General features: G+C 48.2%; 1 protein-coding gene across 1 annotated transcript; it reads left to right on the forward strand.

Annotated features, from left to right (window-relative positions):
- Window positions 1-32118: 32118 nt before the first annotated feature.
- LOC103650950 (protein FAR1-RELATED SEQUENCE 5-like) lies at window positions 32119-34653 on the forward strand. The gene is made up of 3 exons (XM_008676550.3): window positions 32119-32416; window positions 32667-34108; window positions 34193-34653. Exons 1-2 carry the CDS (start codon window positions 32376-32378, stop codon window positions 33655-33657), a joined length of 1032 nt encoding a protein of 343 aa, XP_008674772.1. The 5' UTR covers window positions 32119-32375; the 3' UTR covers window positions 33658-34108; window positions 34193-34653.
- Window positions 34654-72089: the final 37436 nt, after the last annotated feature.

A 72089-nucleotide genomic window follows, 5' to 3' on the forward strand; every position in this document is an offset into this window, starting at 1 on the left:
GTTAATGCGACGGGACAAGTGGTTCGCGGGGCAGCCGTTGCGCGAGCCGTTCGAGGAACGGAACACGGGCGCGTCGTCTTCACGCCATGGGAGAGGGCTCTCCTGCTGCCCCAGGAGGGGACGTGAGCCTGCAGACGATTTGACCGCCACTTCCGCTCGCCTGCTGCCGCCATTACTATCGGCCCACTTTTGGCCATATCGATCGTCGCGCCTTCTCCCGCGGCTGACTGATCCGTGACCGATGCGCCTGGTTGGCACTGTTGGGCTATGCGCAGGGTCGCCTTGAGTCGCGGCACCGGTTCCACAGTTGAGAAGGCGCAATCATTGGCGTAAGTGGCGGTGCAGTTTTTCGCACGTAGTAACCGGCGCGGCGGTTACATGACGTGTGGGCCTGGGCCTCCATGATGGGTGCGTTGAAGTCAAAAGGGTGCATCGCTGTGGTGCAGTTGCATGTCGCCTGCATGGTGGTCCGCCTTTTCACCCGCTGGGTTAGGCGAAGGTGGAGGAGTGCTTGTAACCGCTGGGCGGTTACACGCTCCGCACGCAGCGGTTTGGCTTCTTCTGTCCTGACAGCTTGCATGACGCGTGGGACCCAGCCCCCGTATCGTAGGGGGAGGACCTTTGAGTGCGTTGGTGAAGACTTAGTTCGCGTCGCCTGAGGACGCGAGTGGGGTGAGTCGCCTTTAAAAAGGGATCGACCTTCAGGGTGGTAGCCATGCCTTCGCACTCCCCTCATGCATCGCGCCCTTCCGCCTTCCGAGCCCCCGGATGGGGAGCGCCCGCGTTGTCTTTGTCTCGTTGTGGGAGGAGCACAACCTCGTGGAGGTTGGTACCTTTCAGCCATCGCTCGACTTCAAGGATTTTCATCAGACAGCCCAGCTGCATCCCCTCACCAATGGTCACCCGAGACGGTGACCACCAGTTCGATGGTGGGGAGAAGCAAGCCGGGCTGCAGCCTTCGCCCCGCCCTTAGCTTCAAGGATCTTCATCATCCTTGCTGGGGCGGAGGGCGAGATGAGCCAGAGCTCTACCTCCCGTACGGGCCGGCAGGCCACGTCCTCCTTCAGCATTTAGGGGAGAGGGCGCTCACCGGCCTAGCGGAGGGGGCGGACTTCGACAACATGGGGCCGAATGGCCGCAAGCGTCGTCAGCTCCAGCATGCCTGGTTCGCTGGCTCAGCTGGCTTTGGCACAGCTTCCGGTGCCACCTCCCACCACTGGGCGGAGCGTGGCTATCTGCCCGCCGTACGGGCGGCTGTTGCGCCGCGCGCACCGGGGGACCGCCCAAGACGTCGCGCGCTGCTAGGGCGGCGTTCGTGTTCTTGGGTTGTCCTGCCCTCGCTCCGGCACGACGCCTCCATGCGGAGGTTGGTGCTCGCCCGTCTGGGTGGATTCGAGCGGGGATCTGCTGGTGGGCGGGTGGACACCGCCGTCGGGGCTGAGGTGGTGGCAGCTGGAGAAGGCCTCGTCGCCGACGAGATTGTCGGCGCCATCTGCGCTCCGGGCCTCCGGCTCTTTGGCTTTGATAGCTTGTCCTCGCCCCTCGAGTGGGGACGTGGGCGAGGGCCTTGTCGCAGCAGCATCTGCCCTGAGGTCATCGCTGCTGCTGTTTGGTCGCCCGGAGCGGAGGTCGTTGTCGCTGCTGCCGGAGTGGGCGGCGGTGTAACACCCTGAATTTGGGGGTATAAAATTTCTTTTCTAATATTCACCAAATTCAGGTGTTACCCTCCCTTTTTTTTGCTTTCCTTCTCTTTTTCCTAAATAATGATGAAATTATTTCTGTTTTATATATATCTGTAAGCCTAGTAAAATAAAACCCTAAAAGGGTCCTTTATTGTTGCATAGCATGTCGAGGCATATTTTTGTGTCGAATTGTTGTGTTTGTGCATCAATTCAAACTCATTAAATATATTTGAATCTTTGATTCAAAAACTATGTTTAGATTTGAATAGGAATAAAAAGGAAGAGAAAGAATTAATAAAAAGGAAAAGTCTGCATCAGTCCCTCCCGCGGCCTAGCTCCCCGGCCCACTCCCGCACGTGGCCGCGCGGCCCAGCTGCGTCCCACCCGTTGCCCAGCAGCCGCGCCCCCGCGTGCCCTAGCGCTCGCGCGCGCAGCAGCCTCGCCCGCGCACCCTGACGCGCGCCGCCGCGCCCAGCGCAGCCCACCACGCTCGCCCAGCCGCCGCCACACCCCTGCCCGCCTCGCCCGTGGCCCGTGCGCGCCTGCCCAGCCCTCCTCAGCCGCCCGTCGCGCGTGTGCGTGCGTGGGCGTTGCTGAACACCGTCGCCACTCGTGGGACCCACCTGTCAGCCCGGAGCCACACTAAGTCTCGAACTTCTCTCGTCCCCATTTCCTCCCCACATCCCATCAGTTTCTCTCGTGCCAGTTTCTCTCGCCCCGGTTCTCTCTCGCTCGTCGCCGCGCAGCATTAGTCGCCGAGAGCGCCGTCCGCGTCGAATGGTACTCGCCATCGAACTCCGTCATGGTGGTGGTGAGTCTGCTTTCCCTTCCCCACCTCATCCCTCCCCTCTCTGTCCCCTGCCGAGCAGTTTGTCTCCTCCTGGCGAGCTCCTGCGCGGCTCCTGCGCAGGGCGCGGCGTGGTGGACAGCGAGCGCGATGGCGCGCTAGTGCGCCTAGGCGTCTGGCCCCTGCGCGTGGAGCCATCGTAGCCCTGCGTATTCGATTCGTTGTAGCCGTGCTACCCCATGCCTCCGTCGACCATGTGCGGCGAGCCCCCACCGGCCACGGATGCTGCTGTCGCGTCAACGTCTAGCCCCGCCAGAGTCCGACTAGTGCCGTCGATGTCCGGCCATGGCCACCGGGCCGCTGCCACCCGCCCCGCCTGCTAGCCCCGGCTGGAGCAGCGCTTCCCCATCGCCTTCGTGCATGCGTGCTCGTCCTGGCTGATGGAAGGAGGAAGAGAAAACTGCTGCTCGTCAATCGTCATAGGCTCGTAGCCGATGGAATGAGAAAGAAGGAAATAATCGCTCGTGGGGCCAACATGCATGTCTCCCGCACATTCCTCACGCCATGCGCGCGATTAGCATCCTGGAAACCGCCTGGACCCCATCGCATGGCATGCATCTCCTTTTTGCATGCCTCTTGCGTTATCTTTAAATTCTCTTTCCTACGCATGCTTGGAAACTGCCTTGCGTTAGATCTTCTGCGTCCGTGACTTTGTAAGCCTCTATGTGGCTTGATTCTGGCCAGTCATATTGCGCCACTGCATTAAATCCGCACGTTATTAAATACGAGTTACCATATGCATTAGACGTCCGATTTATTTCGTTGCAGTTTCATTAGCTTCACAATAATGTCATGTACACGTTAAAAATATTAATTTATCGTAACACATGTTTCATGTAGTTAACTAATTATTGGTTTAATCTTTAATTATTAAAATGGAGATCTAATAAAAAACTAAGTTATAGTTTTATTTGCGCTTTTATAAATACAAGTTAATGTGACTAATGCCTATTTAAATGTTTTTAATTAATAAACGCTTAGTATAAACACTATGTCTGTTAGCGACTCTCATGAGTCGTGCGCGTCGTCGCACTGTCTGCATATTATTCGCGCACGACGTCGTTCACGTAGTCACGTTGACTCGTGTGTGTCGCGCGCTGTTTTGCGCGTGTCGTCCTTCGCGGAAATCGCTAGTTGCGCGTTTTAGCGAAATCGTTTCGCCACTTCGTGTACATTGAATAGTTAATTGGTGATTAGTTGTTTAGTGGTCGGCTATTAAAAAACAATTCAACCGAAAACGAACTGGTAATTTTAATTATACGCTTCGTCAATAGCTATTAAGGTAGTTGTGTCAATCCGAAGCGTTTTCATTTATGTTTGGTTAGTGTAGACACGATATCGATTAGCGCTGCGGCAAATCGTGTTCGTTCTAAATTAATTGTTCAGTCACATCGATTTCGTATTAGTAATATATTTTATCATGTCAAAAGCCTGTATTATTTAATTAGCTATTCATTCGATACTTATTAAAATGGCCTTCTAATTAAAACTGTTTTATAGTTTTAACCCGCGCTTTTATAAATAAATGTTAATTAACTTGATCCATATCAGCTTAAATACTTTTAACTAATTATTTGTTTGTTGTTCGTGCGCTGCTTCGTTTACGCGTCACCATGCTGTTCGCGCGCTGTCGTGCCCGTCATTTCGCGTGCTGACCACGCACTGTTTCATACAGCGTTGTGTGTCGTCACACGTCATGTGCGTGTGTCGTCGCGTGACGATCACGTGTGTCGCACGACGTCTGTGCGTGATAATAAATAGTTTGCCGCATATAAACACTCATGTTAGCGATGTTAATACGTCATGTCATATATTTTAGATAATTAACTTAAGGTTCGCTCGACTAATATTTATTAAATTAACATTCTAATTAGATTAAATGAGTAGGGTTCAACTTGCACTTTATAATAAACATTAACATGACTAATATTAACTTATCTACTTTCTATTTATTTAATATTTGTTTAGTATAAACGGTCACCTATTTAATTTGTCTCGCCTGCCGCGCGTGCTGGTTCGTGCGTCGTTCACACTAGACGTGCGTACTGCTTCATGCGTCGTCAGCGTGCTATGTCGCACGTGTCCGTGCGTCGTTCTGCACGTTGTCGTGTTGTTTCGCATTATAAACTCGCCTCGCTTATAATATCCCATTATATTAGTTATTTATTTGACAATTGTTAGTGTAGCAGATTAATCGAAACTAAATGGCAAATATTACTTGTATTTGATAATGTCGAATTAAATGTTATAGCTAATATTTATTTAGTGTAAACGTGATATCTTGTCGAACGTAGCTCCGACTGACGTGTTTCTTATCCTCGCATAACCGTAGAAGCGCTCTCTATTTTATATTGCTCGTTTTTATGACATGTTATTTTGTATGGTGTAATGTTCTTATGCATGTATATGTTTGTCGGTGTTTGTTCGTATTTGTTGCGTGTCGCCAATAGATCGCAATCTGTCTTCAAGCTTCGAGGGATCAAAGATCAAGCGTTGGCGACCAAGTGATCCAGTTCTTCGAGTTCTGCGAGATTGAAGATCCTGAGCATCTGTTTGGTGAAGGCAAGTGTCCTTTGACCTATCTATGTCCTATGCAAGTCTATAATTCACTCCCCGCATTTATATCTTTATACCTAAGGATTGACTAGCTTTGTTATCCATGTCCTTGTTTACCTATTTGGGTTGGATTATTATTATTGTTTAGCTTTATGCTATTGCTCAACACTAATCAATGAACATGATGAGATTTACCAATGATACGTTGTTTCCCTTTTATTATGATGTTATACCTATGGCCTTTAAGGGGGCTCGAGCGGTTTCTCGAGTGCCTCTCCGTAAGGACCTGTTCGTTGAGAGACCACCCGGGATAACAGTGCAACCATGAGGGTGAAATGGGAGGCCCTTAGCTAATTAATTAGAGGAACTAGAGGTGTAGTTGCTTCGCCGTCGTGCCGTCAATGGGGTCCAGGCACAGTGCTTGCTCTGCCGAGGCTGGGTGCCGAGGTTCTTTCGTTTTGCTTTTGTTAGTCACCCCCTTCGGGGAGAGGTACTGTGTTTATCAAACTGGAGAAACCTAACGGGCGGCTAGGACCTCTAGGGAATCTTTGTAAAAGCTACGTAGTGATACCCTGTCGGACCACCTAGGAAGTGATCAATGGGGAGTCATGATCCCCGGGCAAAACGGGAATCACAGCTCATGGGTAAAGTGTGCGACCTCTGCAGAGGGTAATGCAACTGATATATCAGCCGTGCTCACGGTTAAGAGCAGCCTTGGGATCCTCTTTGATTAGAGATACTCCGGATACACCTTGGATGATGACTTTAATGATGATGGTTAATGATGGTGACTTTAATTATGAATTCTAGTATTTCCTCTATGAGGAGGTACTTTTGGGATTATAACTTGAGTTTTATGATAAAATCTGGCTTCTACTAACAATAAATACCTGACCAACTAAAAGCAACTGCTTGAGCCTAACCCCACATAAAAGCTAGTCCACTTCAGCCAAACGGGGCATTTGCTGAGTACGTTGATGTGTACTCATCCTTGCTTTACCACAAAACACCAGGTTGTCCACATTGCAACCACTGCTCAGGAGAAGACGAACCCGTGGAAGGAGACTTCCAGGAGTTCCAAGACTACGACGAGTTCTAGGTATGGGTTGGCGGCAACCCCCAGTCAGCTGCCTGTGAAGGCCCTATCTTTACTGCGTTTCGCTTAGCACTTTGATTTACCCATTGAGTTGATGACTATGTGGATGTCTCTGACATCGTGATGTAATAAGTTAATACTCTTTTATGTTATTATTCGAGCACTATGCGATGATGTTCATTTATGTAATCACTGTGTACGTGAGTTCTGATCCTGGCACGTACATAGTTCGCATTCGGTTTGCCTTCTGAAACCGGGTGTGACATAAGTGGTATCAAAGCCGTGCTGACTGTAAGACCGCTAACCTAGAGTAGAATGGTCGTTCTAAGGATTATAGACCTCTATCCCTGCCTTGACTTTGCTATCCCTTCAAAAGTTGGTCATATCGACCAAAACTATGTTTTACTATATATTATACCTTGTTGAAAATTGTGTTTTATTCTAATCTTTCATTTATTTATGGTTTATTTGCTGGTCATATTAGTTCTGTTCTCACTCTTATGCTTGCGACATCTTTGAAGATGCCCCCTGACCATAACTTTTTGTCTGTTGGGATTTTTCCCTCTTCCATCACTAAATTGCTACCCTTTAACTATCTTTGTCCTCTTAGCATTGACATGCTCGTACTCCTAGATTCTTCAGTACTTTTGTTTCAAACCCTTACATCTGAATTTCTCCTGCCTACTTAAATACTCTAGTTTATATGTCCATGAACTTCTGGCCTTCAGAGATCCCTCCCTGTTCCGTTGTTAAGTCATTATCCTCTACCTTTTTCTATTCCCATGTCTGGGTACGCTTGTATCATTGGAATCTTGCATACTCTTATTTTTATATATGCTACCTTTATATCCCAATGATTGTTCAAGACATTTAACATATCCTTGACCACCCTTGTTTCTTAATGATCCATGAGCGGTCATTCTACTTTGCAGATCCTTGTTGATCTTGTTGTCTCCTTGTAACTTCACTCGGTAATGAATCTTTACTTCAACCCTTCTGTTGGAACCTTACCAATCTTACCCTTGATTGTTTTCTCCACTTTGTCGTTTTGCGAGTCTTGTCTTAACTATATCCTTTGTTATGCTTTTTAATTATTATCATATGCACCCTTGACACCTCTATATCCTACATTGATGTTTGTCTCATACCTGCCCTTTAAAATCGCCCCTCTTCGGTCTCATACCTTCTTTCTCTTGGTCGTATCCTCTTCTTTGGCTCGCGAGTTTGTAACCTCATCCTTTGTTGTGCTTTTGTTTCTTATTGCCTTTACCCTTCTCATCTCTCCATCTTACCTTGGTGATTACGCTATGTTCGTTATCTAAAACCTCCAATCTCCCACCTTAGTTCAAGCATGGTCTCTTACTTATCTCACCCTTGGCTATATCCTCTTCTTTACCGCGTGTAGGCCTAGACTTAACTCCATTCTTTATTGTATTTGTACCACTTGCTCTTCTATACCTTCATCTTTTCTCTTACACCCTTGTCCGTTATCGCCTTTGGCCCTTGCAATATTTATGTCTTCTACCTAAATGCTTACCTTGAACTTATCCTATAAAAGCCTCCCCTTTCTTTCAACCCAGTTTGAGAGTTGCGAGTTACCCATCTGTCCCTTGATTTCTTTTCACTTCTTGTCGCCTTACAAGTTTTGTGTTAATTCCATCCCTTGCTGTGTTTTTATTTGCTATCACCCTCACCTTGTCGTCCATCGATCTTGCCTTGATACTCATCTCTATTCCTACTTAAAAATCCCCTCTCTTCCATCTCAATTTGAGAGTGGCAGTTTGTCTATCTAGCCCTTGGACGTACCCTCTCCTTTTCCATTTGCAGGTCTTGTCTTAACTCCATCCTTTGTGGTATTTAGATTCTTAGTTCTTATGAACATTTACCTCCTCTCCTACATCCTTGTCCGTTATCACCTTTAAACCCTCGTGATACCTATGTCCTTGCCCACATGCTTACTTTGAACCTACCCTTCAAAGCCTCCTCTTTTTCATCGCTGTTTGAGGATAATGCCTCATCTATCTCATCATTGGTTGCTTCCCCTTCTTTTGACACCTTGGCAATCTTGTCTGAGATACACCCCTTGTTGTGTGTTTGTCTGTTATCACATTAACCCTTATCGTCCCTCGATCTTTATCTTGATGCTTATCATGTACCCGTATTTTAAAGCCACCTCTCCCATTTCATTTCAAGAGTGATGTCTTACCCATCCCGCTCTTGTTTGTTCCCTTTTCCTCTATCGCGTTGCAAGTCTTAGCTTTTGCTCGATATCACCCTTACCTTCCTAATATCTAGATCTTTCCATGATGCTTATCCTATGCCTACCTTTTGAAATATCATCTTTCCCATCTCGATTTGAGAATGGTGTTTTACCTATCCTGACCTCGGTTGCATTCTCTCCCTGTCGGTTACAATCCTTGCTTTAACTCCATCCTTTATTATGCTAATGCCTCTATCCTGCATCGCTTATTATTCCCCTTGTCTTTCGATGACCTTAGAGTAGTTTCCCCTAAGTAAGGAAAGACCACCAACTAGTTAACATTAACGGGTAGCAACGAGATGTTTGTTGTTATGTGCTCGTGATGTTTGTCTTTGTGTTATGACTGATTTGCGTCTTTGAAATGAGTGTTGGTGTGTTGTGGCCTTTGGTCCGCAATGACATCAGTTTACTCGGTGAGTGCCATATAGTTAAGTAGTTGGGTTCTCCCCCTGCTCTCTCTAATCCATTTATACTTACCTTTTCTCGCTATTCTTTCCTCTTACACCTGTCCATTTGGCAATCTCCAACTCCTCCAAATCAGTCAAGATCAGAGTCGACGGTATCTTCATCAAATGCGTATCAATGCTTCTGTTAAGGGGGTTAGCCGCTAACCCCAATGAAGACAATGCGATCAACATCAACCAACAAGACCAGAGTGGCGTAGCGGAAGCGTGTGTGGGTCCAACCCATAGGTCTAAGAGATCCTCAAGAATTGCATTGATCGGTCTCAAGCATCTGAAGGTCAAAGCAACCAGGCCACATGTTAAAGTTATCAGAGTCAAAGTTGAGTCAGGAGAAGCTATAAAAAAACCAATAGACTAACCTCATTTTCTTGCTAGCCTCTTCTTGAATCTCGAGGGCGAGATTCTGTTAAGGGGGTTAGGTTTGTAACACCCTGAATTTGGGGGTATAAAATTTCTTTTCTAATATTCACCAAATTCAGGTGTTACCCTTCCTTTTCTTTGCTTTCCTTCTGTTTTTCCTAAAAAATGATGAAATTATTTTTGTTTTATATATATCTGTAAGCCTAGTAAAATAAAACCCTAAGAGGGTCCTTTATTGTTGCATAGCATGTCGAGGCATATTTTTGTGTCGAATTGTTGTGTTTGTGCATCAATTCAAACTCATTAAATATATTTGAATCTTTGATTCAAAAACTATGTTTAGATTTGAATAGGAATAAAAAGGAAGAGAAAGAATTAATAAAAAGGAAAAGTCTGCATCAGTCCCTCCCGCGGCCCACTCCCGCACGTGGCCGCGCGGCCCAGCTGCGTCCCACCCGTTGCCCAGCAGCCGCGCCCTCGCGTGCCCTAGCGCTCGCGCGCGCAGCAGCCTCGCCCGCGCACCCTGACGCGCGCTGCCGCGCCCAACGCAGCCCATCGCGCTCGCCCAGCCGCCGCCATGCCCCTGCACGCCTCGCCCGTGGCCCGCGCGCTCCCTGCCGCGTCGTGCGCGCCTGCCCAGCCCTCCTCAGCCGCCCGTCGCGCGCGTGCGTGCGTGGGCGTTGCTGAACACTGTCACCACGCGTGGGACCCACCTGTCAGCCCGGAGCCACACTAAGTCTCCAACTTCTCTCGTCCCCATTTCCTCCCCACGTCCCATCGGTTTCTCTCGTGCCAGTTTCTCTCGCCCCGGTTCTCTCTCGCTCGTCGCCGCGCAGCATTAGTCGCCGAGAGCGCCGTCCGCGCCGAATGGTACTCGCCGTCGAACTCCGTCATGGTGGTGGTGAATCTGCTTTCCCTTCCCCACCTCATCCCTCCCCTCTCTGCCCCTGCCAAGCAGTTTGTCTCATCCTGGCGAGCTCCTGCGCGGCTCCTGCGCAGGGCGCGGCGTGGTGGACAGCGAGCGCGATGGCGCGCTAGTGCGCCTAGGCGTCTGGCCCCTGCGCGTGGAGCCGTCGTAGCCCTGCGTATTCGAGTTGTTGTAGCCGTGCTACCCCATGCCTCCGTCGACCATGTGCGGCGAGCCCCCACCGGCCATGGATGCTGCTGTCACGTCAACGTCTAGCCCCGCCAGAGTTCGACTAGAGCCGTCGATGTCCGGCCATGGCCACCGGGCCGCTGCCACCCGCCCCGCCTGCTAGCCCCGGCTGGAGCAGCGCTTCCCCATCGCCTTCGTGCATGCGTGCTCGTCCTGGCCGATGGAAGGAGGAAGAGAAAACTGCTGCTCGTCAATCGTCATAGGCTCGTAGCCGATGGAATGAGAAAGAAGGAAATAATCGCTCGTGGGGCCAACATGCATGTCTCCCGCACATTCCTCACGCCATGCGCGTGATTAGCATCCTGGAAACCGCCTGGACCCCATCGCATGGCATGCATCTCCTTTTTGCATGCCTCTTGAATTATCTTTAAATTCTCTTTCCTACGCATGCTTGGAAACTGCCTTGCGTTAGATCTTCTGCGTCCGTGACTTTGTAAGCCTCTGTGTGGCTTGATTCTGGCCAGTCATATTGCGCCACTGCATTAAATCCGCACGTTATTAAATACGAGCTACCATATGCATTAGACGTCCGATTTATTTCGTTGCAGTTTCATTAGCTTCACAATAATGTCATGTACTGTCACACCCGGTTTTAGAAGGCAAACCGAATGCGAACCATGTACGTGCCAGGATCAGTTATTCACGTACACAGCAGTTACATAACATGGACATCATCACACAGTGCTCAAATAGTATTAAAAGGGAACTAATAGTCGATTACATCGTACGTCTGAGACGTCCATATAGTTCTTACAATAAATCAAAGTGCGGAAAAGAAACGTAGATAACTACGGCCTTCACAGGCAGCCAACTGGGGGTTGCCGCTAACCCACACTAGAACTCGTCGTAGTCTTGGAACTCCTGGAAGTCTCCTTCCACAGCTTCATCTTCTCCTGAGCAGTGGTTGCAATGCTGACAACCTGGGGATGGGGGGGTTTGGTGTGTAGAGCAAGGGTGAGTACACATCAACATACTCAGCAAGTATCCTGTTTGGCTGTAGTGGACTAGCTTTATGTGGGGATAAGTCAAGCAGTTGCTTTTAGTTGGTCAGATTATTATTTACTAATAGAAAGCCAAGTTTTAGCATTAACCCAAGTTATTAACCCGATGTACCCTTTCCAAACGGAAAGAATACCACTTACTAGCACCATAGTCATAACCAAAACCATCGATCTCATAGCCACCTGTACCACAATGTCTCTGATCAAGTACCACTAATCACTGAAGCTCCCTTGGCCGCTCATAACCGCGAGCACGGCTGATATATCAGTTTCATAACACTCTGCAGAGGTTGTGCACTTTACCTACAAGCCGTGATTCCCTCTTGCCTCGGGCCGATCAAACCCTTAAACACTACCAAGGTGAACAGGCAGGGTCTCACTACGTAGCCTTTACAAAGATTCCTCGGGGCTGTAGCCACCCGTTAGGTTTCCTAAATGCACCGCACTCCTCCCCAAGGGGCGAACCCAAACTTGGCAGAGCGAGCCGCATACACCGAGCCCCATTGACGGCACGACGGCTAAGTGAACTACACCCCGGATCCTCTAATTATTCAGCTAAGGGCACCCCATTCCACCCTCATGGTTGCACTGTTTTCCCGGGCGGTCATCCATAGAACAGGTCCTTACGGAGAGGCACTCGAGAAACCGCTCGAGCCCCCTTGAAGACCACAAGTACAACATCATAATAAGAGAAGGGAAAACAGCGTATCATAGATAATCTCATCATGTTCATTGATTAGAGTTGAGCAATAGCATAAAGCTAAGTAATAATAATCCAACCCAAATAGGTAAACAAGGACATGGATAACAAAAACTAGTCAATCCTTAGGTATAAAGGTGTAAAGCGGGAGGTGAATTAAAGAATGAATAGGACAGAGATAGGTCAAGGGACACTTGCCTCCACCAACCGACTGCTGCTCAGGGGCTTCTCCTGCGAGTTCCTCGGGCTCTTCGACCGGATCGTTCTCTATGCGATTGCAAGCATACATACATTCATTCATTCAAATTGGGAAACAAACAGTACATCATACAAGGGAACAATTAAAGTGAATATGCATCAAGTATGACATTCGATATCGCATTCATTATGGTTAGAAGGAAATGGGAAAGGTCTCGCGAGGGGGGGGGGGGTTAAAGCTTATGCACTAATGATTAGTTACAATTGGTTCTAACAAAAGAATTCAGTTATATGCACTAATGGAAACCTAGTCATTTTTAGTTGATCAACATTGAACTGGATAAACAATTGATTATATGAATTAACTAGCGAAACGAAATTCTAAATTAAGTTTCCTATTTCAATAACATGAACAATGATTAACTTGCCTAAAGTAAAATAAATAACAATAATAAAAGAACATAAAATAAAATAAAAATAAAATAAATAAAAATAAATAAAAAAGGGGGGGCGGTTGAACCGGCCAGGGGGCGGTTGAACCGGCCCTGGGCAGGGGCGGCGGCTAGGGCAGGGCACGGGCGCGGGGCGGCCGAGCAGGGGCGGCTGGGCGCGCAGGGGCGGCCGAGCTGGGCGCGCAAGGGCGGCCGAACCGGCGCGGGGCAGGGGGCGGCCGAGGCGGCGGCGGCCGAGCCGGCCATGGGCGGCCGAGCTGGGCGGCGGCGGGGGGGGGGGGGGGGGGGCGAACCGGCGGGGGCGCAGGGGCAGGGGGCGGCCGAGCCGGCCAGGGGCGAGGCAGGGCGCGCAGGGGCGGCGGCGGCCGAGCCGGCCAGGGGCGGCGGCTAGAGAGAAAATGGGAGGAAGGGGAGGGAGAGAGAGGGATTTTGGGAAAAAAGGGGGGGCGGCGGCATGGGCCAGCTGGGCCCAAAGGGGCGCGCGGGGGGGGGGGGGGGGGGGGGGGGGCGGCTGGGCCGGCCAGGGGCAGCCCACAGCGCGGGAGAGAGAAAGAGGGGGAGAGAGAGAAAGAGAAAGAAAAGGTTTTTCTTCTCCTTTTCGAAATCCGATCTTCCTAAATGAATGCACTTACATTTTTAAGCAATCGAAAGAATGCATGGTTCGGCATGGTGCATCAAACAACATAAAGTAATTTAGGGTTTTTCTTTACACGGGAATTCCAAGCCGAACTCCGTTATAACTTTGGAAAAGATCAAGGTTTAGCGAGGGAATGAGAAAAAGAAAAGGGTAACGCCTGAATTTGGTGAAAGAAAAGAAGAAAAAATTCTACCCCCAAATTCAGGGCGTTACAAACCTATCCCCCTTAAAAGAATCTCGCCCTCGAGATTCAGGGTTGGCTAGCAAAGAGCTCAGGGTACTTAGCCATCAGATCATCTTCACGCTCCCAGGTTGTTTCTTCCTCAGAGTGGTGATTCCATCTGACCTTGCACATTCTAATGGTCTTCCTTCGGGTGACTCGGTCTGCAACCTCAAGGATTTGCACTGGCTTCTCAACGTAGGTCAAGTCCTCCTGGACTTCAAGACCTTCCACTGGCAACTGCTCTTCTAGCACACGCAAGCACTTCTTCAACTGAGACACATGAAAGACATTATGCACAGCAGACAAATTCTCTAGCAAACTGAGCTGATAGGCCACTTCTCCACGTCTTGCAAGAATCTGATACGGACCAATGTAGCGGGGTGCTAGCTTGCCTTTCACTCCGAACCTTCTGACTCCTCTGATCGGTGACACTTTCAGGTAGACAAAGTCTCCGACTTCGAAACTCAGCTCTCTTCTTCTTGTGTCTGCATAGCTTCGCTGTCTTGATTGCGCTATCTTCAGATTCTCTCGGACCATCTTGATGTTCTCTTCGGCTTCAAGCAAAATGTCTGGCCCAAACACTTGCTTCTCTCCAGGTTGATCCCATTGCAACGGAGTTCTGCAACTCCTTCCATAGAGCGCCTGAAATGGTGACATCTTCAAACTGGCCTGGTAACTGTTGTTATAGGAAAACTCTGCATAAGGCAATCGCTTGTCCCATCCGGACTGATCTTGCAACGCACAGGCTCTCAACATGTCTTCAAGAATTTGGTTGGTCCTTTCGGTCTGGCCATCTGTCTGCGGGTGATAAGTTGAACTGAAATTCAGATGCGTGCCCAAAGCTTCATGCAACTGCTGCCAGAAATGAGAGGTGAACTGCGTTCCTCTATCTGACACTATCTTCTTTGGCACACCATGAAGACAAACGATCCGAGACATACAATTCTGCCAATACGACACTGCTATAGTTGGTCTTGACAGGTATGAAGGGGACTGACTTGGTCAAGCGGTCCACCACTACCCAAATGGAATCGTAGCCGGCTCGAGTGTGAGGCAATCCGACTATGAAATACGTATCGATTTCGTCCCATTTCCACTGAGGGATTTGCAACGGTTGCAACAATCCAGCTGGTCTCTGGTGCTCTGCCTTAATTCTTCGACAACTATCGCACATAGCCACATGCTCTGCGATTTCCCTGAGTACCCATTACTATAAGGTTGGCGGGAAACGCTATCCCCCTTATTTCCACACTTATATTCAAACAAATGCTATCGGCTCGAATTCTACCACCGGCTGAGTCAATTTGAATGGGGGTTGACATGGTAGTAATTGGAAGATTATGTGCTTCTACCCATGATGCAGTAATGAAAGAATGCGTTGCTCCAGTATCAAATAACACTTCTGCAATATGGGAGTCGACTGGGAACATACCTACGATCATGCCGGGGGTCTCCTGAACTGCTTCAGCCTCCAAATGGTTCAGTCTTCCATGATTATAACGCGGCTGAGAGCGGTTGCCTGCTCCAGGCTGAGGCACATTCTGCTTTGCTGGGGCATTGGGGCCTAACTGCTGTTGGGCTGCCTTCTTCGGACATTGCATCACCCAGTGGCCTTGCTCTCCACAGTGGAAACATGCCCTGTTTCCAACCTGAGCTGGTGCTGCCTGACTGTTCTGCTGGTTTGCTGGGGCAGGAAGACGAGATGCCTGCTGATTCTGCTTCTGAAACTGACCTCCTGACTGATTGCTCTGACGGTTCTGGTACTGATGCTGAGGATACTGCCTTTGAAACTGCTGATGCTGCTGAGGTGGACGCTGGTTCTGCCTGAACTGCTGAGGTTGATTGCTTGAGAAACGAGGACGATTGCTGCTTCCAGGCTGGGGTCCACTGATCTTGCGCTTACGATCCTCCATCTCCTTACGCTTCCTCTCTGTCATGATTGCTCTGTCAATCAGGTGCTGGAATGTCGGGAAGGTGTGATTCATCAGTTGGTACTGCAGAGGGTCAACCAAGCCTCTCAGGAAACGGTACTGTCGCTTGGCGTCAGTGTTGACATCTTCAGGAGCATAGCGAGACAATTGCAGAAACCTGTCCCGGTACTCACTGACAGACGATGGCCCTTGCTTGAGGGCCAGGAACTCCTCCTTCTTCACTGTCATCAGACCTGCAGGAACATGGTACTGACGAAAGCTTCCTCTGAACTCTTCCCAGGTGATGGCGTCAGGGTGGGCATGGGTGGCGAGGTAAGACTCCCACCATGACGGGGCTGCTCCTCTCAACAGACGGGGACCATACAAGACTTTCTCCCTGTCATCGCACTGAGCGGTATGCAACTCCCGCTCCACAGTGCGCAGCCAATCTTCAGCATCCATGGGGTCAGAAGAATGAGCAAACGTTGGTGGATGATCTCTCATAAATTCAGCACGCTTGTCTCTAGGCATCTGAGGCTGAGGCTGAGGTGGGGCCTGCTGCTGTTGTTGCTGCTGCTGCTGCTGAATGGCAGCCAAAGTCTGACCGATGGCTTGAACTGCTTGAGTCTGCATCAGAAACATCTGCTCGATCGACATCGGGGGCGGGGGCGGCAGGTGCTGCTGCTGGGGCACCTCCTCCTGTTGAGCGGCCCGCTCCTGTTGAGCACGCCTTCCTCCTCTGCGCCTGTTCTCTGACATCTGCAGAATGCAACCACACATCAGAACTGATCTGGCAAATCTTGCAGCATAAGAAAAGAGTAGAGGATTCTTCAACAGCACTGAACAGATGAGCATCTTCACTGATCTCCAACACAGACCACACAACTTCTCAGATAAAGAGGAAAGTAGAATAAAGGGTTTCCCAACTATATAACTATCTTTATTAACATAATAGGTAAACCAAAATGCAGGGGATACCCACACTTTGGTGACAATCATTACAAAGATCCAAACCAAACATAGTTCATCATGACAAACATAAATGCACAGGATATAGCAAACTACCCTGTCTAACTAAGACTAACTAAGACCGAGACTAACGCTAAGGCTGAAGCTTCTATGTATATATATTTTGTATTAATTACAAGATCCAACTCTAACGATCTATGGTTCTAGAGTTATCTTGGTCTTGCAGTCGGGGTTGCCATAAGACTGGTGTCCACGCCGAGGTGAGCGGTACAGGTGCTGAGTCCCGACGGGAGCGGGGGAACCATCCTCCAGGTGACGACGTTCCACGCGCTCAGCCCGTAGCTGGGCGATCTCAGCACGAGCCCTACTCAGCTCGTCTAATGCATGGTCCAGCTCCGTGTTTAGCACGGCGGCTAGGTTGACTGTGCTGCTCAACCTAGGATTGCCCTCACCGACAGGTGAGACAATCACGCCTCTTGTGCTACCAGATGAACGGCGGGGGTAATACTTCAGGTCAAGACCGTCAGCTACCCCACCGAAAACCGAGCAGTAGTGTGAAAGCGCACGCCGTGCAGCATCTTGCATGGCTGCCTCAGCGGAGTCCCGCTCAGAGATAGAATAGTGCTCTGAGCAGGCCTCTACACCCTGGAGACTGTTCTCCTGACGGCGCACCAAGCAGGTTGCCTCCCAGCGGTCCGGGTAGACCCCGCGACTGTGCTGGTAGACCACACAGCGATACTCGACGGACCAAGTATGCCGGTCAAATGCCCGACGTAGCAGGGTGTCGAGCGCATCGTGGAAGTGACACCCGCGAGTAGCGTCGCGAGTGATGGATCGAGCAAACCATCCTTCCAGCTCATGGTTAGCAGAGAAGTCGGTGTCGTGGCTCGAGCTGTCGTCGCCATCTCCGTCGTCTGGGTCTCCTCCAGCAGCTACTCTAGGGGCTGGGGCGCCCTGTGGTGGTGCAGGGGGCGCCTCCAAGGGAAGCACAGGGGAGCAGCTCCTCGCAGACTCTATCTCCTGCTGGAGCGAGAAAGAAGAGCCCTGCTTCTCCTGCTCCTATCGTCGACGTTCCTGCTCCTCATGCAGGCGGTGGTGCAGTCTCTCCAAGTGACTGGACTGTCCGGCCACAGGACGGCGAAGCGGACGCTCAGCAAGGCGGGAGGGTAAGAAGGGGATGACTGACTTTCGTGCAGTGTGTCTAAGTCGAGCCATCTACAAAAGACATCGCAAGCAAAAGGGTGAGAACAGAATTAATATGACCAGCAAATGATGAATCATAAGTAAATGAAGGATTAGAATAAAACACAATTTTCAGCAAGGTATTATATATAGTAGAATATAGGTTTGGTCGGTATGACCAACTTTTGAAGGGATATCAAAGTCAAGGCAGGGACAGAGGTCTATAGTCCTTAGAACGACCATTCTACTCTAGGTTAGCGGTCCTACAGTCAGCACGACTTTGATACCACTTATGTCACACCCGGTTTTAGAAGGCAAACCGAATGCGAACCATGTACGTGCCACGATCAGTTATTCACGTACACAGCAGTTACATAACATGGACATCATCACACAGTGCTCAAATAGTATTAAAAGGGAACTAATAGTCGATTACATCGTACGTCTGAGACGTCCATATAGTTCTTACAATAAATCAAAGTGCGGAAAAGAAACGTAGATAACTGCGGCCTTCACAGGCAGCCAACTGGGGGTTGCCGCTAACCCACACCTAGAACTCGTCGTAGTCTTGGAACTCCTGGAAGTCTCCTTCCACAGCTTCATCTTCTCCTGAGCAGTGGTTGCAATGCTGACAACCTGGGGATGGGGGGGTTTGGTGTGTAGAGCAAGGGTGAGTATACATCAACATACTCAGCAAGTATCCTGTTTGGCTGTAGTGGACTAGCTTTATGTGGGGATAAGTCAAGCAGTTGCTTTTAGTTGGTCAGATTATTATTTACTAATAGAAAGCCAAGTTTTAGCATTAACCCAAGTTATTAACCCGATGTACCCTTTCCAAACGGAAAGAATACCACTTACCAGCACCATAGTCATAACCAAAACCATCGATCTCATAGCCACCTGTACCACAATGTCTCTGATCAAGTACCACTAATCACTGGAGCTCCCTTGGCCGCTCATAACCGCGAGCACGGCTAATATATCAGTTTCATAACACTCTGCAGAGGTTGTGCACTTTACCCACAAGCCGTGATTCCCTCTTGCCTCGGGCCGATCAAACCCTTAAACACTACCAAGGTGAACAGGCAGGGTCTCACTACGTAGCCTTTACAAAGATTCCTCGGGGCTGTAGCCACCCGTTAGGTTTCCTAAATGCACCGCACTCCTCCCCAAGGGGCGAACCCAAACTTGGCAGAGCGAGCCGCATACACCGAGCCCCATTGACGGCACGACGGCTAAGTGAACTACACCCTGGATCCTCTAATTATTCAGCTAAGGGCACCCCATTCCACCCTCATGGTTGCACTGTTTTCCCGGGCGGTCATCCATAGAACAGGTCCTTACGGAGAGGCACTCGAGAAACCGCTCGAGCCCCCTTGAAGACCACAAGTACAACATCATAATAAGAGAAGGGAAAACAGCGTATCATAGATAATCTCATCATGTTCATTGATTAGAGTTGAGCAATAGCATAAAGCTAAGTAATAATAATCCAACCCAAATAGGTAAACAAGGACATGGATAACAAAAACTAGTCAATCCTTAGGTATAAAGGTGTAAAGCGGGAGGTGAATTAAAGAATGAATAGGACAGAGATAGGTCAAGGGACACTTGCCTCCACCAACCGACTGCTGCTCAGGGGCTTCTCCTGCGAGTTCCTCGGGCTCTTCGACCGGATCGTTCTCTATGCGATTGCAAGCATACATACATTCATTCATTCAAATTGGGAAACAAACAGTACATCATACAAGGGAACAATTAAAGTGAATATGCATCAAGTATGACATTCGATATCGCATTCATTATGGTTAGAAGGAAACGGGAAAGGTCTCGCGAGGGGGGGGGGTTAAAGCTTATGCACTAATGATTAGTTACAATTGGTTCTAACAAAAGAATTCAGTTATATGCACTAATGGAAACCTAGTCATTTTTAGTTGATCAACATTAAACTGGATAAACAATTGATTATATGAATTAAATAGCGAAACGGAATTCTAAATTAAGTTTCCTATTTCAATAACATGAACAATGATTAACTTGCCTAAAGTAAAATAAATAACAATAATAAAAGAACATAAAATAAAATAAAAATAAAATAAATAAAAATAAATAAAAAAGGGGGTGGTTGAACCGGCCAGGGGGCGGTTGAACCGGCCCTGGGCAGGGGCGGCGGCTAGGGCAGGGCGCGGGCGCGGGGCGGCCGAGCTGGGGCGGCTGGGCACGCAGGGGCGGCCGAGCTGGGCGCGCAAGGGCGGCCGAACCGGCGCGGGGCAGGGGGCAGGCGGCCGAACCGGCGGGGGCGCAGGGGCAGGGGGCGGCCGAGCCGGCCAGGGGGCGGCCGAGCTGGCGCGCAGGGGCGGCCGAGCCGGCCAGGGGCGGGGCAGGGCGCGCAGGGGCGGCGGCGGCCGAGCCGGCCAGGGGCGGCGGCTAGAGAGAAAATGGGAGGAAGGGGAGGGAGAGAGAGGGGTTTTGGGAAAAAAGGGGGGGCGGCATGGGCCAGCTGGGCCCAAAGGGGCGCGCGGGGGGGGGGGCTGGGCCAGCCAGGGGCAGCCCACGGTGTGGGAGAGAGAAAGAGGGGGAGAGAGAGAAAGAGAAAGAAAAGGTTTTTCTTCTCCTTTTCGAAATCCGATCTTCCTAAATGAATGCACTTACATTTTTAAGCAATCGAAAGAATGCATGGTTCGGCATGGTGCATCAAACAACATAAAGTAATTTAGGGTTTTTCTTTACACGGGAATTCCAAGCCGAACTCCGTTATAACTTTGGAAAAGATCAAGGTTTAGCGAGGGAATGAGAAAAAGAAAAGGGTAACGCCTGAATTTGGTGAAAGAAAAGAAGAAAAAATTCTACCCCCAAATTCAGGGCGTTACATGTACACGTTAAAAATATTAATTTATCGTAACACATGTTTCATGTAGTTAACTAATTATTGGTTTAATCTTTAATTATTAAAATGGAGATCTAATAAAAAACTAAGTTATAGTTTTATTTGCGCTTTTAAAAATACAAGTTAATGTGATTAATGCCTATTTAAATGTTTTTAATTAATAAACACTTAGTATAAACACTATGTCTGTTAGCGACTCTCATGAGTCGTGCGCGTCGTCGCACTGTCTGCATATTATTCGCGCACGACGTCGTTCACGTAGTCGCGTTGACTCGTGTGTGTCGCGCGCTGTTTTGCGCGTGTCGTCCTTCGCGCAAATCGCTAGTTGCGCGTTTTAGCGAAATCGTTTCGCCACTTCGTGTACATTGAATAGTTAATTGGTGATTAGTTGTTTAGTGGTCGGCTATTAAAAAACAATTCAACCGAAAACGAACTGGTAATTTTAATTATACGCTTCGTCAATAGCTATTAAGGTAGTTGTGTCAATCCGAAGCGTTTTCATTTATGTTTGGTTAGTGTAGACACGATATCGATTAGCGCTGCGGCAAATCGTGTTCGTTCTAAATTAATTGTTCAGTCACATCGATTTCGTATTAGTAATATATTTTATCATGTCACAAGCCTGTATTATTTAATTAGCTATTCATTCGATACTTATTAAAATGGACTTCTAATTAAAACTGTTTTATAGTTTTAACCCGCGCTTTTATAAATAAATGTTAATTAACTTGATCCATATCAGCTTAAATACTTTTAACTAATTATTTGTTTGTTGTTCGCGCGCTGCTTCGTTTACGCGTCACCGTGCTGTTCGCGCGCTGTCGTGCCTGTCATTTCGCGTGCTGACCGCGCACTGTTTCATACAGTGTTGTGTGTCGTCACACGTCATGTGCGTGTGTCGTCGCGTGACGATCACGTGTGTCGCACGGCGTCTGCGCGTGATAATAAATAGTTTGCCGCATATAAACACTCATGTTAGCGATGTTAATACGTCATGTTATATATTTTAGATAATTAACTTAAGGTTCGCTCGACTAATATTTATTAAATTAACATTCCAATTAGATTAAATGAGTAGGGTTCAACTTGCACTTTATAATAAACATTAACATGACTAATATTAACTTAACTACTTTTTATTTATTTAATATTTGTTTAGTATAAACGCGTCACCTATTTAATTTGTCTCGCCTGCCGCGCATGCTGGTTCGTGCGTCGTTCACACTAGACGTGCGTACTGCTTCGTGCGTCGTCAGCGTGCTATGTCGCACGTGTCCGTGCGTCGTTCTGCACGCTGTCGTGTTGTTTCGCATTATAAACTCGCCTCGCTTATAATCTCCTATTATATTAGTTATTTATTTGACAATTGTTAGTGTAGCAGATTAATCGAAACTAAATGGCAAATATTACTTGTATTTGATAATGTCGAATTAAACGTTATAGCTAATATTTATTTAGTGTAAACGTGATATCTTGTCGAACGTAGCTCCGACTGATGCGTTTCTTATCCTCGCATAACCGTAGAAGCGCTCTCTATTTTATATTGCTCGTTTTTATGACATGTTATTTTGTATGGTGTAATGTTCTTATGCATGTATATGTTTGTCGGTGTTTGTTCGTATCTGTTGCGTGTCGCCAATAGATCGCAATCTGTCTTCAAGCTTCGAGGGATCAAAGATCAAGCGTTGGCGACCAAGTGATCAAGTTCTTCGAGTTCCGCGAGATTGAAGATCCTGAGCATCTGTTTGGTGAAGGCAAGCGTCCTTTGACCTATCTATGTCCTATGCAAGTCTATAATTCACTCCCCGCATTTATATCTTTATACCTAAGGATTGACTAGCTTTGTTATCCATGTCCTTGTTTACCTATTTGGGTTGGATTATTATTATTGTTTAGCTTTATGCTATTGCTCAACACTAATCAATGAACATGATGAGATTTACCAATGATACGTTGTTTCCCTTTTATTATGATGTTATACTTGTGGCCTTTAATGGGGCTCGAGCGGTTTCTCGAGTGCCTCTCCATAAGGACCTGTTCGTCGAGAGACCACCCGGGATAACAGTGCAACCATGAGGGTGAAATGGGAGGCCCTTAGCTAATTAATTAGAGGAACTAGAGGTGTAGTTGCTTCGCCGTCGTGCCGTCAATGGGGTCCAGGCACAGTGCTTGCTCTGCCGAGGCTGGGTGCCGAGGTTCTTTCGTTTTGCTTTTGTTAGTCACCCCCCTTCGGGGAGAGGTACTGTGTTTATCAAACTGGAGAAACCTAACGGGCGGCTAGGACCTCTAGGGAATCTTTGTAAAAGCTACGTAGTGATACCCTGCCGGACCACCTAGGAAGTGATCAATGTGGAGTCATGATCCCCGGGCAAAACGGGAATCACGGCTCATGGGTAAAGTGTGCGACCTCTGCAGAGGGTAATGGAACTGATATATCAGCCGTGCTCACGGTTAAGAGCAGCCTTGGGATCCTCTTTGATTAGAGATACTCCGGATACACCTTGGATGATGACTTTAATGATGATGGTTAATTATGGTGACTTTAATTATGAATTCTAGTATTTCCTCTCTGAGGAGGTACTTTTGGGATTATAACTTGAGTTTTATGATAAAATCTGGCTTCTACTAACAATAAATACCTGACCAACTAAAAGCAACTGCTTGAGCCTAACCCCACATAAAAGCTAGTCCACTTCAGCCAAACGGGGCATTTGCTGAGTACGTTGATGTGTACTCATCCTTGCTTTACCACAAAACACCAGGTTGTCCACATTGCAACCACTGCTCAGGAGAAGACGAACCCGTGGAAGGAGACTTCCAGGAGTTCCAAGACTACGACGAGTTCTAGGTATGGGTTGGCGGCAACCCCCAGTCAGCTGCCTGTGAAGGCCCTATCTTTACTGCGTTTCGCTTAGCACTTTGATTTACCCATTGAGTTGATGACTATGTGGATGTCTCTGACATCATGATGTAATAAGTTAATACTCTTTTATGTTATTATTCGAGCACTATGCGATGATGTTCATTTATGTAATCACTGTGTACGTGAGTTCTGATCCTGGCACGTACATAGTTCGCATTCGGTTTGCCTTCTGAAACCGGGTGTGACATAAGTGGTATCAAAGCCGTGCTGACTGTAAGACCGCTAACCTAGAGTAGAATGGTCGTTCTAAGGATTATAGACCTCTATCCCTGCCTTGACTTTGCTATCCCTTCAAAAGTTGGTCATATCGACCAAAACTATGTTTTACTATATATTATACCTTGTTGAAAATTGTGTTTTATTCTAATCTTTCATTTATTTATGGTTTATTTGCTGGTCATATTAGTTCTGTTCTCACTCTTATGCTTGCGACATCTTTGAAGATGCCCCCTGACCATAACTTTTTGTCTGTTGGGATTTTTCCCTCTTCCATCACTAAATTGCTACCCTTTAACTATCTTTGTCCTCTTAGCATTGACATGCTCGTACTCCTAGATTCTTCAGTACTTTTGTTTCAAACCCTTACATCTGAATTTCTCCTGCCTACTTAAACACTCTAGTTTATATGTCCATGAACTTCTGGCCTTCAGAGATCCCTCCCTGTTCCGTTGTTAAGTCATTATCCTCTACCTTTTTCTATTCCCATGTCTGGGTACGCTTGTATCATTGGAATCTTGCATACTCTTATTTTTATATATGCTACCTTTATATCCCAATGACTGTTCAAGACATTTAACATATCCTTGACCACCCTTGTTTCTTAATGATCCATGAGCGGTGATTCTACTTTGCAGATCCTTGTTGATCTTGTTGTCTCCTTGTAACTTCACTCGGTAATGAATCTTTACTTCAACCCTTCTGTTGGAACCTTACCAATCTTACCCTTGATTGTTTTCTCCACTTTGTCGTTTTGCGAGTCTTGTCTTAACTATATCCTTTGTTATGCCTTTTAATTATTATCATATGCACCCTTGACACCTCTATATCCTACATTGATGTTTGTCTCATACCTGCCCTTTAAAATCGCCCCTCTTCGGTCTCATACCTTCTTTCTCTTGGTCGTATCCACTTCTTCGGCTCGCGAGTTTGTAACCTCATCCTTTGTTGTGCTTTTGTTTCTTATTGCCTTTACCCTTCTCATTTCTCCATCTTACCTTGGTGATTACGCTATGTTCGTTATCTAAAACCTCCAATCTCCCACCTTAGTTCAAGCGTGGTCTCTTACTTATCTCACCCTTGGCTATATCCTCTTCTTTACCGCGTGTAGGCCTAGACTTAACTCCATTCTTTATTGTATTTGTACCACTTGCTCTTCTATACCTTCATCTTTTCTCTTACACCCTTGTCTGTTATCGCCTTTGGCCCTTGCAATATTTATGTCTTCTACCTAAATGCTTACCTTGAACTTATCCTATAAAAGCCTCCCCTTTCTTTCAACCCAGTTTGAGAGTTGCGAGTTACCCATCTGTCCCTTGATTTCTTTTCACTTCTTGCCGCCTTACAAGTTTTGTGTTAATTCCATCCCTTGCTGTGTTTTTATTTGCTATCACCCTCACCTTGTCGTCCATCGATCTTGCCTTGATACTCATCTCTATTCCTACTTAAAAATCCCCTCTCTTCCACCTCAATTTGAGAGTGGCAGTTTGTCTATCTAGCCCTTGGACGTACCCTCTCCTTTTCCATTTGCAGGTCTTGTCTTAACTCCATCCTTTGTGGTATTTAGATTCTTAGTTCTTATGAACATTTACCTCCTCTCCTACATCCTTGTCCGTTATCACCTTTAAACCCTCGTGATACCTATGTCCTTGCCCACATGCTTACTTTGAACCTACCCTTCAAAGCCTCCTCTTTTTCATCGCTGTTTGAGGATAATGCCTCATCTATCTCATCATTGGTTGCTTCCCCTTCTTTTGACACCTTGGCAATCTTGTCTGAGATACACCCCTTGTTGTGTGTTTGTCTGTTATCACATTAACCCTTATCGTCCCTCGATCTTTATCTTGATGCTTATCATGTACCCGTATTTTAAAGCCACCTCTCCCATTTCATTTCAAGAGTGATGTCTTACCCATCCCGCTCTTGTTTGTTCCCTTTTCCTCTATCGCGTTGCAAGTCTTAGCTTTTGCTCGATATCACCCTTACCTTCCTAATATCTAGATCTTTCCATGATGCTTATCCTATGCCTACCTTTTGAAATATCATCTTTCCCATCTCGATTTGAGAATGGTGTTTTACCTATCCTGACCTCGGTTGCATTCTCTCCCTGTCGGTTACAATCCTTGCTTTAACTCCATCCTTTATTATGCTAATGCCTCTATCCTGCATCGCTTATTATTCCCCTTGTCTTTCGATGACCTTAGAGTAGTTTCCCCTAAGTAAGGAAAGACCACCAACTAGTTAACATTAACGGGTAGCAATGAGATGTTTGTTGTTGTGTGCTCGTGATGTTTGTCTTTGTGTTATGACTGATTTGCGTCTTTGAAATGAGTGTTGGTGTGTTGTGGCCTTTGGTCCGCAATGACATCAGTTTACTCGGTGAGTGCCATATAGTTAGGTAGTTGGGTTCTCCCCCTGCTCTCTCTAATCCATTTATACTTACCTTTTCTCGCTATTCTTTCCTCTTACACCTGTCCATTTGGCAATCTCCAACTCCTCCAAATCAGTCAAGATCAGAGTCGACGGCATCTTCATCAAATGCGTATCAATGCTTCTGTTAAGGGGGTTAGCCGCTAACCCCAATGAAGACAATGCGATCAACATCAACCAACAAGACCAGAGTGGCGTAGCGGAAGCGTGTGTGGGTCCTAACCCACAGGTCTAAGAGATCCTTAAGAATTGCATTGATCGGTCTCAAGCATCTGAAGGTCAAAGCAACCAGGCCACATGTTAAAGTTATCAGAGTCAAAGTTGAGTCAGGAGAAGCTATAAAAAACCAATAGACTAACCTGATTTTCTTGCTAGCCTCTTCTTGAATCTCGAGGGCAAGATTCTGTTAAGGGGGTTAGGTTTGTAACACCCTGAATTTGGGGGTATAAAATTTCTTTTCTAATATTCACCAAATTCAGGTGTTACCCTCCCTTTTCTTTGCTTTCCTTCTCTTTTTCCTAAATAATGATGAAATTATTTTTGTTTTATATATATCTGTAAGCCTAGTAAAATAAAACCCTAAGAGGGTCCTTTATTGTTGCATAGCATGTCGAGGTATATTTTTGTGTCGAATTGTTGTGTTTGTGCATCAATTCAAACTCATTAAATATATTTGAATCTTTGATTCAAAAACTATGTTTAGATTTGAATAGGAATAAAAAGGAAGAGAAAGAATTAATAAAAAGGAAAAGTCTGCATCAGTCCCTCCCGCGGCCCAGCTCCCCGGCCCACTCCCGCACGTGGCCGCGCGGCCCAGCTGCGTCCCACCCGTTGCCCAGCAGCAGCGCCCCCGCGTGCCCTAGCGCTCGCGCGCGCAGCAGCCTCGCCCACGCACCCTGACGCGCACCGCCACGCCCAGCGCAGCCCACCACGCTCGCCCAGCCGCCGCCACGCCCCTGCACACCTCGCCCGTGGCCCGCGCGCTCCCTGCCGCGTCGTGCGCGCCTGCCCAGCCCTCCTCAGCCGCCCGTCGCGCGTGTGCGTGCGTGGGCGTTGCTGAACACCGTCGCCACGAGTGGGACCCACCTGTCAGCCCGGAGCCACACTAAGTCTCCAACTTCTCTCGTCCCCATTTCCTCCCCACGTCCCATCGGTTTCTCTCGTGCCAGTTTCTCTCGCCCCGGTTCTCTCTCGCTCGTCGCCGCGCAGCATTAGTCGCCGAGAGCGCCGTCCGCGCCGAATGGTACTCGCCGTCGAACTCCGTCATGGTGGTGGTGAGTCTGCTTTCCCTTCCCCACCTCATCCCTCCCCTCTCTGCCCCCTGCCGAGCAGTTTGTCTCCTCCTGGCGAGCTCCTGCGCGGCTCCTGCGCAGGGCGCGGCGTGGTGGACAGCGAGCGCGATGGCGCGTTAGTGCGCCTAGGCGTCTGGCCCCTGCGCGTGGAGCCGTCGTAGCCCTGCGTATTCGAGTCGTTGTAGCCGTGCTACCCCATGCCTCCGTCGACCATGTGCGGCGAGCCCCCACCGGCCACGGATGCTGCTGTCGCGTCAACGTCTAGCCCCGCCAGAGTCCGACTAGAGCCGTCGATGTCCGGCCATGGCCACCGGGCCGCTGCCACCCGCCTCGCCTGCTAGCCCCAGCTGGAGCAGCGCTTCCCCATCGCCTTCGTGCATGCGTGCTCGTCCTGGCCGATGGAAGGAGGAAGAGAAAACTGCTGCTCATCAATCGTCATAGGCTCGTAGCCGATGGAATGAGAAAGAAGGAAATAATCGCTCGTGGGGCCAACATGCATGTCTCCCGCACATTCCTCACGCCATGCACGCGATTAGCATCCTGGAAACCGCCTGGACCCCATCGCATGGCATGCATCTCCTTTTTGCATGCCTCTTGCATTATCTTTAAATTCTCTTTCCTACGCATGCTTGGAAACTGCCTTGCGTTAGATCTTCTGCGTCCGTGATTTTGTAAGCCTCTGTGTGGCTTGATTCTGGCCAGTCATATTGCGCCACTGCATTAAATCCGCACATTATTAAATACGAGTTACCATATGCATTAGACGTCCGATTTATTTTGTTGCAGTTTCATTAGCTTCACAATAATGTCATGTACACGTTAAAAATATTAATTTATCGTAACACATGTTTCATGTAGTTAACTAATTATTTGTTTAATCTTTAATTATTAAAATGGAGATCTAATAAAAACTAAGTTATAGTTTTATTTGCGCTTTTATAAATATAAGTTAATGTGATTAATGCCTATTTAAATGTTTTTAATTAATAAACGCTTAGTATAAACACTATGTCTGTTAGCGACTCTCATGAGTCGTGCACGTCGTCGCACTGTCTGCATATTATTCGCGCACGACGTCGTTCACGTAGTCACGTTGACTCGTGTGTGTCGCGCGCTGTTTTGCGCGTGTCGTCCTTCGCGCAAATCGCTAGTTGCGCGTTTTAGCAAAATCGTTTCGCCACTTCGTGTACATTGAATAGTTAATTGGTGATTAGTTGTTTAGTGGTCGGTTATTAAAAAACAATTCAACCGAAAACGAACTGGTAATTTTAATTATACGCTTCGTCAATAGCTATTAAGGTAGTTGTGTCAATCCGAAGCGTTTTCATTTATGTTTGGTTAGTGTAGACACGATATCGATTAGTGCTGCGGCAAATCGTGTTCATTCTAAATTAATTTTTCAGTCACATCGATTTCGTATTAGTAATATATTTTATCATGTCACAAGCCTATATTATTTAATTAGCTATTCATTCGATACTTATTAAAATGGCCTTCTAATTAAAACTGTTTTATAGTTTTAACCCGCGCTTTTATAAATATATGTTAATTAACTTGATCCATATCAGCTTAAATACTTTTAACTAATTATTTGTTTGTTGTTCGCGCGCTGCTTCGTTTACGCGTCACCGTGTTGTTCGCGCGCTGTCGTGCCCGTCATTTCGCGTGCTGACCGCGCACTGTTTCATACAGTGTTGTGTGTCGTCACACGTCATGTGTGTGTGCCGTCGCGTGACGATCACGTGTGTCGCACGACGTCTGCGCGTGATAATAAATAGTTTGCTGCATATAAACACTCATGTTAGCGATGTTAATACGTCATGTCATATATTTTAGATAATTAACTTAAGGTTCGCTCGACTAATATTTATTAAATTAACATTTCAATTAGATTAAATGAGTAGGGTTCAACTTGCACTTTATAATAAACATTAACATGACTAATATTAACTTAACTACTTTCTATTTATTTAATATTTGTTTAGTATAAATGCGTCACCTATTTAATTTGTCTCGACTGCCGCGCGTGCTGGTTCGTGCGTCGTTCACACTAGACGTGCGTACTGCTTCGTGCGTCGTCAGCGTGCTATGTCGCACGTGTCTGTGCGTCGTTCTGCACGATGTCGTGTTGTTTCGCATTATAAACTCGCCTCGCTTATAATCTCCCATTATATTAGTTATTTATTTGACAATTGTTAGTGTAGCAGATTAATCAAAACTAAATGGCAAATATTACTTGTATTTGATAATGTCGAATTAAACGTTATAGCTAATATTTATTTAGTGTAAACGTGATATCTTGTCGAACGTAGCTCCGACTGACGCGTTTCTTATCCTCGCATAACCGTAGAAGCGCTCTCTATTTTATATTGCTCGTTTTTATGACTTGTTATTTTGTATGGTGTAATGTTCTTATGCATGTATATGTTTGTCGGTGTTTGTTCGTATTTGTTGCGTGTCGCTAATAGATCGCAATCTGTCTTCAAACTTCGAGGGATCAAAGATCAAGCGTTGGCGACCAAGTGATCCAGTTCTTCGAGTTCCGCGAGATTGAAGATCCTGAGCATCTGTTTGGTGAAGGCAAGTGTCCTTTGACCTATCTATGTCCTATGCAAGTCTATAATTCACTCCCCGCATTTATATCTTTATACCTAAGGATTGACTAGCTTTGTTATCCATGTCCTTGTTTACCTATTTGGGTTGGATTATTATTATTGTTTAGCTTTATGCTATTGCTCAACACTAATCAATGAACATGATGAGATTTACCAATGATACGTTGTTTCCCTTTTATTATGATGTTATACCTGTGGCCTTTAAGGGGGCTCGAGCGGTTTCTCGAGTGCCTCTCCGTAAGGACCTGTTCGTTGAGAGACCACCCGGGATAACAGTGCAACCATGAGGGTGAAATGGGAGGCCCTTAGCTAATTAATTAGAGGAACTAGAGGTGTAGTTGCTTCGTCGTCGTGCCGTTAATGGGGTCCAGGCACAGTGCTTGCTCTGTCGAGGCTGGGTGCCGAGGTTCTTTCGTTTTGCTTTTGTTAGTCACCCCCCTTCGGGGAGAGGTACTGTGTTTATCAAACTAGAGAAACCTAACGGGCGGCTAGGACCTCTAGGGAATCTTTGTAAAAGCTACGTAGTGATACCCTGCCGGACCACCTAGGAAGTGATCAATGGGGAGTCATGATCCCCGGGCAAAACGGGAATCACGGCTCATGGGTAAAGTGTGCGACCTCTGCAGAGGGTAATGGAACTGATATATCAGCCGTGCTCACGGTTAAGAGCAGCCTTGGGATCCTCTTTGATTAGAGATACTCCGGATACACTTTGGATGATGACTTTAATGATGATGGTTAATGACGGTGACTTTAATTATGAATTCTAGTATTTCCTCTCTGAGGAGGTACTTTTGGGATTATAACTTGAGTTTTATGATAAAATCTGGCTTCTACTAACAATAAATACCTGACCAACTAAAAGCAACTGCTTGAGCCTAACCCCACATAAAAGCTAGTCCACTTTAGCCAAACGGGGCATTTGCTGAGTACGTTGATGTGTACTCATCCTTGCTTTACCACAAAACACCACGTTGTCCACATTGCAACCACTGCTCAGGAGAAGACGAACCCGTGGAAGGAGACTTCCAGGAGTTCCAAGACTACGACGAGTTCTAGGTATGGGTTGGCGGCAACCCCCAGTCATGTGAAGGCCCTATCTTTACTGTGTTTCGCTTAGCACTTTGATTTACCCATTGAGTTGATGACTATGTGGATATCTCTGACATCGTGATGTAAAAGTTAATACTCTTTTATGTTATTATTCGAGCACTATGCGATGATGTTCATTTATGTAATCGTTGCGTACGTGAGTTCTGATCCTGGCACGTACATAGTTCGCATTCGGTTTGCCTTCTGAAACCGGGTGTGACAGGCGGCGAGCCACCTGGAATTTTGTCGTCCCGCAGGCCCTCCAATGTGGGGGTTGTTGGTACCTGCGGGAGTGGAACTGGAGTTCCGTTTGTAATGGCACCTTGAGTGTCGGTGTCTGTTCATTGTGGCTGTCGGGGCCTGAACATCTAGGTATTTTGGGTGCAATACCGTGTTTCTTCCTTATTTCGAGCACCAGGTATCGCCTGTCGGCTAGCTGAACCGCTTAACCAAGTGTGAGTTGCCCTGCGCGGAAGGTGACGAGTGAGGTATCCGTATCCCGGAGGCGTAGGAGTCCCTTGGCTCGGTCGGCCTTGCCACTCAAGGCTTCTCTTGCTCAGTTAAAGAGAACCCTCGGCCGCTCTGCGATGAGCCAGAGCCGGAGGTAGTGGTGTGAGCGTGGTCAGAGGCGGAGTTGGCTCGAAAAGAAGCTTTGTCGGCCGGAGCCTGGCCGGGTCGTCCACTGGCAGAACCAACCCTGGAGTCAGGCTGCCGAGGCCATGAGCCGGGCTGGCGTCCTCGGGGGACAGCTGGCTGAGGCTACGGAGCGGCCGGTCCAGCCGTCTACTCGGGCCAGGTTCCTGGAGGAGATCCTGGCGGCGATGGCTCAGGCGCAGTGTTGACATCTTCCTTTGAGGTGGAGATCCTCCGACCGTGTTGCTGTCCGAGGTCGGGTCGGATTCCGCCGAAGGTGGAGTCGATGCCGAGGGTGCTGCTGCTGGAACCAGATCGTCTGCCGAACAGCAGAGGGCAGTGCTTCCGTTGATTACGAATCCAACGGAGGTGGTGTTGTGCTGCTTGAGCTCAAACGGCCCAGCTTGTGGAAGGCCCAATACCGGGTTACTGTACCAATGGAGGAAAAATAGTACCGGAGGAGGGAAAAATAGTACCGGAGGAGGGAAAGGGCAGCACCCATCGCAGATTGGAGGGAAAAAATACAGTCGCCTAGTTTGGAGTCGTTGCTTTACCGATGCAGCAGGCGATTCCAACGATTCAGTTCCTGTGAAGATGACGGAGAATAAGAATGCAGAGCCCTACACACTCAACGAGTAAGAATACTTTTCTTTTACTCATTACACGTTGCTTCCCCGTGTGTCTGCTTGTATTTTGTCTAGCAATTATTTGGGGTTGATTGCTTGCAACAGCAAGTAGCTAGCTAGTTCTTCAGGCCAAAATTCGTAACTAGTTCTTCACGATTATTAGGCTTTAATGTTCAATCAACAACAGGATCAATGTTTCCGCTACTTGTACATTATTTTTGTTCCATTAGCAATCATAGTATTACTAATGATTTTTCAGGGAGAATATGTTCCCTTGTTTGGTTCCTCATGTTGGTATGAAATTCAGAAATACAGATGAGGGTTGGAACTTTTGGTTAGCCTATGGTGGTCAAAGAGGTTTTGATGTTAGGAAAAGATACACAAACAAAAGTAAGATTGATGGCAAAGTTACATCATGTAGATTTGTTTGTGCCAATGAAGGTCATAGAGGGAAAGATAAAAGGGATGATCAAGTGAAATGTCATCGAGCTGAAACAAGAACAGATTGCGAAGTGCGTATGTGCCTTGTAAAGGACAAAGATTCTGATGAGTATAAAATAAATGATCTGAATTTGGAACACAATCATGTCCTTCACTCGCCAGAAACTTTCCACTTGATGGTGTCACAAAGAAAAATTTCAGATTTGCAAGCTTTTGAAATTGAGACAGCCGATGATTCAGGAATAGGTCCAAAAGCATCACATGAATTAGCATGTCGCCAAGTGGGTGGACCACTTAATTTGAGTTATACCCTCCATGATCATAAAAACTATTTGCGAGGCAAGCGACAACGAGAGATGGCATATGGTCACGCTGGAAGCATGCTTAAATATTTTCAGAACAAAATGGTAGAGAACCCCTTATTTCAATATGCAACACAAATGGATATCGAAGAGAAGATCGCGAACATAATTTGGGCTGATGCTAAAATGGTTGTTGATTACACACATTTTGGTGATGTTGTTTCCTTTGACACCACATTTGGGACAAATAGAGAGAGTCGACCTTTTGGTGTTTTTGTTGGATTCAATCAGTTTAGAGAAACAGTAATCTTCGGTGCTGCTCTAATGTACGACGAGACATTTGAGTCTTTCAAGTGGATATTTGAGACCTTTCTAAAAGCACATAATGGAAAGCAACCTAAAACATTCTACACGGACCAAGATTTTGCTATGGGAAAGGCTGTTGAGCAAGTGTTTCATGAGGCATGGCATGGGTTATGCACCTTTCACATAATGCAAAGTTCTTGATTTGATGAATATCAAGTCATTGGCTGCCCAATATATATTAAAAAGATGGACACGACAAGCACGGAGTGGCACAGTACAGGACATGAATGGGAAAAAGGTAATTGAAAATCCAAAGTTTGATGCAATGCTTCGCTATAGATACTTTTCTCGGAAGCTTCTGAATTTAGCGCATCGAGCAGCCTACTTTCCAAAGTGCACCCTATTGATGGATAGCACAATTGACATCCTTGGTCAACAGATTGAAGACAGAATTACCACATGCACAAATGACGATCAAAGTGTTTCTCAGAGTGATCTTGCTCCACCAAATGACACATTGAGTAATGTATAATTGAAGAAAAAAGAGGTTCGCATAAAAACTTCAAAGAGAAAAAAGCTTGGCTAGGAAGAAAAACACAAGGGGAGGAAAAATGGACAAAACAGAACTCAGTTGCAAGTACAAGTATCAATGGTATGTTAATTTTTAACATGTGAATTATAGCATTATTATAAAGTTCCATGTACATCTGAGTCTTTTGTATTTCGTTTTTTCAAGGCACAAGAAATAGAGAAAGAAGTAAGCAGCAACGAAAAGAGGAAAGAGCCTGAAGAATATAGTACTATCAGCTCCTTCACCCAACTATTGAATGGAGCAAGCAGTGATGATCTAAAAATTGAGGGATTCTTTTAGTGAATTCTTCTTTTTAGTTCTGGAGCAATTGAGGAGGGCTATTTTGTTGTTAGCAATTGCTACTAGTATTTTGTTTAGGAGCAAGTGAGGAGGGCTATTTTGTTGTTAGCAATTGCTAGGTGGAATGTTCAGTTTCAATCGCAAATGACAGTTAATTGCTGAAGAAAGAAATGTTATTCTTCAACTTGGCTCAGTTTCATTCATAGTTGACAAATATTGAGTGAAAACATTCTGCAGAAATTCATTCAACCGTCGGCGGCAGGCATGCTGGAGCGCTCAGCACAGCATGCTGCTACAGCACATCGGCCAGTGCCAGCATTGGCGGTGGCGCCGGCGGCGACTTGAAGCAGGAAACAAGGTGTGCCTGCTAGATGTGTGCCCAGTAGCTGAGAACGGGGAACATGGGCCTGTTTCTAAGTTGGGCCGCATACATGGAGCACTGTATATGCCGGAACGAGAAAACAGAAGGAAATGAAGCATGCACCGTTCGTTGCAGGATCGACGGGCGCACTGCCCTCTACCGTGCGTCAGAGGATCTGGTTCCGCTGCTGCTCCCCTCACTGATGTCTGAACCTGCAGGAACAGTTTATCTGTAGTGTGCGTATGTTTTTTGCGGCCGCCGAGGCCCAAACATATCATCGTCGTGTTGTAAAGCTGCGTTTCTTTTCCCCTTGTTTCGAGTATCAGGACTTGTTTGTCGGTAGCAGAATCGCTCATCCGAGCGAGAGTTACTTTTCACGGAAGGTGATGAGTGAGGTATCTGTATCCTGGAGGCGTAGGAGTTCCTCGGCTCGGTCGGCCTTGCCGCTTACGTGTACTCTTACTCATCCGTAGGATTCTGTTATCGATATAGTCGAGAAGGCACGAAAAATCATTTCGACAGAAAAGTTTTCGAGCGTTAAGACTTGTTCGGTCAGCGGAATCGCTTATCCGAGCGTGAGTTACTTATCGCAGAAGGTGATGAGTGAGATATCCGTATCCTGGAGGCGTAGGAGTCCCTCGGCTCGGTCAGCCTTGCCGCTTATGTGTACTCCGTCGTTTTCAGGATCCCACTATCGAAGTAGTCGAAAAGTGCGAAAGACGTTCTGACAGAAAGACTTTTTCCAAGGAAAATTTTGACGCAGAGGGGGTTCCCCCCTTCTAGCCCCCGAGGGAGGGTCGGGCTTTGCCGAGGCAAGGCTGACCCTTCCTTGATGGTTAGACTTTATTTGTGTATGTAAAGAGAACGAGGTATATGAACGACTTGAAAACATCTTAAGGGTAGAAGCGACGTAGCTGTCGGATGTTCCAAGCGTTGCTGTAGACCTCGCATTGACTGCTGGCCAGCTTGTATGTTCCGGGCTTCAAGATATTGGCGATGATGAACGGCCCTTCCCAGGGAGGTGTGAGCTTGTGGCGCCCTCGGGCGTCCTGTCGTAGCCGAAGCACCAAGTCGCCCACCTAGAGGTCTTGGGACCAAACCCCTCGGGCGTGGTAGCGTCGCAGGGACTGCTGATACCGCACCGAGTGTAGTAAGGCCATGTCCCGAGCCTCTTCCAGCTGGTCCAGTGAGTCTTCTTGGCTGGTCTGGTTGCTTCGGTCTTCGTACGCCCTTGTCCTCGGGGAACCGTATTCTAAGTCTGTGGGCAAGATAGCCTCGACCCCATAGACTAGAAAGAACGACGTGAAGCCCGTGGCTTGGCTTGGCGTTTTCCTCAGACTCCAGACCACCGAAGGGAGTTCCTTCATCCATCGCCTGCCAAACTTGTTGAGGTCGTTGTAGATCCTCGGGTTGAGTCCCTGTAGAATCATGCCGTTGGCACGCTCTACCTGCCCATTCGTCATGGGGTGAGCTACGGCGACCCAGTCCTCCCGGATGTGGTGTTCCTCGCAGAAGTCCAGGAACTTCCTGCCAGTGAACTGGGTGCCGTTGTTGGTGATGATGGAGTTCGGGACCCCAAAGCGATGGATGATGTTGGTGAAGAACGCCACCGCCTGTTCGGATCTGATGCTGTTTAGGGGTCGGACCTCAATCCACTTGGAGAATTTGTCGATAGCGACCAGCAGGTGCGTGAAGCCCCCGGGTGCCTTCTGCAAGGGACCGACGAGGTCCAGACCCCACACAGCAAACGGCCAGGTGATGGGTATTGTTTGCAAGGCCTGAGCGGGCAGGTGCGTCTGCCTTGCGTAGAATTGACACCCTTGGCAGGTGCGTACAATTCTAGTGGCGTCGACCACCGCGGTTGGCCAGTAGAAACCTTGTCGGAAGGCGTTCCCAACGAGGGCTCGAGGTGCTGCGTGATGACCGCAAGCCCCCGAGTGTATTTCTTGCAATAGCTCCTGACCTTCGGCGATGGATATGCATCTTTGGAGGATGCCTGAGGGGCTGCGGTGGTAGAGCTCCTTTTCGTCACCCAGCAAGACGAACGACTTGGTACGTCGCGCCAGTCGCCGAGCTTCGGCTCTGTCGAGGGGTAGCTCTCCTCGGTGGAGATATTGCAGGTATGGGGTCTGCCAGTTTCGATTAGGCGGGACCCCATTCCACTCTTCCTCGATGCGCAGTGCCTCACCCTCGGTGGCCGAGGGTGCCTCGGGCTGGGCCGAGGCCTCCTCGGGCTCGGGCCTGTCGTCGGTCTTGACGGAGGGTTGGTGTAGGTCTCGGGAGAAGACGTCCGGGGGATCCGTTGTCCACCCCGAGGCTATCTTAGCCAGCTCGTCCGCAGTCTCGTTGTATCGTCGGGCGACGTGGTTGAGCTCGAGCCCGTAGAACTTGTCTTCCAGGCGCCGAACCTCATCGCAGTAGGCTTCCATCTTCGGGTCATGGCAGTGTGAGTTCTTCATGACTTGGTCGATGACAAGCTGCGAGTCGCCACGAGCGTCGAGGCGCCGAACCCCTAGCTCGATGGTGATGCGCAACCCGTTAACGAGAGCCTCGTACTCGGCCACGTTGTTGGACGCCGGGAAATGGAGGCGCAACACGTAGCGGAGGTGCTTCCCGAGGGGTGAGATGAAGAGCAGGCCCGCGCCCGCTCCTGTTTTCATCAGCGACCCGTCGAAAAACATGGTCTAGAGTTCCGGTTGGATCGGAGCTGCTGGAAGCTGGGTGTTGACCCATTCAGCCACAAAGTCCGCCAAGACTTGGGACTTGATGGCCTTCCGAGGAGCGAACAAGATTGTGTCGCCCATGATCTCCACCGCCCACTTTGCAATCCTACCCGAGGCCTCTCGGCACTGGATGATCTCCCCCAGGGGGAAGGATGACACCACAGTCACCGGATGAGACTCGAAGTAGTGTCGCAACTTTCGCCGCGTCAGAATCACCGTGTACAGTAGCTTTTGAATTTGCGGGTAGCGGACTTTGGTCTCGGACAGTACCTCACTGATGAAGTAGACCGACCTCTGGACGAGCAATGCATGCCCTTCTTCTCGTCTCTCTACTACGATCGTGGTGCTGACCACCTGAGTGGTTGCGGCTACGTAGATCAAGAGGGCTTCTCCAACAGCGGGGGGGACCAGGATGGGCGCGCTTGTAAGGAGCGCCTTTACGTTCCCAAGGGCTTCCTCGGCCTCGGGGGTCCAAGTGAAGCGCTCAGTCTTCCTTAAGAGGCGGTATAGGGGTAGGCCTCTTTCGCCGAGGCGCGAGATGAAGCGGCTCAGAGCCGCAAGGCATCCCATGACCCTCTGTACTCCTTTCAAGTCCTTGATGGGCCCCATGTTGGTGATGGCCACGATTTTCTCCGGGTTGGCCTCAATGCCCCGCTCGGAGACGATGAACCCCAGGAGCATGCCTCGGGGGACTCCGAAGACACACTTCTCAGGATTAAGTTTCACGCCTTTCGCCTTGAGACACTTGAATGTCGTTTCAAGGTCCGTGAGGAGGTCGGAGGCTTTCCTCGTCTTGACTATGATGTCATCAACGTAAGCCTCGACCGTTCAACCAATGTGCTGTCAGAACACGTGGTTCATGCACCTTTGGTATGTCGCGCCTGCATTCCTCAGACCAAATGGCATAGTGATGTAGCAGTACATGCCAAAAGGTGTGATGAAAGAAGTCGCGAGTTGGTCGGACTCTTTCATCCTGATTTGGTGGTACCCTGAGTAGGCATCGAGGAACGACAGGGTTTCGCACCTAGCAGTGGAATCCACGATTTGATCGATGCGAGGCAGAGGGTAGGGAACTTTCGGACATGCTTTGTTTAGACCAGTGTAGTCTACACACATCCGCCATTTCCCACCTTTCTTTTTCACAAGCACAGGGTTGGCTCGCCATTCGGGATGGAATACCTCTTTGATGAACCCTACAGCCATCAGCTTGTGGATCTCCTCGCCTATGGCTCTGCGCTTTTCTTTGTCGAATCGACGTAGAGGCTGCTTCACGGGTCGAGCTCCAGCTCGGATATCCAGCGAGTGCTCAGCGACATCCCTCGGTACGACAGGCATGTCCGAGGGACTCCACGCAAAAACCTCAGTGTTCGCGCGGAGAAAGTCGACGAGCACTGCTTCCTATTTGGGGTCGAGCTCAGAGCCGATCCGGACTTGCTTGGAGGCGTCGTTGCTGGGGTCGAGAGGGATGGACTTGACTGCCTCTGCTGGCTCGAAGTTGCCGGCGTGGTGCTTTGCGTCTGGCACTTCCTTGGAGAGGCTCTCCAGGTTGGCGATGAGGGCCTCGGATTCGGCGAGGGACTCAGCGTACTCCACGCACTCAACGTCGCATTCGTACGCGTGTCGGTACGTGGATCCAACGGTGATGACCCCGTTGGGGCCCGACATCTTGAGCTTGAGGTAGGTGTAGTTGGGGACGACCATGAACTTGGCGTAGCATGGTCTCCCCAGCACTGCGTGGTAGGTTCCTCGGAACCCGACCACCTCGAACGTGAGGGTTTCCTTTCGAAAGTTGGAGGGAGTCCCGAAGCAGACGGGCAGATCGAGTTGCCCAAGGGGTTGGACGCGCTTCCCGGGGATGATCCCGTGAAAGGGCGCCGCGCCGGCCTGGATTGCGGATAGATCTATCTGCAAGAGCCCGAGGGTCCCGGCGTAGATGATGTTGAGGCTGCTGCCTCCGTCCATGAGGACCTTGGTAAGCCTGACGTTGTCGACGACGGGATCGACAACGAGCGGGTACTTCCTCGGGCTTGGCACGCGGTGATGGTCGCCTTGGTCGAAGGTGATGGGCTTGTCGGACCAATCTAAGTAGACTGGCGCCACCACCTTCACCGAGCAGACCTCCCGGCGCTCTTGCTTGCGGTGCCGAGCCGAGGCGTTCGTCACTTGTCCACCGTAGATCATGAAGCAGTCGTGAACCTCGGGGAACTCCTCTGCCTTGTGGCCCTCCTTCTTGTCATTGTCGTGGCCTTTGCCACCTTCCGCCGGGGGCCCGGCCTTGTGGAAGTAGCACCGAAGCATGACGCACTCCTCAAGGGTGTGCTTGACGGGACCTTGATGATAGGGGCATGACTCCTTGAGCATCTTGTCGAACAGGTTGGCGCCTCTGGGAGGCTTCCGAGGGTTCCTGTGCTCGACGGCGGCGACAAGGTTTGCGTCGGCGGCGTCGCGTTTCGCTTGCGACTTCTTCTTGCCCTTCTTCTTGGTGCCGTGCTGAGCGGACGCCTCGGGGACGTCTTCCGGCTAGCGCGCCTGAGGCTGCTTGTCCTTCCGGAAGATGGCCTCGACCGCCTCCTGACCAGAGGCGAACTTGGTGGCGAAGTCCATCAGCTCGCTCGCCCTGGTGGGAGTCTTGCAACCCAGCTTGCTCACTAGGTCACGGCAACTGGTGCCGGCGAGGAACACGCCGATGACATCTGAGTCGGTGATGTTGGGCAGCTCGGTGCGCTGCTTCGAAAATCGCCGGATGTAGTCCCGCAAGGATTCTCCCAGCTGCTGGCAGCAGCTTCGGAGATCCCAGGAGTTCCCAGGGCGCACGTATGTGCCCTGGAAGTTGCCGGCGAATGCTTTGACCAGGTCGTCCCAGTTGGAGATCTGCGCAGGAGGCAGATGCTCCAGCCAGGCTCGGGCGGCGTCAGAGAGGAACAGGGGGAGGTTGTGGATGATGAGGTTGTCATCGTCCATTCCACCCAGCTGGCAAGCCAGCCGGTAGTCCGCGAGCCACAGTTCCGGCCTTGTCTCCCCCGAGTACTTGGTGATGGTAGTCGGGGTTCGGAACCGGGTCGGGAACGGCGCCCGTCGTATGGCTCGGCTGAAAGCCTGCGGACTGGGCGGTTCGGGCGAAGGGCTTCGATCCTCCCCGCTGTCATAGCGTCCCCCACGCATGGGGTGGTAGCCTCGGTGCACCTTCTCATTGAGGTGGGCTCGACGGTTGCAGCGGCGGTGCTCGTTGCCGAGGCGACCCGGGGCTGCAGGCGCTATGTCCCGCGTGCGCCCGGTGTGGACCGAGGCTTCCCGCATGAATCGAGAAGTCGCGACGCGATGCTCCGGGGGTACCCCTGTCTTCGGGAGGCAGAGCTTTCGGCCCGTCGGACCGCGGTATCCTCCAGGAGATTCTTGAGCTCTCCCTAGATACGTCGCACCTCGGTGGTGGATGGTTCCAGTATCGCTCGGAGTAGTATTGCCGCTGCAGCCAGGTTCTGGCCGACCCCACTGGAAGCCGGGGGCAGCCTTGCCCTGACATCATCGGCGATGCGGTGCTGGACGTCCTGGGCCAGATGACGCGCTTCTCCGGTCGGAGCTCGGCCTACCCATTCCTGCCCGATGTTCTGCTGGAGCTGCACAAGTTGTCCTACTTCCTCGTCGAGCCTGGCCTGCATCTCGCGGATTTGCTCGAGCTGTGTGTCCTGACCCCCTACAGGGACTAGGACCACAGCTAGCTCCCGAAGGATGTCAACGCGAGGCGCAGGCCTAGGGGGATCGCCGTCCTCCGGCATACCAAGATGGTTGCCTTCGTCGAGACCCCCTAGATCGACGTGGAAACATTCGCGACTTGGGCCACAGTCCTCGTCGTCAAGGCTGTGGCCATCATCGGAGCAATCGGAGAGGCAGTAGTCACATGCGGTCATGAAGTCCCGCATGGCACTGGGGTTATCGAGCCCAGAGAAATCCCAACCAGAGTCGGGCTCATCATCTTCCTCGGAACCCGGGGGCCCGTAGGTCGAGACGGTCGTTAGTCGGTCCCAGTTTGACCACATATGGTACCCCGGAAGGTTTGGGTATGCCTTTATGAAAGCGTCCACCGAAGCGGGCTCGCTTGGTGGGTCGAAGCTAAATCTAAAAGGCACAGAGTGGAAAATGGACGGTACCTCTTGATCGACAAATGGTGACGAAGTCGCGTCGGGGACGGACTGCACCGTTATCTCAGGTACGAGGCTAACACCCAGCAAGTCCTTCGTGAGCGTGATGGCGTCATCCGTCCGCTTGGGGTTGGCGTGTTGCGGGGAAACGACGCCCGTCTCGTCTCAGATGCGAGGTCAACGCCCGATGTGTCCCCCGCTGGGGCGCCGACGTCGTCGATTCGCTCGACAGCCAACGAGGTGCCGCCTCCTGCTTGGCCATGGTTGCCCTGCCTCCTCCTCCGTCGGCGGGGAAGGTGACGGGACAGACCCAGATGCTGCTCTTCCGCCACGCGGGGAAGACGTCGTCGATTCCGCCGCTGGCAGGCGGTCTGAAGGCCACCATTGTCGTTGTCACGCGGCGAAGGAAGGAGTACCATGTCGTAGCTACCGTCGAGGGACATGAACTCGAGACTCCCGAAACGGAGCATCGTCCCGGGCTGGAGAGGTTGCTGGAGACTACCCATCTGGAGCTTGACGGGAAGCTGTTTGTCAACACGCAGTAGGCCCCTACCTAGCACGCCAACTATCGGCGTTTCGACCCCGGGGGGTCCCTGGACCGACGAGTAAATTGTCGCTGCGTGTCCCAGCCCAGATGGGTTGGCGCGAGACGGAACACAAGGGGGAACAATAAGGGGAACCGCGGCTCGTGTTGTCCTGCGCCCAGGGTGGATGCGCTTGCAGTAGGGGGTTACAAGCGTTCGCGAGGGAGAGAGAGAGAGAGAGGGAGCCTGTCCGTCAGCCCATTCTCCCGCGCGGCCAACTTCTCGTACGAGGGCCCTGGACCTTCCTTTTATAGATGTAAGGAGAGGGCCCAGGTGTACAATGGGGGGATGTAGCAATGTGCTATCGTGTCTAGCAGAGAGGAGCCAGAGCCCTATGTACATGCTGATGTGGCTGTTGGAGAGGTGTTGGTGCCCTATTCATGTGATGCAGTGGCCGTCGGAGGAGCACTTGAGCCCTGTAGAAGCACAGCTGTCGGGGCTGTCAGGTCCTTGCTGACGTCTCCTTGCTTCCATAAGAAGTTGAGAACCGTCGTCGTCATGGAGCACGCAGGGTGCCATCATTACTTGTTTTACTGGGTGCCATCATGGAGCACGCAGGGTGCCGGTCTTGTTCCCTGTAGCCTGAGCTAGCTAGGGGTAGGGTAATGATGTACCCCCCTGCGACGTGGTCGGTCCGAGCCCAAGGTCAGGCAAGGCGGTGACTCCTCCGAGGTCGAGGCTGAGTCCGAGCCCTAGGGTCGGAAGAGGCGGAGACCGTCTTCCGAGGTCGAGGTGGAGTCCGAGCCCTGGGGTCGGGCGAGGCGGAGACCGTCTTCCGAGGTCGAGGTGGAGTCCGAGCCCTGGGGTCGGGCGAGGCGGAGACCGTCTTCCGAGGTCGAGGTGGAGTCCGAGCCCTAGGGTCGGGCGAGGCGGAGCTTCCTATGGCGCCTGAGGTTCGACTCGGCGGCTGTCAGCCTCACCCTGGCGGGTGGCACAGCAGTCGGAGCAGTGCAGGCGGCGCTGTTTTCCTGTCAGGTCAGTCAGTGGAGAGGCGAAATGACTGCGGTCTCTTCGGCCTTGTCGACTGAGGAACGTGCATCAGGATAAGGTGCCAGACGATCCTTGCATTGAATGCTCCTGCGATACGGTCGGTTGGCAAGGCGATCTAGCCAAGGTTGCTTCTCCGCGAAGCCTGCCCGAGCTGGGCCTCGGGCGAGTCGAAGGTGCGCCTGTTGCTTGAGGAGACCCTCGGGCGAGACGTGAATCCACCTGGGTCTGCTGTTCTTGCCCGAGGCCACCCTCGGGCGAGGCGAGATCGTGTCCCTTGGACGGAGCCTTGACCTGAATTGCGCCCATCAGGCCTTTGCAGCTTTGTGCTGATGGTGGTTACCAGCCGAGTTTAGGAGCCTTGGGGTACCCCTAATTATGGTCCCCGACAGGTATGCCTTTTGATCAACGGACTTACCTCCTTTGTTGAGGCCAACATGTTCGTCGGTTCCCATCGGCGTCTTTGCGGGCTTGGCGTCCTTCATCCCAAACCGCTTGAGAAGGTCTTGCGTGTACTTCATTTGTGAGATGAAGGTGCCATCCTTGAGTTGCTTCACTTGGAACCCAAGGAAGTAGTTTAACTCGCCCATCATCGACATCTCAAATTTCTGTGTCATCACCCTACTAAACTCCTCACAAGACTTTTGGATAGTAGACCCAAATATTATGTCATCGACATAAATTTGGCACACAAATAGGTCAGCATCACAAGTCTTAGTGAAAAGAGTTGGATCGTCTTTCCCAACCTTAAAAGCATTAGCAATTAGAAAATCTCTAAGGCATTCATACCATGCTCTTGGAGCTTGCTTAAGTCCATAGAGCGCCTTAGAGAGCTTACATACATGGTCGGGGTACCGTTCATCCTCAAAGCTAGGGGGTTGTTCCACGTACACCTCCTCCTTGATTGGCCCATTGAGGAAAGCGCTCTTCACGTCCATTTGAAACAACCTGAAAGAGTGGTGAGCGGCATAGGCTAACAAAATGCGAATAGACTCTAGCCTACCCACAGGAGCAAAAGTCTCCTCAAAATCCAAACCTGCGACTTGGGCATAACCTTTTGCCACAAGTCGAGCCTTGTTCCTTGTCACCACCCCGTGCTCGTCTTGCTTGTTGCGGAACACCCACTTGGTTCCCACAACGTTTTGCTTGGGACGTGGCACCAGGGTCCAAACTTCATTTCGCTTGAAGTTGTTGAGCTCTTCCTGCATGGCCAACACCAAGTCTGGATCTTGCAAGGCCTCTTCTACCCTAAAAGGCTCAATAGAAGACACAAATGAGTAATGATCACAAAAATTAGCTAGACATGAGCGAGTAGTTACTCCCTTGCTTATATCACCCAGAATCCGGTCGACGGGATGATTCCTTTGAATCGTCGCTCGGACTTGAGTTGGAGGGGCCCGTGGTGCTTCTTCCTCTATCATTTGTTCTTCTTGTGCTCCCCCTTGATCACACGCCTCTTCTTGATGAACCTGTTCATCATATTGTGTTGGGGGGTGCACCATCGTTGAGGAAGAAGGTTGATCTTGCTCTTGTTGTTCCTGTGGTCGCACATCTCCAAGTGCCATGGTGCGAATTGTGGCCGTTGGAACGCCATCTTCATCTACATCATCAAGATCAACTTGCTCTCTTGGAGAGCCATTAATCTCATCAAATACAACGTCGCTAGAGACTTCAACCAAACCCGAAGATTTGTTGAAGACTCTATACGCCTTTGTATTTGAGTCATAACCTAGCAAAAACCCTTCTATAGCTTTGGGAGCAAATTTAGAGTTTCTACCTTTCTTCACTAGAATGTAACATTTACTCCCAAATACACGAAAGTATGAGATGTTGGGTTTGTTACCAGTCAGAAGTTCATACGAGGTCTTCTTGAGGAGGCGATGAAGGTAGAGCCGGTTTATGGCGTCGCAAGCTGTGTTCACAACTTCCAACCAAAACCGTTCGGGCATCTTGAATTCTCCAAGCATCATCCGCGCCATGTCTATGAGCGTCCTGTTCTTCCTCTTTACCACACCGTTTTGCTGTGGTGTGTAAGGAGCAGAGAACTCGTGCTTGATTCCTTCCTCCTCAAGGTACTCCTCCACTTGAAGATTCTTGAACTCGGACCCGTTGTCGCTTCTTATCTTTTTCACCTTGAGCTCAAATTCGTTTTGAGCTCTCCTTAGAAAGCGCTTTAGGGTCCCTTAGGTTTCTGTTTTATCCTACAAAAAGAATACCCAAGTGAAGCGGGAAAAATCATCAACAATAACAAGACCATACTTACTTCCCCCGATGCTAAGGTAGGCGACGGGTCCGAAGAGGTCCATATGAAGTAGCTCCAGAGGTCTTGATGTGGTCATCACATTCTTGCTGTGATGAGTACTTCCCACCTGTTTACCTGCTTGACAAGCTGCAAAAGGTCTATCTTTTTCGAAACATACATTTGTTAGTCCTAACACATGCTCTCCCTTTAGAAGTTTGTGGAGGTTCTTCATCCCAACATGTGCTAGACGGCGATGCCACAGCCAGCCCATACTAGTCTTAGCGATTATGCATGCATCTAGATCGGCCTCCTCTTTCGAAAAATCAACTAAGTAGAGTTTGCCATCTAGTACACCCTTAAACGCTAATGAACCATCACTCCTTCTAAAGACAGGTACATCAACATTTGTAAACAAACAATTGTAGCCCATGTGGCACAATTGACTAACAGACAGAAGATTATAGCCTAGCGACTCTACTAAAAATACATTAGAGATAGAGTGCTCATTTGTGATGGCTATCTTGCCCAAGCCTTTGACCTTGCCTTGGTTCCCATATCCAAAGATAATCATATCCTGGGAATCCTTGTTCTTGACGTAGGAGGTGAACATCTTCTTCTCCCCCGTCATGTGGTTTGTGCATCCGCTGTCAATAATCCAGCTTGAGCCTCCGGATGCATAAACCTGCAAGACAATTTACGCTTGGGTTTTAGGTACCCAACTCTTGTTGGGTCCTACAAGGTTAGTCACAATATCCTTTGGGACCCAAATGCAAGTCTTGTCTCCCTTGCATTTGGCCCCCAATTTCCTAGCAACCACTTTCTTATTTTTACATGAAAGTACAAAATCAGTGTTGCAGGCATGAAAAAACAGTAGCAGATTCATTATGCATTCTCCTAGGCACATGATGAATAACATTTCCCTTCCTAGGCCTATTTCTACCATGCACAAAAGTAGAACTTGAAGCAATCATAGCATGTGAATCATAAGCATCATAACTTCTATGAGCATTCCTAGAAAATTTTCTATCACAAATGAACGCATGATTCCTTTGAATGCTACTAGTCATAGGGGCCTTCCCTTTCTCCTTGTTGGGAATGGGAGCCCTTTGGCTTGTTAAGTTCTTGGCTTCCTTGCGAAAGCCAAGCCCATCCTTAATTGAGGGGTGTCTATCAACAGTGTAGGCATCCCTAGCAAACTTTAATTTATCAAAGTCACTTTTGCAAGTCTTAAGTTGAGCATTAAGACTTGCTACTTCATCATTTAATTTAGAAATAGAAATTAAATGTTCATCACAAGCATAAACATTAAAATCCTTACATCTATTGCAAATTACAACATGTTCAACACATGAACTGGATTTATTTGCTACTTCTAGCTTAGCATTTAATTCATCATTAACACTCTTTAAGCTAGAAATAGACTCATGGCAGGCAGATATTTCAGAAGATATAATTTCATTTCTTTTAGTTTCTAAAGCAAGAGATTTTTGTACACTAACAAATTTGTCATGCTCTTCATACAAAATGTCTTCTTGCTTCTCTAAAAGTCTATCCTTTTCATTTAACACATCAATTAACTCATTAATTTTATCTACTTTTGATCTATCTAAACCCTTAAATAATTTAGTATAGTCTACTTCATCATCACTAGATTCATCATCGCTTGAAGTAGTATACTTAGGGGTTTCACGAACGCTTACCTTTCTCTCCTTTGCCATGAGGCAGGTGTGGCATTCGTTGGGGAAGAGAGAGGACTTGTTGAAGGCTGAGGCAGCGAGTCCTTCATCGTCGGAGTCGGAAGACGAGCAATTCGAGTCCCACTCCTTTCCGATGTGTGCCTCGCCCTTTGCCTTCCTATAGCTCTTTTTCTTCTCTTTCTTCCCGCCCTTTCCTTGTTCCTGGTCACTAGAGTTATCGGGACAATTTGCTATAAAATGACCAGTCTTACCGCACTTGAAGCAGGAGTGCTTTCCCTTTGCTTTGTTCTTGTTAGAGTACTCCTTGCGTCCTTTCAATGCGGTCTTGAAGCGCTTTATGATTAGGGCCATCTCATCCTCGTTTAGCCCCGCCGCCTCAACTTGTGCTACCTTGCTAGGTAGCGCCTCCCTGCTGCTTGTTACTTTGAGAGCAACGGTTTGAGGCTCGTAGACGGGTAGAGGGCCATTGAGAGCATCATCAACGTATCGCGCTTCCTTCACCATCATCCACCCGCTTACAAACTTTCCAAGAATCTCCCCGGGAGTCATCTTTGTGTACCTAGGATTCTCACAGATTAAGTTCACAAGATGAGGGTCAATGATAGTAAAAGACCTGAGCATAAGTTGGACGACGTCGTGGTCCGTCCATCTCGTGCTTCCATAGCTCCTGATCTTGTTGACCAGGGTCTTGAGCCTGTTGTACGTTTGCGTTGGCTCCTCTCCCCTGATCATGGCAAACCTTCCTAGCTCGCCTTCCACCAACTCCATTTTGGTGATCATGGTGGCGTCGTTCCCCTCATGCGAGATCTTGAGGGTGTCCCATATTTGCTTGGCATTGTCCAAGCCGCTCACCTTGTTATATTCATCCCTGCACAACGATGCTAACAAAACAGTGGTAGCTTGTGCATTTTTATGAATTTGTTCGTTAATGAATACAGGGGTATCCGTATTATCAAATTGCATTCCATTCTCAACTATCTCCCAAATACTAGGATGGAGAGAAAAAAAGGTGACTACACATTTTGTGACTCTAAAAAGCGTAGTCCTCTCCATCAAAGTGGGGAGGTTTATCGAGAGGAATAGAAAGAAAATGAGCATTGGAATTATACGGAATACGAGAATAATCAAATAAAAAATTTGAGTTAACCGGTTTCTTTTTCTCGTCGTAGTCATCGTCTCTTGGGGAAGAATAAGACTTGTCGCTGTCGTAGTAGACGATCTTCTTGATGCGCCTCTTCTTCTTCCTGTCCTTCTTCTTGTGACTCGAGCCAGAGTTAGTGGGCTTGTTGTCCCTTGGCTCGTTGAGGAAGGACTCCTTTTCCTTGTTGTTGACCACCATCCCCTTTCCCTTAGGATCCATCTCTTCGGGCGATTAGTCCCTTTTGTGAAGAGAACGACTCCGATACCAATTGAGAGCACCTAGAGGGGGGGTGAATAGGTGATCCTGTAAAAATCAAATACTTGTAGCCACAAAAACTTGGTTAAGTGTTAGTGCAATATGACCAAGTGGCTAGGGACGGAGCTTTTGTAAAACACAATGGTCACAAAGAAAGGCAACACAAAAGACATGGTGATTTATCCCGTGGTTCGGCCAAGTATAACACTTGCCTACTCCACGTTGTGGCGTCCCAATGGACGAGGGTTGCACTCAACCCCTTTCAAGTGATCCAATGATCAACTTGAATACCACGGTGTTTTCCTTTCTTATGCTTTCTCCCGTTCGCGAGGAATCTCCACAACTTGGAGCCTCTCGCCCTTACAATTGATGATCACAAAGAAGCACGAAAGTGAGGGAGGGAAGAGCAACACACACAAGACTCAAAACAAGAGCACAATCACGCACACAAGCCACAACTTGAGCTCACAACACAACTCGAGGAGTTCTCTACTCAAATGGGGCTCAAGTCACTATCTCAAAGAACCGAATGAGCGAGAATGGAGTCTTGGTGCTTAGGAATGATCAAGGAATGCTAGGGTCACTCCTCCATGCACCTAGGGGTCCCTTTTATAGCCCCAAGGCAGCTAGGAGCCGTTGGAGGCATTCTTGGAAGGCTAATCTTGCCTTCTGTCAGGTGGCGCACCGGACAGTCCGATGTGCCACCGGACAGCCACTGTTCATGTCCGATGCATGATTTCTTTCCACTCCTGGCGCAGCCGACCTTGCAGCTTCGTGCTGGTTGGCGCATCGGACACTGTCCGGTGCCCCCAGCCGACCGTTGGAGCGGGCCACTGAGAGCACCTAGAGGGGGGGTGAATAGGTGATCCTGTAACACTTAAAACTTAGGCCACAAAAACTTGGTTAAGTGTTAGCGCAATAACCGCCAAGTGGCTAGAGAGGAGTCTTCAACAAAACACAATAACCAACAAGAGATCAATCACAGAGATGGCACAGTGGTTATCCCGTGGTTCGGCCAAGACCAACGCTTGCCTACTCCACGTTGTGGCGTCCCAACGGACGAGGGTTTCAATCAACCCCTCTCAAGCGGTCCAAAGACCCACTTGAATACCACGGTGTTTTGCTTGCTTTTCTTAATCCCGTTTGCGAGGAATCTCCGCAACTTGGAGCCTCTCGCCCTTACACTTGAAGTTCACAAAGAAGCACGGAGCAAGGGAGGGATTAGCAACGCACACAAGACACAAAAATCAGAGTGTCACCACGCACACAAGTCGCAACAAGAGCTCGCAACACAACCCAATGAGTTCACAACTCCACTAGAGCTCTATATGCTATCACAAAGAAACAAATGCGCAGAATCAAGGTCTTGGTGCTTAGGAATGTTGTAAGAATGCTTGGTGTCCTCCTCCATGCGCCTAGGGGTCCCTTTTATAGCCCCAAGGCAGCTAGGAGCCGTTGAGAGCAATCATGGAAGGTAGATCTTGCCTTCTGTCGACTGGCGCACCAGACAGTCCGGTGCACCACCGGACATCCACTGTTCACTGTCCGGTGCAGATTGCTTTCCTTATTTGGCGAAGCCGACCGTTACTGATTGAGAGCCGTTGGCGCACCGGACACTGTCCGGTGCACACCGGACAGTCCGGTGCACCAATGTGACCGTTGGCTCAGCCACGCGTCACGCGCGGAATCCTCGGCCGACCGTTGCCCCGGCTGACCGTTGGCTCACCGGACAGTCCGGTGCACCACCGGACAGACCGGTGAATTTTAGCCGTACGCCGTTGATGGTTTCCCGAGAGCGACGAGTTCGCCTGTGAACGGCTCACCGGACAGTCCGGTGAATTATAGCCGTACACCGCCGTTGAAGTCCCGAGAGCAACCTGTTCGCCCGAGCCAGCCTGGCGCACCGGACACTGTCCGGTGCACCACCGGACAGTCCGGTGCACCCAGACTGAGCAGACTTTTGGCTGAACAAAGCCATCTCATTTCCAATTCAACTTTTCCTGTTTCCAGCACTTAGACACAATACATTAGTCCATAAAACAATGTACTAAGTCTAGAAACATACCTTTTAACATGATTTTCACTTTGTCCACCACTTTGCATAGATTAGCTCAAAAGCACTTGTGTTGGCACTCAATCACCAAAATACTTAGAAATGGCCCAAAGGCACATTTCCCTTTCAATCTCCCCCTTTTTGGTGATTTATGCCAACACAACATAAAGCAACTAGAACAAGTGCAATATCAATGCAAATGAACACTCAAAATTGTTTTGATTCAATTTTGACATATATGGATCATACTTTGCCACCACTTGGTTTGTTTTTGCAAATCAAACTCAAATTCCTATCTCTAAGTCAAATTCACTTGTAGAGACATAAAGAGAGGTATTCCAAAGGAAATTGATCAAGGATTTCAAAAACTCCCCCTTTTTCCCATAATCAACACTTTTCCCCACAAGAGGCCAACTTTTGACAAAAGAGACAATAAAAGAGTTTTGACAAACCAAAAAGCTCTAGTCTACTATTTTCAAAATTTCTCAAGTGGTAGCTGATCCATCTATTGCTTTGGCCTTTATTTTCTCCCCCTTTGGCATCAAGCACCAAAACGGGATCAATCTTGGCCCTTTAACCCCATTGCCTCACCAAGATCTTCAAATAAGAGTACAAAGGCAATAAGGGGACATGAGATGAACTTGGAATAAGTTACCCTCTCATCGGAGTGCAGTGGAAGTCTTTCATGGTCCAAGTCCACCTTTTCCCTTTCAAACCTCCTTTGAGACTAAAACAAGCAAACTCAAGCATATGGTTAGTCTCAAAGGGTCAAGTTGTAGCACAACTCCCCCTAAATATGTGCATCACTTGCACAAGGACTTGTGAGGTCCGGGGAGAGATTGTACAACTTGAGCACCATAGTAAGCAACAAAATGCATAAGGAACATGATCAAAGGCATAAACACATGTATGCTATAAATCAATCCAAGTTCCGCGAATCTAGGACATTTAGCTCACTACGCAGCCTGCAAAAGGTCTTTTCATCTAAAGGCTTAGTGAAGATATCGGCTAGCTGGTTCTCGGTGCTAACATGAAACATTCGATATGTCCCTTTTGCTGGTGGTCTCTCAAAAAGTGATGCCGGATGTCAATGTGCTTTGTGCGGCTGTGCTCAACAGGATTTTCCGCTATTCGGATAGCACTCTCATTGTCACATAGGAGTGGGACTTTGCTCAGATTGTAGCCAAAGTCCCGGAGGGTTTGCCTCATCCAAAGTAGTTGCGCACAACACTGTCCCGCGGCAACGTACTCGGCTTCAGCGGTGGATAGGGCAACGGAAGTTTGTTTCTTAGAGTTCCACGACACCAGGGACCTTCCTAAGAATTGGCACGTCCCTGATGTACTCTTCCTATCGACCTTACATCCAGCATAGTCGGAATCTGAATATCCAATCAAGTCAAAGTTAGACCCCTTTGGATACCAGATCCCGAAGCAAGGCGTAGCGACTAAATATCTAAGAATTCGCTTCACAGCCACTAAGTGACACTCCTTAGGATCGGATTGAAATCTAGCACACATGCATACGCTAAGCATAATATCCGGTCTACTAGCACACAAATAAAGTAAAGACCCTATCATAGACCGGTATGCCTTTTGATCAACAGACTTACCTCCTTTGTTGAGGTCGGTGTGTCCGTCGGTTCCCATCGGAGTCTTTGCGGGCTTGGCGTCCTTCATCCCAAACCGCTTTAGCAAGTCTTGCGTGTACTTCGTTTGGGAGATGAAAGTGCCGTCCTTGAGTTGCTTCACTTGGAACCCAAGGAAGTAGTTCAACTCGCCCATCATCGACATCTTGAATTTCTGCGTCATCACCCTGCTAAACTCTTCACAAGACTTTTGATTAGTAGAACCAAATATTATGTCATTGACATAAATTTGGCACACAAAGAGATCACCATCGCAAGTCTTAGTAAAAAGAGTTGGATCGGCTTTCCCAACCTTGAAAGCATTATCAATTAAAAAGTCTCTAAGGCATTCATACCATGCTCTTGGGGCTTGCTTAAGTCCATAGAGTGCCTTAGAGAGCTTACACACGTGGTTGGGGTACCGTTCATCCTCAAAGCCAGGGGGTTGCTCCACGTACACCTCCTCCTTGATCAGCCCGTTGAGGAAAGCGCTCTTCACATCCATTTGGTACAACCTGAAAGAATGGTGAGCGGCATATGCTAGCAAAATACGAATTGATTCTAGCCTAGCCACAGGAGCGAACGTCTCCTCAAAGTCCAAACCTGCGACTTGGGCATAACCTTTTGCCACAAGTCGAGCCTTGTTCCTCGTCACCACCCCGTGCTCGTCCTGTTTGTTGCGGAACACCCACTTGGTTCCCACAACATTTTGCTTGGGACGAGGCACTAGTGTCCAAACTTCATTGCGCTTGAAGTTGTTGAGTTCCTCCTGCATGGCCAACACCCAGTCCGGATCTAGCAAGTCCTCTTCTACCCTGAAAGGCTCAATAGAAGAGACAAAGGAGTAATGCTCACAAAAATTAACTAATCTCGAGCGAGTAGTTACTCCCTTGCTAATATCACCCAATATTTGGTCGACGGGATGATCCCTTTGAATCGTCGCTCGAACTTGGGTTGGAGGTGCCTGAGGTGCTTCTTCCTCTTCAACTTGAACATCCTGTGCTCCCCCTTGATCATGCGCCTCCACTTGAGGTACCTGTTCGTCATCTTGGGTTGAGGGATGCACCATAGTTGAGGAAGACGGTTGATCTTGCTCCAATTGTTCCTGAGGTCGTACATCCCCAATTGCCATGGTGAGTATCGCGACCGTTGGAACGTCTTCTTCATCTACATCATCAAGATCAACAACTTGCTCTCTTGGAGAGCCATTAGTCTCATCAAATACAACGTCGCTAGAGACTTCAACCAAACCCGATGATTTGTTGAAGACCCTATACGCCTTTGTATTTGAATCATAACCTAATAAAAACCCTTCTACAGCTTTGGGAGCAAATTTAGAGGTTCTACCTTTCTTCACAAGAATATAACACTTGCTCCCAAATACACGAAAATAAGACACATTGGGTTTGTTACCAGTCAGCAGCTCATATGAAGTCTTCTTGAGGAGTCGGTGAAGATAGACCCTGTTGATGGCGTGGCAAGCCGTGTTCACGGCTTCCGACCAAAAACGCCCGGGGGTCTTGAATTCTCCAAGCATAGTCCTCGCCATATCCATGAGCGTCCTGTTCTTCCTCTCTACCACACCATTTTGCTGTGGTGTGTAGGGAGCGGAGAACTCGTGCTTGATCCCTTCCTCCTCAAGGAACTCCTCCACTTGAAGGTTCTTGAACTCGGACCCGTTGTCGCTCCTTATCTTCTTCACCTTGAGCTCAAACTCATTTTGAGCTCTCCTTAGGAAGCACTTGAGGGTCCCTTGGGTTTCAGATTTATCCTGCAAAAAGAATACCCAAGTGAAGCGGGAAAAATCATCAACTATAACAAGACCATACTTACTTCCTCCTATACTAAGATAGGCGACGGGTCCGAAGAGGTCCATATGAAGCATCTCCAAGGGTCTTGATGTGGTCATCACATTTTTGGTGTGATGAGAGCCTCCCACCTGTTTCCCTGCTTGACAAGCTGCACAAGGTCTATCTTTTTCGAAATGTACATTAGTTAGACCTATCACGTGTTCTCCCTTTAGAAGCTTGTGGAGGTTCTTCATCCCCACATGTGCTAAGCGGCGATGCCACAACCAGCCCATGCAAGTCTTAGCCATTAAGCATGCATCTTGACCTGCCTCTTCTTTTGCAAAATCAACCAAATAAAGTTTGCCGTCTAGTACACCCTTAAAAGCTAGTGAACCATCACATCTTCTAAAGACAGACACATCTACATTTGTGAATAGACAATTATATCCCATATTGCATAATTGACTAACAGATAACAAGTTATATCCAAGAGACTCTACTAAAAACACATTAGAAATAGAGTGTTCAGATGAAATAGCAATTTTACCTAACCCTTTTACCTTGCCTTGGTTCCCATCACCGAATATTATTGAATCTTGGGAATCCTTATTTTTGACGTAGGAGGTGAACATCTTCTTCTCCCCCGTCATATGGTTTGTGCATCCGCTGTCGATAATCCAGCTTGAACCCCCGGATGCATAAACCTGCAAGGCAAATTTAGGCTTGGGTCTTAGGTACCCAACTCTTGTTGGGTCCTACAAGGTTAGTCACAATTGTCTTAGGGACCCAAATGCAAGTTTTGTCACCCTTGCATTTGGCCCCTAACTTCCTAGCCAATACCTTCTTACCCTTTCTACAAATGGCAAATGAAGCATTGCAAGCATGATATATTGTAGATGGTTCATTAACTTTCCTAGGAACATTAACAACATTTCTCCTAGGCATATTATGAACAACATTTTTCCTACCAACATTTCTATCATGCACATAGGAAGAACTAGAAGCAAACATGGCATGAGAATCAAAAGCATCATATGCATTATAACTCCTATAAGCATTTCTATATTGTCTCTTGTCATGATACATAAAAGCATGGTTCTTTTTAGCACTACTAGCCATAGGGGCCTTCCCTTTCTCCTTGGTGGAGATGGGAGCCTTATGGCTTGTTAAGTCCTTGGCTTCCCTCTTGAAGCCAAGTCCATCCTTAATTGAGGGGTGTCTACCAATCGTGTAGGCATCCCTTGCAAATTTTAGCTTATCTAAATCACTTTTGCTAGTCTTAAGTTGGTCATTAAGACTAGCTACTTCATCATTTAATCTAGAAATTGAAACTAGGTGTTCACTACAAGCATCAATATCAAAATCCTTACACCTAGTGCAAATCATAACATGTTCTACACAAGAATTAGATTTATTTGCTACTTCTAATTTAGCATTTAAATCATTGTTAACACCTTGTAAAGTAGAAATGGTTTCATGACAAGTAGATAGTTCATAAGAAAGCATTTCATTTCTTTTAACTTCTAAAGCATAGGATTTTTGTGCCTCTACAAATTTATCATGTTCATCATACAACAAATCCTCTTGCTTTTCTAAAAGCCTATCCTTTTCATTCAAGGCATCAATCAATTCATTGATTTTATCAATTTTATTTCTATCCAATCCCTTGAACAAGCTAGAGTAATCTATTTCCTCATCGCTAGAATCATCATCACTTAAAGAATCATACGTAGTACTGTCTCGAGTACATACCTTCTTCTCCTTTGCCATGAGGCATGTGTGACGCTCGTTGGGGAAGAGCGATGACTTGTTGAAGGCTGTGGCGGCGAGTCCTTCATTGTCGGAGTCGGAGGAGGAGCAATCCGAATCCCACTCTTTTCCTAGATGTGCGTCGCCCTTGGCCTTCTTGTAATTTTTCTTCTTTTCCCTCTTGCTCCCGTGTTCCTGGTCACTTTCATTATCGGGACAGTTAGCAATAAAATGACCAATTTTACCGCATTTGAAGCATGAGCGCTTCCCCTTGGCTTTGGTCTTGCTTGGCTGTCCCTTGCGACTCTTGAGCGCCGTCTTGAAGCGCTTGATGATGAGAGCCATCTCATCATCATTGAGCCCTGCCGCCTCAACTTGCGCCACCTTGCTAGGTAACGCCTCCTTGCTCCTTGTTGCCTTGAGAGCAATGGGTTGAGGCTCATGGATTGGACCGTTCAACGCGTCGTCCACGTACCTCGCCTCCTTGATCATCATTCGCCTGCTCACGAATTTTCCAAGAACTTCTTCGGGCGACATTTTGGTGTACCTGGGATTCTCACGAATATTATTCACCAAATGTGGATCAAGAACGGTAAATGACCTTAGCATTAGGCGGACGACGTCGTGGTCCGTCCATCGCGTGCTTCCGTAGCTCCTTATTTTGTTGATAAGGGTCTTGAGCCGGTTGTATGTTTGGGTTGGCTCCTCGCCCCTTATCATCGCGAATCTTCCAAGCTCTCCCTCTATCAACTCCATTTTGGTGAGCAAGGTGATATCATTCCCCTCATGAGAGATCCTGAGGGTGTCCCAGATTTGCTTGGCATTGTCCAAGCCGCTCACCTTATGATATTCGTCCCTGCACAGAGAGGCTAACAACACAGTAGTAGCTTGTGCATTTCTATGAATCTGTTCATTTATAAACGTAGGACTATCCGAGCTATCAAATTTCATTCCACTTTCCACAATCTCCCAAATGCTCGGATGGAGAGAGAACAGGTGACTACGCATTTTGTGGCTCCAAAATCCGTAGTCCTCTCCATCAAAGTGAGGAGGTTTGCCAAGTGGAATGGAGAGCAAATGAGTATTTGTACTTTGCGGAATACGAGAGTAGTCAAAAGAAAAGTTCGAATTAACCGGTTTCCTTCTCTCGTAGTCGTTGTGGTCATCGTCCTTTTGGGAAGAAGATGACTCGTCGCTGTCGTCATAGTAGACAATCTCCTTGATGCGCCTTGTCTTCTTCTTCTTCCCATCTTTCCGTCTATGGCCCGAGCCCGAGTCCGTAGGCTTGTCATCCTTCGGCTCGTCGACGAAAGATTCCTTCTCTTTATCGTTGATCACGATACCCTTCCCCTTAGGATCCATCTCTTCGGGCGGTTAGTCCCTTTGTGAAGAGAACGGCTTTGATACCAATTGAGAGCACCTAGAGGGGGGGTGAATAGGTGATCCTGTAACACTTAAAACTTAGGCCACAAAAACTTGGTTAAGTGTTAGCGCAATAATCGCCAAGTGGCTAGAGAGGAGTCTTCAACAAAACACAATAACCAACAAGAGATCAATCACAGAGATGGCACGGTGGTTATCCCGTGGTTCGGCCAAGACCAACGCTTGCCTACTCCACGTTGTGGCGTCCCAACGGACGAGGGTTGCAATCAACCCCTCTCAAGCGGTCCAAAGACCCACTTGAATACCACGGTGTTTTGCTTGCTTTTCTTAATCCAGTTTGTGAGGAATCTCCACAACTTGGAGCCTCTCGCCCTTACACTTGAAGTTCACAAAGAAGCACGGAGCAAGGGAGGGATTAGCAACGCACACAAGACCCAAAAATCAGAGTGTCACCACGCACACAAGTCGCAACAAGAGCTCGCAACACAACCCAATGAGTTCACAACTCCACTAGAGCTCTATATGCTATCACAAAGAAACAAATGTGCGGAATCGAGGTCTTGGTGCTTAGGAATGTTGTAAGAATGCTTGGTGTCCTCCTCCATGCGCCTAGGGGTCCCTTTTATAGCCCCAAGGCAGCTAGGAGCCGTTGAGAGCAATCATGGAAGGCAGATCTTGCCTTCTGTCGACTGGCGCACCGGACAGTTCGGTGCACCACCGGACATCCACTGTTCACTGTCTGGTGCAGATTGCTTTCCTTATTTGGCGAAGCCGACCGTTGCTGATTGAGAGCCGTTGGCGCACCGGACACAGTCCGGTGCACACCGGACAGTCCGGTGCACCAATGTGACCGTTGGCTCAGCCACACGTCACGCGTGGAATCCTCGGCCGACCGTTGCCCCGGCTGACCGTTGGCTCACCGGACAGTCCGGTGCACCACCGGACAGACCGGTGAATTTTAGCCGTACGCCGTTGATGGTTTCCCGAGAGCGACGAGTTCGCCTGTGAACGGCTCACCGGACAGTCCGGTGAATTATAGCCGTACACCGCCGTTGAAGTCCCGAGAGCAGCCTGTTCGCCCGAGCCAGCCTGGCGCACCGGACACTGTCCGGTGCATCCAGACTGAGCAGACTTTTGGCTGAACAAAGCCATCTCATTTCCAATTCAACTTTTCCTGTTTCCAGCACTTAGACACAATACATTAGTCCATAAAACAATGTACTAAGTCTAGAAACATACCTTTTAACATGATTTTCACTTTGTCCACCACTTTGCATAGATTAGCTCAAAAGCACTTGTGTTGGCACTCAATCACCAAAATACTTAGAAATGGCCCAAAGGCACATTTCCCTTTCAGCCACGCGTCGCCCGCGGATTTGGCGGCCGACCGTTGCGCTGGCGGCCGTTGGCTCGCCGGACAGTCCGGTGCACCACCGGACAGTCCGGTGAATTATAGTCGTGCACCGCTGAAGTTTTCCCGAGAGCGACCAGTTCGCCGGAAGCCAGTCTGGCACACTGGACACTGTCTGGTGCACCACCGGACAGTCCGGTGTACCCAGACCGAGCAGCAGTTGGCTGTACACAACCAACTCTTTTCCAATCCTTTTTCTTCTATTTCTATCACTTAGATACAATACATTAGTACCCAAATCAATGTACTAAGTCTTAGAAACATACCTTCTTGTTGATTTGCACTTCATTCATCATTTGGCATATAATAACCCACTTAATATGTGTTGGACACTTAATCACCAAAATATACTAGAAATGGCCCAAGAGCATATTTCCCTTTCAATTTATATTAAACATTTAAGTTTCAATCTTGTATTCGTACTTATATAGTGTATATTGAAACTTAGCCATAGCGGTAGAGATAACAACACTTAGACAAAACCTAGTTTGCACATTCTAGTTTGATTATTTGCATAGGTTTTGCTCTAGGGATTTATTTGTGGCCTAGTTTAGTGAAAGTTTTAGAAGTCCTAATTCACCCCCCTCTTAGGCATCACCCGTTTCCTACAAGTGGTATCAGAGCCTGGTTTGGCTCATTTGAAACGCTTTAGCTTCACTGCTAAAAGAGCCGACACTTTTTAGAGGAAGGGATGGATACCCATAGGCCACCATACTTCGACGACACTAACTTCTCATATTATAGTGCTAGTGAAAGTCGCCTAGAGGGGGGTGAATAGGCGAAAACTGAAAATTTATAAACTTGAACACACACTAAGGTTGGGGGTTAATGTTAGAATTAAATTCAAGTCTGAAAGAATGTTTCTCTTGTCACGAGTTGCTCAAATGATGCGAATGACGTTTGGGAGCCAACTCAAATTACTATTGTCAAGGAAACGTTACTGAGAGAAAAGAGGGCAAACAAATCAAGCGAGAATAAAAGCGAGTAGACATGATGATTTGTTTTATTGAGGTTCGGTTCCAAAGAACCTAGTCCCCGTTGAGAAGGTCACAAAGATCGGGTCTAATTCAACCCTTTCCCTCTCTCAAACGGTCACTTAGACCGAGTGAGCTTTCTCCTTAATCACACGGGTCACTAAGACCCCACAAGGACCACCACACACTTGGTGTCTCTTGCTTAGCCTTACAAGCACTTAGAGAGTTTAGAAAGAGATGAAGAAAGCACGATTAGGAAACCAAGCAACATGAGTGTTGGGGGCCTTCGGCTCCCGAAGGTCCTCAAAAACATAGTTCGACAATATTTTCCAAGTGTAATATGTGAACAGGCACCTTCGGAACAGGCACCTTCGGAGTCAGGTCGCGAATATACAAGAGCATGGTTAAGACGAAGCTTGACTAGAATGAAAAACGATCATGACGAAAGATAAGGCGATCACGAAGCTATGTGCAGAAAGGCTTCGGCACAATAACAGAAAAGAGGAACCGACTTAAAGATGAAAAGCCAAATTGGACCTCGAAGAATTACTATAGTTATTGATAAATGTAAAGGGCATCAATGTAATTTTACACGGGTTGCGTCCCGTGCCTATAAATAGGTGAACAGTACTCCCGTACTGTTCACGCTGACTTGGCATACGTTTTTTCACATCACGTCTGTACCTTTACTTTACATCGATCTGAAGGTACATTTGTAATTCTATTTTATGAGTTTAATGATGGAAATACATTAATAATAATGTCGGTATTAGTACTCGCGTATTATATATGAATGCTATGTTTTACCATTTGTCAACCCTACGGAGATCTTTTCTTTTGTAACCTTCGTCCGAGATTCATTATATCCGAAGGGATATACTGTTTTTAAGGACGAAGGAGTTTAACATTTAACACTTTTATGTTGTCTTGTTCTTAATTCATAGCATTTGAGAACAAGCCCCCAACAATGAGCAATCAAATGAAACACGGATCACACTCTCTCAAGTTTCTAATCACTAATGATCACTCGTCTCAATTGTGAAACTTGGAGAGATTGGAAGTCTTGAATGTGCCTTGGAATGTATTGCTAGCTCTTGTATTGAATGTGAATGAATGGAGTGCTTCGATATAGTGAACGGAGGCGGTTGGGGTTGTATTTATAGCCCCCAACCACCTCCTAGCCATTGCTCCTCTTTTGCCGAATGCGGACGGTCCGCCCCTGCACATCAACGGCTGAAATCGCAACGGTTAGCAGTAACGGCTATATCAACGGCTACTGTGCATTAAATGTGTCGTCAGATGTCAGGTACCGCAGTCGCGGATGATCCGGCCATGCACACCGGACGGTCCGCGAGGACGCTGAAATTCATTTTACCGAACCCGTCACCTTCGGGGTTTTCTGGTTATTCACCGACCGGATGGTCCGCGCTTGGTCTCGGACGGTGCTCGCTTCTCCATCTGACAGTCCGTAGTGTAAACTTGTGTTTTTGCAGTGTTCCTGTCCGAGGCTCACCCTAGTGCCGCGGACGGTCCGCCGCAAGGGCCCCGGTCAGCGCTTGGGTGTTTTTCCAAAAAGCTTCTCCTGTCCGGAATAATCTACGGTATTCGGGACAATCGACTTAGAATTTTGTACATGAACTTATGTACCTGATAAATGATCAACTAGGCAAACTGGTTAGTCCACAAGGTTTGTGATGGTCGTCAAACACCAAAATCGATTGTAGGAAATGTTGAGGCTATTTCCCTTTCAATCTCCCCCTTTTTGGTGATTGATGCCAACACAAACCAAAGCAAATACAAAGTCTAGAAATGTAACTAGTTTGCATTTTGACTGTAACACCCTGAATTTGGGGGTATAAAATTTCTTTTCTAATATCCACCAAATTTAGGTGTTACCCTCTCTTTTCCTTGATTTTTCTTTTCTTTTCCCTAAATAGTGGGGAATTATTTTTGTTTTATACTTATGTGTAAGCCTAGTAAAGTAAAACCCTTGTGGTGCTTTGGTGGTTGTGTCACATGCTGGAGCATATAATTGTGTATGATGTTTTGTGTTTTCGTGCCTCCATTTAAAGTCATGAAGTATGTTTGATCTTGAATATAAAAGCTAGAGCTATATTCAAATAGAAAGAAGAGAATAGGAAGAAATTAAAAAGGGAAAAAACCCACTCCAGACCCCCCTCCTTTGGCCTCAGCCGGCCCAACCCATCCCCCTCCCTTTCCCCTGGCCGGGCCAGCCGCGCGCTTCCTCGGACCATGCCGCGCCCCTGCCTCGGCCCAGCGCGCGCGGCCCGGCTCCCCGCGCGGCCCAGCCACCAGCGCGCGCGCTTTCCCCCGCTGCCGCTCCTGCACCCTTCTCCCCCCCTCGGCTTGCGTTGGTCCAGCTGGCCCATCTCGGCCGCGCAGCCCAGCGCGCCGGTTGCCCACTCCCATGAGTGGAGGCGCTCGCCCAGCAGCCTAGCACGCGGCCCACCAGGCACAACGCTCCCTGGCCAGCTCGGCCCATCCGCGCCCCCAGCCCACCTCACGTGCGTGCTGCTTCCTGTGTGGCCCAAGCGCCCGCACGCTCGTTCTGCGCTAGCAGCCGCCAACAACCACGTTCAGCACGTTCCTTTTCTCTAACCTCTTCCCCAAGACCCATGCTACATAACTCAAAACCGCCCCTGCTTGTTTTATCGCTGCGTAGTCCCTCTACCTCTCCTCACGGGCACTGCACTAGGAACCTGCGTCCGGAGTTCCACGGTGCCGAGCACGTCCCATCGTCGACGGTCGCCATGTATGCCTCCGATGGACGGCCGGTGCCTGATCCCCAGCGAATCTCGCCCATGGCGTTCGCGCGGCCGGGAAATCCTGCTCGTCGACCCCTGCGCGCCTGCTTCATGTCCGGGCCTCTGCCCGCGTGCTCGCCCGGCTCGGTGGCCCTCAGCCAGCCAGCGCGGCAGCCAACCGGCGGCCATGGCAGCCCACGGCGTGGCCCAGCCACCCCCGCTTCCTCCTGCGTGCGGCATGCTCGCAGCAGCACGGTCAGCGCGTCGGCGCGGCCCACCCACCCCGGCTGGTGCAGCACGGTTGGTCCGGCCATGGCGTGGCCAGACTAGTGCCCCCGCGTGGCCGTGCGTGTGTCCCCGGCGTGGCCTCGCGCTTGCGTCTGGCACGACCTGCGCAACCCTGACTCGGCCTTTGCGACCCTGGTGCAACACCAGCATCGCCGTCCTCGTGCTTCGCCGCGAGCTCGTCCGGTCGTCCGCCGTCGTCACGGGGTGAGCATCGTCTACACGTTAGTAGCCTTGTTTCACCATGTCGCACGTTCTAAATAATTAATTATATTTTTGTTTAACTAACATTAGTCAATTAGACTTTTCAATTAAACTAATTTATATTAGTTAACTTACGCTTTATAAATCCATGTCGACGTAATTAATAGTAACTCAAATGTGTTGCTCTAATATTTGTTTAATATAAATGTGACGACTATTTAGTTTCATCGTGTTTCGCGCGCGTCGTTCACGTATGTCGCGCGTGCTGTTTTGCGCGCATCTCCACACATTGTCAGCGCGCGCCGCTCGCGCACATTGTGCGTGTCGTTCACACGTGTCGACGCGCGCTGTCGCGTGCGCCGTTTCGCGCACCTTGTTTAGCGGGTTGCGTGTCATGTGCGCAACGCGTCGTCAGGGTCCCATGACATCCGTCTACCCCCTAGACGACGTTCGTCTACCCCTAGACAACTCTCGTCTACCCCCCATCTACCTCGTCCATCCCCCTGCGCTAATTAGTTTTCTATTTAATTGTCGATCAGTAAATTGAATACTCAATTGAATTAAAATTATGATTTTAGTTACGCGATTGTAAATATATGGTAATGTGATTTTAACAACTTAGATGTGGTATTTAATACCTATTTAGTGTTTAGTATAAACACGATGTCTGTTAGCGACTCTCGTGAGTCGTGCGCGTCGTCGCACTATCTACGCGCTGTCGGCCCGTTATTTAATTATTTCCGTTACTGTCGCTTGTGCTAATTAGTCAATTATTGTTTAGTTGTTGGTTATTTAAAATAACAATTTAATTAGAACGAGTCTGTTTTAACTCGTGCTTTTATAAATATAAAGGTTAATTAACTTGATTAATACCAGTGTAAATACTTTTAATTAATTATTTGTTTGCTGTTATTAGCACACGGCATCGTTCGCGTGTCATCGTGTTGTTTGCACGCGTAGTCGCGTTGACTCACGCGTGTCGCACGCTATCGTGCATGTTGTTTAATTAGAGGGTGGAATGGGACGCCCTTAGCTGATTAATTAGAGGAACCAGAGGAGTAGTTGGCTTCGCCGTAGGGCCATCAATGGGGTCCGGGCACAGTACTTGCTCTACCGAGGCTGGTTGCAGAGGTTCTTGATTTGGTTTTGTTAGTCACCCTTCCTTTGGGGAGATGTACTGTGTTTATCAAACTGGAGAAACCTAACAGGTGGCTATGACCCTTGGGAAATCTTTGTAAAGGCTATGTAGTGAGACTCTGCTAGGTCACCTTGGTAGTGATCAATGGAGAGTCATGATCTCCGGGCAGAATGAGAATCACGACTTGTGGGTAAAGTGTGCGACCTCTGCAGAGGGTTAGAAACTGATATATCAGCCGTGCTCACGGTTATGAGCGGCCTTGGGATCCTCCTTGATTAGAGATATAGATGATCTGAGACACAATGGTTCTATTTATTACTTTAGGGGACTCGGGCCATTTTCCTGAGTGCCTCTCCGTAAGGACTTGTTTGGGGAGTGACAACCCGGGATAACAGTGCAACCATGAGGGTAGAATGGGACGCCCTTAGCTGATTAATTACAGGAACCAGAGGAGTAGTTGGCTTCGCCGTAGGGCCGTCAATGGGGTCCGGGCACAGTACTTGCTCTGCCGAGGCTGGTTGTAGAGGTTCTTGATTTGGTTTTGTTAGTCACCCTTCCTTTGGGGAGATGTACTGTGTTTATCAAACCGGAGAAACCTAACAGGCGGCTATGACCTCTCGGAAATCTTTGTAAAGGCTACGTAGTGAGACCCTGCTAGGTCACCTTGGTAGTGATCAATGGAGAGTCATGATCTCCGGGCAGAATGGGAATCACGACTTGTGGGTAAAGTGTGCGACCTCTGCAGAGGGTTAGAAACTGATATATCAGCCGTGCTCACGGTTATGAGCGGCCTTGGAATCCTCCTTGATTAGAGATATAGATGATCTGAGACACAATGGTTCTATTTATTATTTTGGTTCGATGATGATAATAATGTTCCTCGATGAGGAAATGATTCACGGGTTGGTTATATGATAAAACTTGGCTTCCACTAATAATAAATACCTGACCAACTAAAAGCAACTGCTTTGACCTTAACCCCACAAAAAGCTAGTCCACTTCAGCCAAACGGGACATTTGCTGAGTACGTTGATGTGTACTCACCCTTGCTTTCACAAAACACCAGGTTGCCTTTGGTGCAATCTATGCTCAGGTAAAGAAGAAGGCGTCGAGGCGGATCTCCAGGAGTTCCAGGACTTCGACGAGTTCGAGGGTTAGGCTAGCGACCTCCCCCAGTCAGCTGCCTGTGGTGGGTTTATTTACGTTGGCTACGTTTCTATTTTGTGCACTTTGATTCATATTATGTAAATGACTTTGGTCTTTAATATTATCACTCACTCTTTATTGTTATTCGAAGCATTGTGCTATGATGAGTCATTTATGTAATCGCTATGTACGTGAGTTCTGATCCTGGCACGTACATGGTTCGCATTCGGTTTACCTAGAGTGTATGTAAGTGATATCAAAGCCTTGCTGACTGTAGGACCGCTGACCTAGAGTAGCATTGGTCGTTTTAAGGACTTATTGATTATTACTTCACCTCATCCTTGATTCTGCTTCAAAATATTAGTCACCCCGACTAATTCTATGTTGTGCTCCTATATGCCCCCTTGCCAAAAGTATTTTATTCTAGTATGGTCTATACTTCTCTCAATCTATTAGATCTGATCTCACTCTTGTGCTTGTGACATCCTTGTAGATGCCCCCTGACCATAATCTTTTTGTCTGTTGGGATTCTTCCTATTCCGTCATTAAATTGCTACCCTTTGACTATTTTTATTCCCTTAGTATTGACATGCTCGTACCCCTAGATTCTTCAATACTCTTGTTTCAAATACTTACATCTGAATTTCTCCTGCCTACTTAAACACTCTAGTTTATATATCCATGAACTTCTGGTCTTCTGAGATCCCTCCCTATTCCGTTGTTAAGTCGTTATCCTTTACCTTTTTCCATTCCCTTGTCTTGGTATGCCCGTATCCTTGGAATCTTGCATACTCTTATATTCTTATGTACACTTATTTTCGTACCCTAATGCCTGTTTAAGACATTCCGGTTAACATGCCCTTGACCACCCTTGTTTCTTAATGATCCATAAGAGACCATTCTATTTTGTGCATCCTTGATGATCTCATTGTTCCCTTATAACATCCCTTGGTAATAATTTCTGTTACTTCAACCATTTTGTTGGAACCTTACCTATCTTACCCTTGATTGTTTTCTCCACTTCGCCATTTCGTGAGTCTTGCCTTAACTCTATCCTTGGTTATGCTTTTCACGATTATCATCTTTACCCTTGTCACCTCTATATCTTACCTTGATGCTTATATTATACCTGTCCAAAAAACCCCTTTTCTCCTTCGTCTCAATCTTATAGTTGTATTTTACTTATTTGCCCTTGGTCGTATTCTCTTCCTTGTTGCTTGCGAGTTTTCAACTCCATCCTTTGTTGCCTGTTACTACCTTCACCTTCATTGTCTCTCCATCTTACCTTGATGACTATCTTATGTATGTTATTTAAAATCCATCTCCCATCTCGATTCGATAGAAGTGTTTTACTTATACCGCCCTTGGTCCGAACCTCATCTTTGCTAGGTGTGAGTCTTATCTTAACTCCATTCTTTGTTGTACTCATACCACTGGCCCTTCTATGCCTTCATCTTTTCTCTCATACCCTTGTCTGTTATCGCCTTTGACCCTTGCGATATTTATGTCTTCTACTTAAACGCTTACCTTGAACTTATCCTTTCAAAGCCTTCCCTTTCTTTCAACCCAGTTTAAGAGTCGTGAGTTACCTACCTCTCCTTTGATTTCTTTTCCCTCCTTGTCACCTTACAAGTTTTGTCTTAATTCCATCCTTTGTTGTGTTTTCATTTGCTATCACAATTACCTTGTCATCCATTGATCTTGCTTTGATACTTATCTTTATTCTTGTTATTTAAAAATCTGCTCTCTTCCACCTCAATTTGGGAGTGGCAATTACCTATCTGGCCCTTGGACGTACCCTCTTCTCTTCCACTTGCAGGTCTTGTCTTAACTCTATCCTTTGTGGTGCATGTATCCTTTGTTCCTATGCCCATTTACCTCCTCTCTTACATACTTGTCCGTTATCACCTTTAACCCTTGTAATATCTATAACCATATCTTCATGCTTACCTTGAACCTACTCTTCAAAGCCTCCTATTTTTCATCCCTGTTCGAGAATAATGCCTCACCTACTTCATCATTGACTGCTCTTCCTTCTTTGACACCTTGCAAGTTTTGTTTAAATACACCCCTTGCTGTGTGTTTGCCCGTTATCACCCTCACCCTTGTCATCCCTCGATCCTTACCTTGATGCTTATCTGTACCTATATTTTAAAGCCCCCTTTTCTCATTGTAGTTCAAGAGTGTTGCCTTACCCTCCCTGCTCTTGTTCGTTCCTTTTTCCTCTGTCACATTGTAGGCCTTAGCTTTTGTTTGATATCCCGCTTACCCTTGTAATCACTAGATCTTGACTTGATACTTATCTTAGGTCCGCTTTTGGAAATCTCCCCTTTTCTATCTCAACTCGAGAGTAGTGTTCTACTCACTATGTCCTTGGTTGATTCCTTTCCCTAGTCGCTTACAATCCTTGCTTAAACTCCATCCCTTATTGTGCTCGTGTCCCTATCCTACACGTCTTGTTCCTCTCCTTGTCCTTCAACAACCATATAGAGTAGTTTTTCCCCTTTTTCAAGGAAGACCACCATTTAATTAAAAGGAACGTATAGCCACGAGATGTTTGTTGTTGTATGCTTGTGATGTTTGTCTTTGTGTGATGACTGATTTGCTTCTTTGTGATGATTGTTGATGTGTTGTGGCCCTTTGTCCACAATGACATCAGTTTACTAGGTGAGTTCCATATAGTTAAGTAGGTGGCTTCTTCCCCTGCTCTCTTTAATCCGTCTATACTTACCTTTTCTCGCTATTCTTTCTTCTTGCACCTGTCCATTTGGCAACCTCCAACTCCTCCAAATCAGTCAAGATCAGAGTCGGCAGCATCTCCACTAAGTGCATATCAACGCTCCTGTTAAGGGGGTCAGCCGTTAACCCCAATGAAGACAATGCGATCAGCATCAACCAACAAGAATCAAGTGGCGCAACGGAAGCGTGTGTGTGTCCTAACTCACATGTCCAAGAGATCCTCAAGAATTGCATCAATTGGTCTTGAGCGTCTGAAAGTCAAAGCAACCAGTCCACAAGTTAATCTTGTAGAGAAGTCAACTCAAGAAAGCTGTGAACACCAATGAACCAACCTTGTTTTCTTTGCTAGCTTCTTCTTGAATCTCGGGGGCGAGATTCCTGTTAAGGGGGTTAGATCTGTAACACCCTAAATTTGGGGGTATAAAATTTCTTTTCTAATATCCACCAAATTCAGGTGTTACCCTCTCTTTTCCTTGATTTTTCTTTTCTTTTCCCTAAATAGTGGGGAATTATTTTTGTTTTATACTTATGTGTAAGCTTAGTAAAGTAAAACCCTAGTGGTGCTTTGGTGGTTGTGTCACATGTTGGAGCATATAATTGTGTATGATGTTTTGTGTTTTCGTGCCTCCATTTAAACTCATGAAGTATGTTTGATCCTGAATCTAAAAGTTAGAGCTATATTCAAATAGAAAGAAGATAATATGAAGAAATTAAAAAGGGAAAAAACCCACTCCGGACCCCCTCCTTTGGCCTTAGCCGGCCCAACCCATCCCCCTCCCTTTCCCCTGGCCGGCCCAACCGCGCGCTTCCCCGGCCCACGTCGCGCCCCTGCCTCAGCCCAGCGCACGCGGCCCAGCCACCAGCGCGCGCACTTTCCCCCGCAGCCGCTCCCGCGCCCTTCTCCCCCCCTCGGCTTGCGTTGGTCCAGCTGGCCCATCTCGGCAGCGCGGCCCAGCACGCCGGCAGCCCACTCCTGCGAGTGGAGGCGCTCGCCCAGCAGCCCAGCACGCGGCCCACTCGGCGCAGCGCTCCCTGGCCAGCTCGGCCCATCCGCGCCCCCAGCCCACCTCGCGTGCGCGCTGCTTCCTGCGTGGCCCAAACGCTCGCGCGATCGTTCAGCGCTAGCCGCCGCCGCCAGCCACGTTCAACACGTTCCTTTTCTGTAACCTCTTCCCCACGACGCATGCTACAGAACTCAAAACCGCCCCTGCTTGTTTTATCGCTGCGTAGTCCCTCTACCTCTCCTCACGGGCACTGCACTAGGAACCTGCGCCCGGAGTTCCGCCATGTCGAGCTCGTCCCGCCGTCGACGGTCGCCGTGTATGCCTCCGTCGGACGCCCGGTGCCTGATCCCCAGCGAAGCTCGCCCATGGCGTTCGCGCGGCCGGGAAATCCTGCTCGTCGGCCCCTACGCGCCTGCTTCATGTCCGGGCCTCTGCCAGCGTGCTCGTCCGACTCGGCGGCACTCAGCTAGCCAGCGCGGCGGCCAACGGCCAGCCAGCGCGGCGACGCGGCCAGCCAACTGACGGCCATGGCAGCCCGCGGCGTGGCCCAGCCGCCCCCGCTTCCTCTTGCGCATGGCATGCCCGCAGCAGCACGGTCAGCGCGGGCACGACGTGGCTGGCGCAGCGCGTCGGCGCAGCCCACCCACCCCGGCTGGCGCAGCGCGGTTGATCCGGCCATGGCGCGGCCAGACCAGTGCCCCCACGTGGCCGTGCGTGTGTCCCCGGCGTGGCCTCACGCTTGCGTCCGGCACGACCTACGCAGCCCTGACTCGGCCTTTGCGTGACCCTGGTGCAACACCAGCATCGCCGTTCTCGTGCTTCGCTGCGAGCTCGTCCGGTCGTCCGCCGTCGTCACGGGGTGAGCATCGTTTACACGTTAGTAGCCTTGTTTCACCATGTCGCACGTTCTAAATAATTAATTATTTTTTTGTTTAACTAACGTTAGTCAATTAGACTTTTCAATTAAACTAATTTATAGTAGTTAACTTACGCTTTATAAATCCATATCGACGTAATTAATAGTAACTCAAATGTGTTACTCTAATATTTGTTTAATATAAATGTGATGACTATTTAGTTTCATCGTGTTTCGCGCGCGTCGTTCGTGTATGTCGCGCGTGCTGTTTTGCGCGCATCTCCACACATTGTCAGCGCGCGCCGCTCGCGCACATCGTGTGTGTCGTTCACACGTGTCGACGTGCGCTGTCGCATGCGCCGTTCCGCGCACCTTGTTTAGCGGGTTGTGTGTCATGTGCACAACGCGTCGTCAGGGTCCCACGACATCCGTCTACCCCCTAGATGACGTTCGTCTACCCCTAGACGACTCTCGTCTACCCCCCGTCTACCTCGTCTATCCCCCTGCGCTAATTAGTTTCCTATTTAATTGTCGATCAGTAAACTGAATACTCAATCGGATTAAAATTATGATTTTAGTTAGGCGATTGTAAATATGTGGTAATGTGATTTTAACAACTTAGATGTGTGGTATTTAATACCTATTTAGTGTTTAGTATAAACACGACGTCTGTTAGCGACTCTCGTGAGTCGTGCACGTCGTCGCACTGTCTACGCTTCGCACGTTATTTAATTATTTTTGTTATTGTCGCTTGCGCTAATTAGTCAATTATTGTTTAGTCATTGGTTATTTAAAATAATAATTCAATTAGAACGAGTCTGTTTTAACTCGCGCTTTTATAAATATAAAGGTTAATTAACTTGATTAATACCAGTGTAAATACTTTTAATTAATTATTTGTTTTCAGTTGTTAGCACGCGACATCGTTCGCGTGTCATCGTGTTGTTCGCACGTGTAGTCGCGTTGACTCACGCGTGTCGCGCGCTGTCGTGCACGTTGTTTCGCGTAGCGCAGTGCTGTTTTGCGCGCGTCGTCGCGTGTCGTTCATGAGTGTCGCGTGTATTGTTCGCACGTGTTGTCGCGTGCCGTTCACACGCGTTGTCACGCACCTTTTGCGTGTGTCGCGCGTCTCGTCGCGCGTTGCTCGCGCATGTCTCGCGTGTCGATCACGTGGGTCGCGCGGCGTCTGCTCGTGATGATAAATTGCTTCCGCTTATAATCACTTATGTTAAATAACGTTAATTCGTCAGGTCATATATTTTAGATAATTAACTTAAGGTTCGCTCGACTAATATTCATTAGATTGATATTTTAACTAGATTAAATGTGTAGTGCTTCCACTTGCGCTTTTATAATAAACATTAACATGGCAAATACTAACTTAACTACTTATTTATTTATTTGATATTTGTTTAGTATGAACGTGTCCTCTATTTAGTATTTTCTCGTCTGTCGCGCGTGCTGTTCCGCACGTGGTGGCATGCTGATTCACGCTGGTTGTGCGCACTATTTCGGTGTCGTCAACGTGCTATGTCGTGTGTGTCCACGTATCGTTTGCATGCTGTCGTGTTGTTTCGTGCGTCGTAAATTCGCCTCGCTTAGAATATCTTGCGTTAATTAAATTTCTAGTTTATCTGACAGCTATCAGTATAGCAGGTTAATCAAAACTAAATATTAGATATAATTTATATTTGATAATATCGAATTAAATGTTATAGTTATACTTGTTCAGCGTAAACGTGATATCTTCTCGACCATAGCTCCGACTGTCGCATTTCTCTCGTCGCGGGACCATAGTAGCGCGCTCTATTTCGTATTGCATGTTTTTATTATGTTTTTCTTTGTATGGTGTAATATTCTTATGTATATATATACTTTGTATGGTGTAATATTCTTATTATATATATATATGTTTGTTTGCTTGTGCCCGTTCATCTTCGCTGCGTGTCACAAATAGATCGTGAGTTGTTCCCGAGCTTCGAGGAATCGACGATTAGGCTTCGACGACCAAGTGATCAGGTTCTTCGAGTTCTACAAAGTTGAAGACCCTGAGCATCTGTTTGGTGAAGACAAGTGTCCTCTGACCTATTATGTCCTACATACTTATAATTCACTGTCTAGCATTACTAAATTGAAACATAATGATTGACTAGCTTTCTATTTACCTTATCCTTGTTTACCTTTTAGGTCATCATGGTTAGCATTATGCTATTGCATTAACTTAATCAATGAACATGATGTGAATATTTATGATACGATGATGTTATCCTGATGATGATCTTGTGATACTTTAGGGGACTCAGGCCATTTTCCTGAGTGCCTCTCCGTAAGGACTTGTTTGGGGAGTGACAACCCGGGATAACAGTGCAACCATGAGGGTGGAATGGGACGCCCTTAGCTGATTAATTACAGGAACCAGAGGAGTAGTTGGCTTCGCCGTAGGGCCGTCAATGGGGTCCGGGCACAGTACTTGCTCTGCCGAGGCTGGTTGCAGAGGTTCTTGATTTGGTTTTG

The sequence above is a fragment of the Zea mays genome, chromosome 3 (assembly GCF_902167145.1).
Source record: "Zea mays cultivar B73 chromosome 3, Zm-B73-REFERENCE-NAM-5.0, whole genome shotgun sequence".
NCBI classification, from domain to species: domain Eukaryota; kingdom Viridiplantae; phylum Streptophyta; class Magnoliopsida; order Poales; family Poaceae; genus Zea; species Zea mays.

Coding starts and splice junctions, on each gene's coding strand:
- LOC103650950 (XM_008676550.3), top strand. CDS start 32,376: ATGACGGAGAATAAGAATGCAGAGCCCTACACACTCAACGA. Junction 32,417..32,666: donor GAGCCCTACACACTCAACGA/GTAAGAATACTT, acceptor ATGATTTTTCAG/GGAGAATATGTTCCCTTGTT.